The sequence below is a fragment of the Glycine max genome, chromosome 20, assembly GCF_000004515.6.
Source record: "Glycine max cultivar Williams 82 chromosome 20, Glycine_max_v4.0, whole genome shotgun sequence".
Classification (NCBI taxonomy): Eukaryota; Viridiplantae; Streptophyta; class Magnoliopsida; order Fabales; family Fabaceae; genus Glycine; species Glycine max.
Genome location: NC_038256.2, coordinates 14,169,321 through 14,241,409, shown reverse-complemented (window position 1 = coordinate 14,241,409; position 72,089 = coordinate 14,169,321). Strand labels below are relative to the sequence as shown.

Genomic DNA, 72,089 nt, shown 5'->3' with positions numbered 1-72,089 from the left:
TTTCATAGCTTATTTCCTTTACCTTCAATTGTCAAACCGCCTAGATAGCTTGCCTTTTACCAATTATTTTTTACCTTATCTTTCACACCTCTTTTAGTGTTTATTTTGGCTAGTTTCAACCATAGTTTCTTTTACCTTTTGTTTTCAAACCCCCAACAAGAAAGAACCACAACTTAGGAACCAACATGAGTATTCTTCATCTAGTGTTAATGGTGAAGGTTCTACTCCTAAGGACCCCTTGTATAAGATATTAGATGAGTTGAGATCCCTTAAGTTGTGGAAAGAAAAACAAGAGAGAAAAGAAAAAGGAAAAAAAAAAGTGGAAGAAATAAATCAAGATGAAAGAGAGAAAATAAGGGAAGAAGAAAGAAGGAAAATACTAAAAGAGTTAAGAAAAGAAAAACATGCCACCTATAGTAGTCATGACTCTTGTAAGACCCTAAGTGAAGAACTTCGTGACTATTATGAAGGAAGGCATAGGTCACATCTTAGACCTCACTCCTATAGGAGAAAAAAGGAAAGAAAGCCTCAAGAGGCTAACATTAACCTCCCATACTTCCATGGGAAGGACAATGTAGAGGCTTACTTCGATTGGGAAATAAGGGTAGAGCAACAATTTAAAATAAAGTCTACTTCAAAATCTTATGGCTCTCACTCTTATCCAAAGAAAGACCAAATCTAGGCATCTTAGGGGCGGCACCTTGTAAGCCCAAAGATGATAAGGGGAAGACAATAGAAAAGTATCCCCCTAAGGCTAGTATGCAAGAGAAGACTAGCTCTATAAAGTGCTTTAAATGTCTTGGAAGAGGACACATTACTTCTCAATGCCCCACCAAGAAAACTATGATATGAGGGGCCAAGACATTTATAGTAGCCAATATGAGGCTACTACTTCACCTTCTCTAGTGAAAGTGAAGAAGCAAAAGGAGAAGGATCTAGCGAAGAAATCTACCCTCAAGAAGAAGGACAACCTTTAATGTTAGGGAAGAGTGTAAGGAGGTAAGTGTCTCCTTCAAGAGGTTAGGTAAGAAGGAAAGTCATTTTGCAATAAAGACAAATATTAAAGAATTTTCCCCTCTTAGACAACCTCTACATCTTCTCCTTTGTAAAAAAAAAAAAAAACACTTGTTAGCACTGCCACACCTCTTGGGCTTGATATTATTCCTCAAGTAAAGGAGTTGTTGAATGAGGGTTTGGTTCGTAAGAGCTTAAATCCTTGTGCTTTGTTGGTGCCAAAAATAGGTATTATTAGGCATCAAATCCCTAAAATAGGTGATATGATGAATGTGTTGAATGGTGCAACCCTCTTTTGTAAAATCACTCATGTGCCCAACATCTTCAAGATTTGTGTAGATAGGGACTTATTAGGTAGGTTTGTTCTTATTTTTGGTTTCAATACAAAACTAGGTGCTCATATGGGACACCTTAGATTTGTCATAATTTTTTGTAGGAATAATTAACATGAAAATAAAGAAAAAGGTATGTTTTATTCCATTACTTTCCTTAACTTTTTAAATAGTGATCAAGGGGTTCCCACGGACCCCAAGAGAATAAAGGTCATTCCTAAGTGGCCCACTCCACCAAGTATAAGGGAAATTTAGGGCTTCAATGACTTAACAAACCTTTACCAAATGTTTGTCCCATATTTTTCTATACTTGTAGCACTACTCATTGAGTTAGTGAGGAACCATGTTCTCTCATGGGAAGATGACCAGGAAAAGGGTTTTCAGTCCTTACACTACTCTAACATACCCAACACCACTAATACATATGTTTTTATTCTTTTTACAAGTGTTGAGGAAAGAATCCCTGAGTTTCAAGAACCTCTGGATTTGAGGTCAAATCCTTTTCAAGGGGGGGGGGAATGATGCAATCCTATCCCCTAAGGGCATTGGATAGAAGACTTCAAGAAGATTGGGCTAGAGAGGCAAGAGAAGGCCCTAGGGTTCTCATGAGCCTTAGGGTAGATTTTGGGCCCATGGGCTAAGTATGAGCCCACTTATCTTTGTACATATTAGATTAGGATTTCATTATTTTTGGTCCTTGTATTTAGGGCTCCATAATGTAGGTAGGGTACCTTAGAAATGTAAGATTTTTTTAGCCCTTGTATTTTAGGGCACCTAGACTAGTTTTTGTATTAGGGGTAGTTTTATAATTTCACATGCATTAAGTGAATATTTGATGTGTGTGTTGAGAAATAAATTTAATTGAATAGGGAGAAGCCCAATCCAATTAAATTTTAGAGGGGGAGGTGAGCATTTGCTTACTACACCCCATTGCCACATCATATAGTCACACTTTGTACATGTCTTTCATGCTTTACATGCCTCATGACACCTAAGCACACTTAGTGGAGAATCTTGGACTTGATCTTGGATTAGTGGGCTGAACCATAACTAAAATTCACTAATCATAATTAGTGAAATTTTGGCTCCAAAATTTGCCTCCACAAATTCAATTTCAAATTCAAGTGAAATTTGAATAGAAATTCAAATTTTCCTCCAATTTTGTGTGACACTTAGGCAATAAATAGAGGTCATGTGAGTGAATTTTTTGGAACTTTGATCATTTGAGCATTACACTTCAAAGTTTAGACCTCATTTGAGGCAAAAAATTTCATGTCCCTTCTCTCCCTTTCCCTCCTCTCATCTTCTCGTACCTTCAAGCTCTTATCAATGGCTTCCTATGGTGGTGAGCTTTTTCTTGACTCATCTTCTCCTTGAAGTAGCATCTCCAATCATCTTTCTTCCTTCCCCATTTCACTGCCATGATCTTCAAGAAGCAAAGTGTAACACCCTGGGATATTATAAGTTATAAATCGATGTTTAATTGTATTTATTGTGTTGTTTGACTATTTGATAGACTTGAATGAGTTGAAGTATGCCTTGAACTAGTCATGTGTGAATTTCTTGATATGGATGTTGAATTATGTGGAGTTTTGTTGAGCTATGTTGAAAGTATGAGATTTTAGATTTTACCAAAACCTAGTTCAATGAAATCGTGATACCAAATTTGTTAACCATTGGATCGTCTTCAAATTTTGTCTAGATATCCCTAAGATATGTTTCTACATTCAGATCATTGGGATCTTGAAAATACTAACTTTTGATCTCCAACCGAGGGGAATTGTGCTGAACGGCCCAAAGCTGTGCTAAGCCCAATCCCAACCGAGAGGAAATGCGCTGAGCACCCAAAGGGTCCGCTAAGCGAGCCCTAGTGCAGAGGGGGCTGCACTAAGCCTAAATCTTTGCGCTAAGCGCAAGAAGTGGACTTCGACTTAGCGAGACAGGCCCGCTAAGCAAAAGTTGCAAGTTATAAATACGTCCTTAGCGTGAAAAACATGATTTTCACTCTCCTCTTCCTCCAAAAACGTCTCCCAAACCCTAAAACCTTATTTTCCACCACCGGTGGCCACCGTGAGCCGCCGTTGCTTGCCATTGGATCCCCACACCAAGAGGAACACTTTAATCGGAGCGGAATCCTCAGAATCCTTCTCGAAGATTCGATGGAGAAAACCCCTCAATCCTCAATTTTAAAGTTTCTCTGAGGTAATCTTGACTTCTAAGCCTTCTCCTAACTAGTTTTAGTTCCTCTTAGTGTCTCTTATGTGTTGGGTACTGTAATAGGGTGTTTTTACACTTCCTTTGAAAAACCCTAGAGAATGAGACATTGTAAAAGTTATCTTTTTATAACCTTGAGGTTGTTTTTCGGCATTCACTGAACCCCGGTCACATTGGCGTGATCAAAATTTCAAAATGATGTTTCAATTTGTAGAATCCGAAACACCCCTCAGCCCTTTATGTTTTGACAGTGGTATTTGACCCTGAATGTTACCTTTGACCTTGTTTTTGAAATCCATACTAAATTCCTTTCATTTTTGCGTAATAGAGACTTGTGTTGGACCGACAAGCGCGAACAAGAGAGAGACCTCTAAGTGACGCAAAGAGGAACTGACAGAGAGCTCACGATAGGTGAGGGGAGTTATTATAAAATTTACCGTTTTGACACCATGGTTAGGGTCAGGGAACCTAGCTATGAGAATATCTGTCTGTCCCTATTGCATGCTGATTTTCTTTCAAGAAAACTATGTTTTTAACGAATGGGATGTGATATATCTATTGTTGATGAATAGCATTATTGTTTATTAAACTTGTGTTGTTTGAAGACCTGGGGAGTGTGAGCCTCAGGCATGGAAAATATATTTACATGCAGAATGCGACTCATTATTGATGTTGCTATTGGTGACTTTAATTGAGATGTGGTGATATTGATATTTACGATGATATTGATTTGAGATGACGTTGTTAATGGTGATCATGTCAACATGAATTGATGTTATTATTGATGGTTATGTTAATATGGAATGAGGTTGTTGTGGTTATTGGTGATGTCATTGAAATGGAATGTTGATGATGTTGGAAATGCATTGACAAGTGCATGTTGTGTATGTTCGTGGGGGGCGGAGTGCACTGACCTTGTCGGATGGCCCATTCATGGGGGACAAGCGTGGTTAAAGAATCTGAGCATTCGCTGCGGGGATGCTTAGGCGTTTTAATTGGTCCATGGTCTTTGGCACTTGCTTTTGGCCACGTTCATACGTCGTATGTAGTGTATGTTCATGGAGGGGGTGCCCATGTTTCATACCTCATATGACACGGGAAATAGTATAAACTGTGGCAGTATGTACTTTGTACTAGGGGGTATGTTACCTGGTAGGGAACTCCTTGTGGCCCCAAGTTGATCACCTAGAGGGGAAGTTACGGTGCACGACTGGGTGACCTCGACAAATACTGCATGGTTTCCTAAGTGAGGTGTCCTATGGACATGCTTATGGTTATTTCCTTGGTATTGGATACGGTACGTACCGCATTGCATCTGAGAGTTGAGGTCAGCTGCATGCATCATTCTGTGCAGTCTTGATTGGATCCATGGATGGATGATGAGTGATTGTTGAATATGGATGATGAGTAATTATTGAATGTGGACAATGAACAATTGTTGGATGTGAGTGTTAAATAATGATTGTTGTGTAAGCTCATGATGTTTGCTTATGTTTTCTTGCTAATTATGATTATTTGGATTTAACATTGGTTCTTGTTATAATGAACTCACCCTTGCAATTTTGTATCTGTGGTTGATACCTATGATGATCACGAACCTTGTTCGTGGAAGCAGAATGACAGCAGTAGGGTGCAGGAATGAAATTTTGTTGAGGAGCCACCAAGCCGACGTGATGACGTTGGGAATATTTTGGGGAGAAAGTTGTGTTTTGTTAATCAACTCCTCCATAGTGGTTCATGATTTCTTTTGTTGGATTAAGGATGTAAATCTCAGATTTAATTATATCTATGAACTGGTTTAATCTTCATTATGTGTATGAAGTGTATTGAACTACTATATTAATATTCATGTATTCGGTTAAACATTGGTGCGTGTTTGGGGACATATATATATATATATATATATATATATATATATATATATATATATATTTAATATGATTTTCATAAGCAAAATAATGGAGTTTTCATAAAAGAAAGAAAAAGAATTTAATTTTCCAGTTATTAGAGTGGTGATATCGTAGCGACGAGACGGGTCGTTACACAAAGGACTCCACTGATGAAGAAGATCCAAGGCCTACAAGCTCCACATAGGAGCTACATCAAATGTTCATGGAATCGATCACGGAAACGTCATGGAAGCGTTACGGAAGCACCTTGGCCTTGATTTTTCTTCTTTTTTTCTCCTTCTTCTCACTAATTTTAGTGAAATATGCTTATTAAGGATGTTGAACCCCTTCCCCTCAACCCCCCACGCCTATTTATAGCAAAATAGGGGGAGGAGGTTGCAACACAACTCGCCCAAGCGAGCTGGTTGCTTCATCTTGAAGCTTTCTAATGGGCCTAGGGGGGCCCAGGGGCTAAGGAATGCCCCCAAATTGACCATTTGGCCCCCATTTTGAGTATTTTGCTCATTTCCTTCTGAAACGTCACAAAACCCTATGGATTGCGCAGCAATTGGTGTTAAGCAACTCAACTCGGCCGGCGAAAATACACATGTTGACAAACAATCATCCCCGGACGAAATTAGGGTATGAGAATACCCTCATTATCCTAATAAGATTAACATATATAAAACATTTTCTAACATTATTGATGCACACATTAAGTTACATCGAGTCGATTCCTCACACTCGAGAATCCAAAGAATATTTACCAAATATTGATCCCTCGCATATGAAGTCAATATCCCAACATTAGAATCATAATCTCATACTATTTGCAATCAAAACGTTATGCTCTATTCCTAGCAACTTAATATAAAGAGTAAAATCATTCAGTTCAAATTCTAAGAGTACTTTCCAATCAAACTTAAAATCCAATTTCATGAAACTAGTGATCAAATAGAATCAAGCATTACGAACAAAATGAAATCACCCATAATGGGTAGAAAAGATTCATACATATATAATTTCAAAAGAGATACATAAGGTTGTGATCCACGGTCACAACTCTGCAGTGTTCGGGCTCCACCTTCCACTTTCTTTTGCACTTCCTGAGCTTCTCACGTTTTCTCTCTACTTTTGGATGTCATTTTTAACTTCCTAAACATGGCTATTTATAGAAAATAGCCAAAAGGTGCAGACAAATTCGCCCAGGCGAGCTAAACTCGCCCAGGCAAATTTGTTGTTAACCTTGAAGGCACAGACTCGCCTAGGCAAGCTATAGCTCGCCCAGGCGAGTGTGTTGCTTATGGCTGAAGAAATCTGATTAGCTCAGGCAAGTTGGTTGCTAGCCTAGGTGAATGGATGTCTGAAATTATGGGAAAATGACAATTTTGTCATTCCTTTTTACTTTGTTTCTGAATCTAACAAACAACCATCAAAACCTACAAAATCATGGATAAATCTTTAATATTTAAACAAAAACATTAGTAAATGTACAATATATATATAACAACTAGAATTAAGGGTAGTTTATAAGAAAACTATTATAATTGAAAGATAAGTGCTAACATTTTAATCCCAATAATAACTTAAATTTAGTAACCATATTATTGGTAGGCGTAGCAAGTGAAACATCATAAGGTAAAGACAACACACACAATCCTTAGTTTCTTACACAATCATGTGATATGAAAGAACCATATATCCACCCAACGATTATGAGCAAGAGAAGAAATATAAAAATGAGAAGACTAATTTTTCAAAAAGAATTTACAAAACCTTTTCTGCTGTTGCGAAAGCGGAAGCAAAAGCGACACGGTGGGCAAAAGCGAAAGCTGTGGAAACCCTAATTGACAGGAGGTGGGGGAAAATAAAAGCCCCCGTGACAGCAAAGGGTAGGATGCCAACAACGAATTCAAACACCCCAACGGCACATGCAAAGACGGTATCTGAAACAACGATGACGCCTGTGACGGAACCATCCCTTGCTGCGTCTACTATTATGGTTGTTGTTTTTGCTGAGACTATGGTTGAGGTTGAGGTTGAACATGAGGCGGTGGCGGTGGCAGTGGCAATGGCACTGGCGGTGGAGAGTGAGAGACGAGAAAGTTAGAGAGTGAGAGGAAGATTAAGGAACAAGAAGAGAGGGAGACACTCAGAAAAACGAGAGGGGAGACAAAGAGTTTACAAATAAAAGCACTAACTATTCTAAGACGGTTTTTACGAAACCGACGTAGAACAGTTTATTCTAAAACGATTTTCGTAAAATTATCTTTGTGGAACAACCATATATTTACAAAATTATCATCACATAACATTCTAAGACGGTTATGCATAACCATCTTAGATTGTACATACGTTGTAAAAAATAACTTTATTAGACAAATGTTATTGGTTACACTGTTAGACAAATGCTAAAAATTAGTATAAGATTAATTCTTTGTTGTAGAGTCTTTAGAATTGGACTTTGCACTTCTCTTTCCAGAGCGCCATGTTCTTTTGCGTGTTTTGCCTGTTCTTGTTGTCCTAGTGGCATCTTCAGAGAAAGACAACGAGTCTTTGTACAAGAGGGTGAAAATCAACAGACTAATCAATATATTTAAGGTACCGCTGTATATATGCTTATTGATAACATTATATGTACTGGTTAATGAAATGATGTTATTATTAGATTACCTGTAATTTTATTTTTTGCCTTGAATTTTTTCTCTACCGTCAACAAGTTCAAATCTGTGTATCTTTTTATCATTATTTACAGAATGAAGCAGTCATTCCTCCATTTCTAGATCTGCCCTGGGATGAACTAATGAACTTTGAATTTCTAAAGCATGTAAGAATACCTATAAGATGCCGCGTGCAATCATCCTACTGCTTAAGATATTTTTAGGTTCCAAATTCTAATGAAACTAATTTTTAATCTATGCATTCTATAAAACAAATTAAATGTTTTTTTTATAAAATTTAAATTTATAATAAAAAAACATTTTGAGTATGTAAGTTGTATTAAAATTTATAATAAATAAATATATTACAATATATAAATTACTATTCACATTTTTATTCTTTTAAACCATTTTTTAGTTTGTGTATGCTCCAAGGCCAGGTCCTAAACGTGGTCCATACTCATGCTTACAGCAACTCACCCAAACTCACAAGGACAGAGATCAAGCTATTTTTGTTTTCCAAAACACTCTTCAATCTTTTTCTCGGTTCAGAATATTGAGTGCAGGAAAAGGAAAAATTCCACATGTTTACTGCGCCCAAATTTCTAAACCACACCCAAATTTCAAAGTTAATAAGTATCTGTATTCTTTTCTATTATTTTAAGTCTGCCACATTTAGACATTAGTTCCACTTCTCTATTATTAATTGCATCCAAGAAACTTCATAATACAGAGCATGAAATTTCCCTATAGATATAGGAAACTTCTAAGACCGTTGGGTTGGTGTCAAAGTTGGAGCATACTATTTGGGGGAGCCAGCCCAACGTGATGGGAAAGAAAGGCACTTGCTATACACCTCTTTTGTTATAAGTACACCCCATACCCCCCTTGTAACTCTCAATTACCCATTATATCCTTTTTCTTGAAGTACACCTCTTTTACTTTTCAGAAATGTATTTCTGAAATTACATATACCTATTCCATAAATGTATCTATGGAACTATGATTGTTGAAGGTTTTCAGCTATTAAGCAGATGCACTGCACGCATATGGGAACAATGTGCTTGGAAATTTTCTCAACCTTGCAAAGATGCATCCCTATCGTTCTCTGATTATAAAAAGGTAAGGAATGTTCAAATATTCTAATTGTTGTTATTTCCTATTTCCTTGTGCTTTTATTCTTATTCTTGTTGTTCTCATTGGTTGTGATGGATGATTAATGATTAATGTTCTAATCTGGTACTGGCACTACAATACTGCCAATATTGGCATCATTTTTTTTTTTGTATAAAATAATTAACTATTTATACCGAAGAGCAATGCCAATACATTGTTCAATTAATCACCCTTTTGCATATATACATTTTTGCAGTTAATCTCCTTGAAAATATACATGTAGAAGCTTATGATGCGACTATATTTTTTAAGACTGTTATATATTTTGAGGATGCATGAGAAAAAAAAAAACTAAAAATGATTTTATTGATGCTTTTACTTAACATGATTTTTATAAAATAAAATTGAAGTAGAGCAGTTTATTGAAAAGGGTAGTTTATTAGAATTTGTTTCATGCGGCATAATTAAAGAAATCCATATTATGAGAAAAGAACAAAAATAAAGTAAAATTACGTAGATATTCTTGAAGGAATTTAAATTTCTTATGTTTTCTTCCAAGTTGCTCGATCTACTTGAATAAATTCTACATAATACATTTATTTATATTACACTGCATACTAAAGTTGTTATTTGATTCATTTTACTTTTAAACTGATATTAATGTACTGTGTAGTTACATACTCTTTAATTTCAATTTTTGAAAACAATAACAATTATGAACTACTAATTATCTGCAATTAGATTACCTACGGTTCAAATTTGAACTGCATTACCCATGTAAATTTGACAAACATTTAAATTTGAACTACTAATGGATTTTGTATCTTTCATTTGGACTTTTGTTGCAGCTTCTGTGTTTGTTACTATTGTGTCATATCTATATATCAAGATATATTTTCTAAAGCTTCAGGGAAAGAAAAAAAACATGGATTAAAAATGGTGTAAGGGATGGGAAGCTATATCGTGTAGAGTGTTGGAAGCAACACATGTGAGAATCCTAGTGTCATTTTATTATACCCTCTTTCCTTTTTATTATCTTTATGGCAATAGTATTTTGAATAATGTGAACTTATTATCTTTATATTTATGTCCTGTATTTTTCCTTTAACTATTCGGCTTATGGTTTATTATACTTCTGTCAATATTTTTTGTTTTATGTCAACAATTATGTTATGTTAACTAATAAATGAAAATAACAATTAAGATATAGTCAAATGTGTTCTTTGTTATTGAAATTCAATTTTATTAGTTCATGTTGTTCTATATCTATATCTTAATTATAATGTCTTATAATGAATTAATTATAGTTTTAAAGTAAATTGTTTTATAAAATAATTTATGAAGTAAAAAGAAACAAATGAATATGTTGTTTAGATTTTTAATTTATTTTATATAAAAAAATATTCTAAGACGATTTTTAGAAAAATCGTCTTAGAATCCTAAATTTATTTTTTTATAAAAAAATTATATTCTAAGATGATTATTTGACAAATCATTTTAAAAAGTAGTTATTTCAAGACGGTTATTTTCCTTATAATAATCTTAGAATGTATAACTTTTTTAAAACGGTTTTTTAAGAACCGTCGTAGAAAGTTTTTTACTTTCCACAATTGTTGGCTACAAAGACGGTTAGAATCATCTTTTTCCAGTAGTGTCTAACCGTGTTTAGAATCACTAATCTATAATTTAATCACACTAATTCTAGATTAGAAGGACAAGCCTAGACTTAGTTTGTCATTAGCACCTAAACCATCCTAATTAACACCATAATTACTCATTAATACAATATTTTGTAAATCAACTAAGGCATCACGTTTTGGACTTAGAATATTCTTCAACATAGGAATATTCTTCAACATGTGTTAACCAAGGCTAATTGATGATGAAATCAAAATGACCAATGTATTGAATATTAACTATGTGTTTGGATAGAGAAATTAAACAAGGTAAAGTATTTCAACAGGATATTAAAATGTCTTCCTATAATGTAATTTGTTTGGATAGGACATTTTAAAAGTAAGTAAAATGTTATCATGTTTGTAAAGCATTTTAATCTACTAACTTGATAGAATTTTAAATTCTCACAAAAAATAAAGGAATTAAAATTCCTCAATCTTTAGAAACACACTCTCCATAGCGCTCTCTCCCTCTCAGCACATCACCAGCTCTCTCTCCCTCTCAGCGCACACGCGTAGCTCTCTCTTTCCCTCTGAGTAGCGTCACAAGCTACCACCTCTCTGTAGCTTTTCTTCCTCTCACTAGTAGGTTTCTCTCTTGCTCGCTCATCTCTGTTTTTTTTCTTTTCTCAAGTTTATGTTTGTTTGATTTTGGTTTCATTTTTGTAGCTACAAGGGTCGCTTGATTTTATAGATTTATGTTTCATTTTTTTATTTCATTTATTTTGTTTCAATGATTTTGATATGTTGGTGGGTGTGGAATTGGATCGGTTTGGAGTTGAGATAGGTTGTGAGCACCACATGTTTGTGAATATGCATCAAATAGAAATAGAGAAACAAATCTGTTTGAATTTCTCGAACTGCATGATTTTCTGGGGGGGTTCAAGGGAACTGGTGTATTTGGCATTTTGGTTATTTTTTGGTGTTGATGAGGAGTAGATTCTATCATTTGGGGTAAGCTCCCTTGTGAAATAGTAAGACTTTATGAGATTGTATTGGTGTGGTTGCTTTGCTTTTGATGCTTTTGGGGTTGAGGCTGGTGAAGGTTGCTTTTTCTTCCTGGAATGAGTTGTTGGGGTTTGCTTTCTTGTTTTTCCCATGTCCTTGAGTTTGTAAAACCAGACATTGGGGATCTGTACTATTCCGGAATGTTCCACATTCAATTATCAAGGTCAGTAGGTGTTTTAATATTGAATGCATATTTATTAGTAGCTGATACAGACAGATTTTGTCATCACTAGGGGGGTTGCACGAGTTTTTGGTAGTGTGTCCAACAATCCCTCATGCAGTCATGCAGAAAATTCATTATTTTCCTTGTTGCATGCAAAGTTTGACCCTGCTACTAAAGATTCATGATTCCCATGAGGATTTTAATTTCTTACTCTGAGAGCAAGCTTGTTTTGATTATTGTTGTTTTCTTCTCAATCCCCCTATTAATATTACTTAGACTAGTCTTCTATGATTGCCTTTCTAAGTTCTTCAAAAACTAAGGTTTTATTTAATGTTGTTTGTTGTGACCAACTATAGTTTTACACATATGAAAGCTTGAAGCAAGTGATGCCATCTAGTATTCAACCCAACACGTTTCAGACTGTGAGTTAATGTTTGTTCCTTGCTCTTAACCATCATTTTTTTGTCTCATTGCAATGAATGTAACTGGGATGATTTTACAAATTTCTATAGGCAGTGTGTGGAGGATTAGCTGGATCTATGGCTGCTTTATTCACGACTCCTTTTGATGTGATCAAGACTAGATTACAGACACATGTATTTAATTATCATGCCCTTCAATTGTATAAATTCTTATTGCTACTACTGGTGCAGCCATCTAATTAGATGTTGAAGACAACCTTTCTTAACACTAGGTTTCTAAAACTTTTCTTTATTAAACTATGACGTTTAATATCGTTTATCTTGTTATCCTCAATCATATTATAATTTCAGTATGTTATTTTCAAATGTTATTTTAAAGAATACAATACATATTTTATCCTCTTTTTTTTTTTTTGTTGAAGTATGCCAGTTTACTTAATTCATGGTTCTGATGGAAGTGAGTGCATTGCAGATTCCTAGGTCTACAAATCAATATGATAGTGTGCTCTATGCCCTTTACAAAATTAGTAAGAGTGAAGGATTGAAAGGCCTATACAGATATTATTGTCTAAATCTTGCCTTTATCATTTAGATCAGAAGAAAATATTTTATAGGAGCAATTGTTATACATTCTGTCTTGAAATCTCTATTCAAATGTGAATTGCACATTGATATTTGTCTTTTGATTTGCTTTGTATGTCTATCATCAGGGGATTGATTTCAAGGTTGATTATGTACATGTCTCAAGGATCATTGTTCTTTGCTTCATATGAATTTTTCAAGAGGACATTTTCTCTCGAAGCATCACATTATGCATTCGGGACAATGACAAGAATGCTGAAGAGTGAAGACAACAAAAACTTTGAATTAACAGGTTCATCATAGGATTTTCCAGCAGCAGCTTCCCCAAGTCTTGAGCATTCTTGATAACTAGATAGTGTGTGGAAGAAAAGTTTAATTGTGCCACAAGATGTAAGCAGTTTCATAAACTATGGATTTAAAGAGTAATATTAAATCTTTCAGTAACATTATCTTACAAATCTTCCTATTTATTAAATCTAGAATGAATTGAAAGCATTGTGTTTTCAAGATTCCTTTTTTATGTATTTTTTAATTCTTACTTTATAAAATACTAGGAGGATATAGTATTGTTTTTAATTCAATTTAAAAAGTATTAATTTTAACCAAATATATATTATTTAAGTAAATAAGCCCACTAGTCATAAAATAGAGTAAATGGGCTTTTTCAACCTTGTCCATGTTGGCATACCAATTAAAATTTTACAATCAGCATAAATTATTCTATTAATTTCACTAAATAATTATATTTTTAATACTTGAAATTTATAATGATGATGACGTCTCGTGAATCTTGACGACTCATGGATCTTGCCTTACCCTCCGATCATAACCTCTTGTGTAGATTCCTCCATCTTATATCATTAATTTAAATATTTGAATTTTGTAGGAGATAATTGTCTTTAAATTACGTAATTGTTTAATTTTAATATGTTTTTTAAAATTATTGCGAGACTAGGTAATTGAATTTTTTTAACAAGAATAAGGAATTACACATCATTCATCTTTAATTTTGCAGTATTATTTAATCCAAGTTTTTTTGTGTGTTACTACTAGAATATTGTGTAAGATTCAAAATTATTTAGCATTAAAATTATTTTGATTATTTAATTATTAAATATTAAAAAATTGATTATTAAATATTGTATAGCATTAAATTTATTTTGAATATTTAACTATTTAAAAAATGACTCATATTTATTTTCTTTCAATATTGAAATTTTAATTTTTAAATAAATATTTAAAAATGAAAATTTGAATTTCATTAAAATTGAATTACTTTATCCAAATAAGGAAATTAAAATACAAGAAATTGAATTGTCTCATCCAAACAAAATATTTACAAAATGAAAGGAATTTAAATCAAGACAATCAAAATGTGTATTTGAATTTCCTAGAAATTTTTAAATCCCATATCTAAACACATGGTAAGAGATCTTGCAAGTAATTTAAGAATTTAAGATAATTAACTCTTAAGCTTCCACTTAAGTACTTCATCACCAAGTCATATGTTGAATTTTAATGCCAATGACATAAAAGGTGTCAAAAATGATTTTAGTATTATGCTGGTATTTCCTAATGCTAAAGTCATCCGTTTTATGACCATTGAAAGGAATGAGATTTTCCTCAATTATACTTAGTAAGACATTATTCACACTGTGAAACCAACAAATCTACAACACAAAAAGTACTAGACATGCCTAGGCCAAGGCATCTTTGTGGAGAGATGCTTATCAAGTAAGATTTTGAATGACTTAAAGGACATATTGAACAATTTATTAATGGAAAGATAAGTAAAATATATATATATATATATATATATATATATATATATATATATATATATATATATATATATATATATATATATATATGCTCAAATAAACAATGCGTTAATGAAACACGATGTCAGCCAGCAATAGGGTAGGCAGATGAGATGATTCCAAGGACAAAAAGAAAGACTTATGAAGCATGCTAAATAAAAACCATTATTAATGCTTCTGCAAAAATCAAAATAAGCATAGAAAACAAGAGTACAATATCTGTAAGATCCACCAAAAAATTGGGAAATCATATGGAACACATGGTGAGATGATGGTCCAATTTAATTCATTGGTTCTAGACTACAAAGGAACAAAAGTGTTAGAGAAAATGGTACATATGCTGAACAAGTACTAAAGAATTCGGGTTTTTAATTATTGTTTTAGTTTCTAAATTTTTTAATTATTGTTTTAGTTCCTAAATTTGGGGTGTCCTTGAAATTTAAATTAATACTTTATAATGATTTTTAGTATTTTGTGATGATTTTTCAGTATTTTGTAATAGTTTTAAAATGTAAATTCAAATAATTAAAAAATAAAAATTAATTTATGACAACTACAAATCAAAGTGTCAATTTATCATATCAGACACTACATATAATAATTTATCAAAGCTCAGAAAAAAAAAAACAATTTTAAATCTTAAGAACTAAAAAAATACATACCACAAATTGAATGAGAAATAATAATTAAGCCTAGAATTTATAATACAACCCATAAAAAATATCTCAGGCTTCGGAGAACCTTAAGATCCAACCAATGGATCACCATCTATGCTACCAAACTTGTATAATGAATGAATGGTCCAGAGGGGGGTCACCAATAAAGAAGACCTCTGCTTTTGCACATTACAACTAATGATACATTCCCAGACATCAATCAATACAAGCCAAAAAACCTCACATGGGGTGCCAGCAAAGTGATGTCTTCCTTTTCCCTCTCAAAATTCCTGACCCATCAAAACGACGCTTTTCTCTGCTTTTGGCATCAAGTAAGGCTGGAACCACATGCTCCTTCCTTCTCAGGATGATGACACTTTAGACATATCTTTGCTTGATCTGTTATATTTCATGTGGCTCTTCACTAGCTGCCCTGCAGCTATAGCAGACATCAGTGACAGCTCCCCTGCTAGAACAGATCCAGCAACAATGGTGGCCAAAAGTCTCGAGTTCGATCCCGGTGAATCCTTGCTCGCACCCTTTACGCCGAGCAGATTCAAGCAAGCAGATTGAGATGGTAGTTGTGTTCCACCCCCCACTGTACCAACCTGAGAGAACCACAATTGTTACACAAGCTTAGCAATTGAACTAGAAAATTAACCAAGTTCTCTGTTTAGATAAACATCTCTGTAAGTATTTATAGAAGAAAATGAGAACGTAAAATGAATTGAGCTTCTAACATAAGTTAAAATTAACTTACGCACTTAACTCTTTCTAGAAGCTCTTTTTATTTAATTTCTCCAAAAGTTAAGTTGCGTAAGTTGATTATAACTTATAGAAAAAGTCAATGCATTTTATTTTATCCGCACAGGACCTTAGGTAAAACCTAAAAATCTATCAGGGTGCTAAATCACCTCTATGGAAGGCATGGTCACTGAGATGTGAAGGTCTCTGCCATCATTCACGGCTTCCATCATGGTTATGCAATGAGAACTCTCCACATTCTGAGCTGGATCTTGACCAGTGGCTATAAAAATGGCAGAAACAATGTTGCTGGCATGAGCATTGAATCCACCAAGAGCACCAGCAACAGCAGAACCAGCAAGGTTTTTGAGCATGTTAAGCTCTACCAAAGCAGCCACACTGGTCTTCAGCACCTTCTTCACCACATCATCTTTGATAATTGCTTCACAAACCACTGACTTCCCACGTCCCTCAATCCAATTTACTGCAGCAGGTTTCTTGTCTGAACAGTAATTTCCTGAAGAATTGAATCAATATTCAATACATATTGGTCAATTAATCATCACATTTCAAGTCAAATTTCCCAGCAAATATAATTTCAGCATCCCAGCTTGTATGTAAAATAGGCATCAAAACAACAAAGATTTATTCAAAGGGTCTACTTCCATATATATACACTTTTAAAAAAGGAATCATTATAATTGAAAGTTACTTTTAATTCTCAGTTAACTTTTATTATTCAGTACATGACATTTATTTAACAGTGTAATTTCTGAAATGGGATTTTGAACGGTGATCCTTGGTTCATGAGGCATTCAACAAATGCAAGCAAAGGGGAAAACCTAATACCTATCTGAATTTGACTTCATGAAAGAAAAGAAGGCTTAAATATATTTTTGTTTGATATAATTTATTTATTTTTCTCATAAAAAATTGTTTTTATTTTGTTTTTTATTTTTAAAATATTTTAGATAATACTTTTTTTATTCAAGAGTATTATTTAAATAATTTTAAGAATAAAAAATAAAAATATATTTTATAATAACTAAAAATAAAAAAATTACTGAACGAAAATAAAAAAAAATATTAAATTTCACCGACAAATATTTAATGGAGAAAAGAATAGTGATTACACAGAGGAATCCTTCCAACGTGATATTGATATAAATAGGTGATATTGTCTGAGAGTGACGTGACAGTTCCAACATCTTACATCAAATTGACAGTTCATATCCATGGTTCACAAGTTAAACAACAACCAGATTCATTGCGGCTACTCTAACTAGGAAATTGTTCTGTCAACACAAAATTGGAATAAATAGCCCTATTTAATTTTAGGTATATTTTTTAATTATGTGTATATGAAACAGATAAAAATAAATAGAAATAATTGAACTTTTCTAACAAATAACATTATATATTACATATAAAATGAACTACTGAAAATCAGCTAACTAGAAAGTAAATGAAGACTTATCAGATTTCGACATGAAGACAGAGCAAACAAAATCAAGCTCAAACTACAATCCAAACAAATTCTACATGGGTACGTGGAATAACAACCTTGCATAACACAGGCCAGTCATTCAAATAATTGAAAACATACAAACAATGTATAATTTTTTTATCCTTAACAATTAAACATGATATTAAAAGATTTATCATACTCATATAATTTGTTTAACTAATTAAGTTAGACTCCCTATATACCAACAATAATATAATCTTAAAAACAAATATATATATATATATATATATATATATATATATATATATATATATATAATAATTTCAAAGCTATTGCCGATCGAAATAAATAAGAAAATAAATTTGGTGCATTGGAGGACCACTTTCATGTAAAAGAAGTGTAAAATCAAAGGGAGACACACAAAAAGATCTTCTACAGTATATACAAAATTATTTATCAGCATCTGACAGACATATATCTTTGGCATTAATGCAAGTTGATTAATGAACTATTGGAGCCCCACTAAAGTGATAAAGGACATAAAAATTTACCAGAGATGCCAATAACATCCATATCAGGGAAATCACTTTGAAGGAAATCAAGAACATTCTGGACCCCTTTGGAAACCATGTTCATCCCCATGGCGTCACCTGTGCTACAGGTAAATCTAATATAAACATTCTTCCCTGCAATAGAGCACTTAATGCTTTGAAGCCTGCCAAATCTACTTGACCTGTAGCACCAAAAACAAACATCATCATTTTTAGAACAAATTGAAATCTCCTGCAAACATAAATTGTAAAAACTGCAATAAATTGGTTCTGCCTTGCACAATTAAAAAATCCAGATTCTAGCTTTTTATTCCTTTTTATTCTTTCCCAATTTAAAGAAATAAATCCAAATTTTTCAAAGAACTACAGCCGTAGCGAAACTCAACAAACACATGGGATGCAATGACATAAATCAAGATACAGAAGTTTTAAAGAGACAGAGAGAGAAACAAATTGACAGCAATAAAATTCTCAACCCATAAACCAAAAATAGTTTCCCAGACCAGAAAATCATTCAACTGCAGTATGGAAACTCGCCAAATAAAATGAAAAATGCATAAATCCAACTTTCAAATAACAACAACCACGTTATTGATAATTCAAAGTACAAAAAAGAAAAAGGGAAATACAGAAATTTGTTCCTGACTAAGATAAATCCATCAACATTAAACATAGCATGGCAACAATTAACACACACAACAAGAATGAGACCAATTTGGAACAATAAATTTCTCAACCCATCCACCAAAACGAGAAAAAATGAAAAAGAAACTTGTATCTGAAAAATGCATCAACATCAAATGCATCACCAAGTAAACCATTACTCCAAAAACATTTTAAATTTTGACTATTAGGATCAAGTTGAATCATTCCACTTATGAAATTAATTCCCTTTTACTTCTCATTTAGGTAACTAATTAGCAAGATCATAAATAAATAAACAAATAAGATCATTTACGTACAATGCTTTGCATAATTGTTTATCTAAAATTTGGGACCTCTGTAATGTCGTATAGATTTAAAAATTTTATATAAAAATTTATTCTAATATTAAATTTATTAGAATAAATATTTAATTTGAACCACATTAAATTTTATAATTAAAAAAATGATTGTTTAATTAGTAAAAATAAAATTAAACAACTGATTATTAATCATATAAGAAACTCACTTAAACAAGATAGTGTCTTTTAACCCACATTAGAGATGGTTTAAGAAAAAACATTAAAAGCAACAATCCCCTTTTCTCCACCAATCCAAAAGCCATCGTAGAAGTAAACTAGGAAAATGACCTGTTGAAAACGACCGCCAAGGTATCAAAATTGAGAGGATCTTCCAAATAGAACATCAACTCCGCAGCCCTAGTCACGGTCGCGAATCTCACAACCGGCGCTCTACTCATCCCATCTCTGAACACCACACTGCTCGCCCCACCGGACGCGTAAATCGCCTTGCACCCTCTGTTTGTACTCGCCACGAGGCACCCCTCCGTCGTCGCCATCGGCACCGTGTACTCCGCCCCGTCCAGCAGCAGCGGCCCCGCCACCCCCACCGGAAGCTGCACGTACCCCACCGGCATCTCGCAGCACTGCCCCAGAATTGCATCGTAATCAAAATCCTCCAGGGGTAGACCCGCCAGCGACCGCCCCGTTTCTCTCTGCACCACCTCCCGCCGGATCGCTGCCGCCCGGCGGGAATCCCCCAGGCACGATTCGAGAGAATACGATGGGACGGTCCCGTTTATGACAGAGTCGACAATGATGATATCATCGTCGGACGAAATCAGTTTGGTGAGAATTGGTTTCGTACATTGGAAAGAAGGTTGCACGGCTTCTTTTCCGTTAATGACAGGGTCGGCAATGATATTATCACTGTCCACTCTGTCAATGGACGAAATCAGTTCGGTAAGAATTGGTTTGGTACATTCGAAAGGACGCTGTATGACTTTCTTTCCCTTCATATCATTGTCGACCCTGCACAAGGGAGAAGGCTGTGCGTCTCCTTCTATGATGGAGTTGGCGATATCCTCGTCGGCTCTGTCAATGGAGGCGCATTGGGATGGTTCTTCGTCGGCGGGACGTGCAACGAAGGACTGAACGAAGTGGATGCCGAAGAAGCCAAGGAGGTAGATGACGGAGGCGAGGAGGGCGAAGATGGCGGCGATGTCGGAGAGGGAGAGGAGGTGGAGAGGGGAGGAGGAGCGGATCTTGTCGCGCCACCGCTGGAGGAGGTAGTAGGCGAGGGAGAAGAAAAGGGTGAAGAAGAAGGCGTTGGTGACGTGGAGAGGGAGGGGGAGGGCGTCGGAGGCTTTGGCCGCGGCGGAGGAGCGGCGGCGGAGCTCCATGGTGGGTGGTGGTGGAGAGAGAGGTGAGTATGGCAGCGAAGTTTGAGGACAAATGTTTTATAGTGAGAGAAAGAAAGAATTGTGTGAATGAGTTAACTTGGTGATCCAGAGAGTGAGTATGCGAAGGCGGGACAAGTGATGAGTCTCTCCTTTCGCACAGGATTTTCGTTTCCCCCACGTGCCTCTCGACCCTACTTCCTCTTCCAAATGAAAGAAAAAGCAAAAAAGGCATTCAACTGTTTTTTTTTTTATTATTTTGGATAAATATCCATTGAATTTGTTGGTACGGACAATTAAGTATATCAAAACTGAAAAATAAAAATTTTATTTTTAAATCTGTAAAAGTATGAAAAATTAGTTTTATCATTAGTTTTTTTTTTTTTACAGCATCTGAGGGTTGTGTCACGTGTCATTCACCTGACATGTCAAAAAATTGAATTTTTTATTTGGTCTATAAAATTAATAATTTGTTGATCTTTTAATTTTTAAACTTAACCAATTAGTGACATTTTAACTTTTAGATTTAATAGTATTATTATTTTGGTCTATTTTTAAATTTTTAATTGGATCAATTTGTTTAAACTTATTTATTAAAATAAACATTTTTATTTATTTTTGAGTGTGTTTGTTTAAACTACTTATGCTTAAAAAAATACTTTTATGCTTATTTTAAGAAGCAATTCATATTTGTTTCTTAAAAAAGTGTTTATATAAAAAGTACTTGTTTTAAAGTCACTTTTATTTTTAAGTTTAAGTAAACTTACGGTAAGTTTTATATTGCATGAAATTATTAGTATAGATATTAGTATATTGTCTCACTTTTATTCTTTCCACCGTTTTGTCATTTAAATTATTTTACCACAAATATGAAACTAATTAAGAGTGATTGCATCACAATAATAAATGTTAAATTTAGAACATTGCTAATAAGATTCTATAAAATTTTAACTTTTATCATTTGTATTTATTTATATCTAATTAAAATAATTACCGACCTTGATTCGTCTTAAGACTCATGTCTTTTTGACTTAACACTGTCTTCTATCATAATCAAGTTATTATCATATATGCTATTAATATGTGTAGAATGTTAGATTAATTAATTTTATGAAATAATGTTAATGATGAAAAGACAATTAAAAAAATAAATCACAAAAGGAAGAAAAATAAAAAGTGTTATAATCATTTTCTTACATTTTGTTTTGAATTTTGTCTTAAATTTTGGTCAAATAAATATACTAACCTTTAAAAATAAATTATCTTGTTAGTATTTATCTATATATTTAAATAATATATGTCTTTTAATTTGATTCTTATGAAAAAATAATTTAACTTTTACATGTTTATTTATTTTAAATTCAGTTATACTGTTGTTTGTCACTATTATAATATTATTTGTTAGAAATTTTAACTTAATAAAATATAATAAATAAATTAATTGTGATTTCAAATATAAAATATAATATTTTTTATTCTATACTTGACAATTATTTTCATTCAATTGTCATCACCTTAAATAATTGTTATCATGATAAAAAAATATTTTTTGGTGAATTAAAAAAATGTCATTTATTATCACTATGTTAATAATTTATATGTAGTGTGAGACTTAATTAAAAAATTAAAAGTGATTTCAGTGATCAAAATGACAATACATAGTTAAGTTTACATACCAAAATGTTAATAATTGATTAAGTTCAAGGATTAAAATATCGTCAGTTGTCACATCATCATTGGAAGTGTCACATAGGCACAACTATTTGAGTTATCAAAAAAATTAGGTAGTACTAATTTATCACACTTTTTGCAAATTCAAGAACAAAATTTAAATTTTTCATCTTTGAGGACCTAATAATTAGTGCCTTACAAATTCAAGGAAGAAAATGAATATTTATCCTTTTTTATTATTAAGAAATAGATTCAACCATAGTTATCAGACTTGATCATTGACTTGACTGAGATACTGAGTCATTGGGTCAAAGATCAACCCACTAAGTCACTAGTTGACTCAGTATATATAATAAATTCTTAAATTTTAGACTGAAGTTTAAAAAAAATCAAGTTTTTTTATTGAATTATTTGTTGGCTTAATTATCAATTTCCTCCCCAATTTATTTTAAACTATTTAATTTGGTATTCAAAATTTTAAAATATTCAATTTAGACCTAAAATTTTTAAGAGGTACAATCTGATTCTCAAGTTTTTAAAAAATATGAATCAATTTGGTTCCCAAATTATTTTAAATGGTTTAATTTGGTCCTGAAGTTTTAAAAAAATTGAGGATCAAATTAAAACACTTTTAAGAATTTGAGGAGCAGGGTCTTTTAAAAATTTGGAGATTAATTGACTCATTTTAAGAACTTGAGGATCAAATTGAACTTCTTAAAAATTTGAAGACCAAATTAAACAATTTAAAATAATTTAGAAACAAAATTGATAACTAAGCCTTATTTTTTTTAACATATAATAAGTAAAAAAAATAATTCAAATTAATAAAAATAAAATGACAGGTGTTACGACTAACAAAACAATTTTTGTTGTAAAGTGTTATAAATGTATCTAAATTGATCATCTTATCAAAGAAAATAAAGATAAAACTAATTCAATAATATATATATATATATATATATATATATATATATATATATATATATATATATATATATATATATATATATATATGAATTTATACAGTATTAGATGAACTATATTTTGAATTGTAACAAAATGAAAATCTTCGTTATAGATAACAAATATATGTTTAAGTTTCAATTTGGTGTTGCATTTTCTTGTCAATTTAAAACCACAAATTAATGTTAAAGGTTACACAAATTAAAAAACAAAGAAATAAAATGAAAATTGAAATATTATAGTTTTTTTAAAAGAAAAATATTATATTAGATAAAAAATAATGTAATAAGAATACCTGATTTAAATTTTCAAAGAATTCTTTATAAACAGCTAATGAAGTTAGCAGCATCTAGTGCTATAATTTGTGATCCTTGTCAAATGGTTTTAATTCAACTCTTTATTTGCTTGAAGGATCAATTTCTGCTACTTAAAACACAAGGGGACGGATACCCCAGGTTAAAAATATGATTGTGGTCTAATTATAGGAAAATATGATTGTTGTGCAGATTTTTTCCATTAATTTGCTAATTTCTTTTAAAAAATATTGCTTACTTCTTTGTCATATTTAAAATTATTGAAGTTCTGTAAGTCTAGTCCTTCATAATTTTCTAACCCATTTGAGCAGTGTGTTTTTGTATTAATGGGAATAAGCATTTACTTGGAAATCAAGACCTGCATGTTTTATATTTATGTCATGTCATAATTCAAACTTTTATATTTGTGTCCTTATATGTATTGTAGTTGTTTTATATTTTCATACAGGTCGCATCAAAAAAATATTTTCATACAGGTTCAGATTTCGTACAGATTCATAAATCATCTAATTTAATTGCGAACTTGTTACTTGGGTAATTATATTCATCTCTCTCTCTATATACACATTCTTTACATCCTAATTATGTACTTAGTAGCTTTTAATTGCATAAATAATATTAATAGGAAAATGGATATGACTGCTACAAAAGGAGCATGAATTTTTCGCCACCAGTCTTAATTTCTAACACTTGGCCAACCAAATGGGCTCGGAATATCTAGAAAGGAATCTCTCAAAGATTTCTACTTATCCTACTCTTATGCAGTTTAGACTTATGGGAGTTTGTTTTAGAATGTTTATTAAAGCTCAATAAGTACATTGTTTTTATATGTAAAGAAAATATATTAGGTTGTGATCAGCTTGTTAGTTATGTTGTGTATTAACGTTCAATGAGTACAAATAGTAATTATTCTGCTTAGAAATTAAAGCTGATTCAATTGAAAATTTCAATGTTATTATTTTTTATAAAAAAATAACTTTTTTAGATTGGTTATTTTATAATCGATCTAAAAAGTTAACCTTTTAGATAGATAGTCAAAAGAAATCATTCCAAAAATGACTTTTTAAAATTATTATCTAAACAAACAAATCTAAAATGACAATTTTTTAGGACCGTCATCATAAAAACAATTAGAACGGTTACAAACCGATTTAAAAAAGTCATGATTTTTTATAACGTGACTTTTTTTTAATGATCATACAAACAATTTAAAAAAAAGTCATTTTTAAGTAGTGAATATGTAACAACTTTAGAGGTGAAAACAATGTTTTTATCAAAAAAACAATTTTTAACTTGTTTTTTCTTTTGACATGTCTCACAAACCAAATCATTTTTATATGATATGCATGGTAAACCTCTTACACGGTTGTGTTTGTGCAACTTCGACATTAACCTTATTCTAGCATGACCAAGGTTGTGTTTGATGTGCTATCACATCACGATTTGTACTTTTGGGACCGATGTTTCACACGATACATCCATCTAAAACAATGTAACATATCATTAAGTAGTTTATTTAAGACATTCATTCAATACTCTGTGTTTGAGATTCTCTCTTGTAAAAAATATTCTTCTAGGATTTGTCGAAATCCTATGAAGAATAAATGAAATCCATAGTCTAAAAGTGATGATTTTCATCAAAAGGCGTGCTCTACTAAGCAGACCTGCTCTAATGAAAGAAATGACTTTCTGTTGAAGTACGTTTCACGCCAACCTATCGGCATGAACTTTGGATGAAGAAGTGACATGTATTTATATGCTCCAATAGCCACGAGTCTTCAGACGAAGAACCAGAGTGAAGAATCCGTCTGTTAAGAAACAATAAGTACTTGAAGATGAAGGCTATAAATAGAAGAAGCTTTGAAGATACAAAAAAAAAATGAATCAACATGCGTTGAATATTCATTCCTTCTTTCTTATAAAACTTTCTGTATAGATACCAAGCTCTTAAAACACCTTGCAAACCTTGAGAGAAAAGACTAAAGTGTCTAGTGAAATATTCGTCCATAAGATGATCAAATCTTAGGCAATGTGCAAACTTAAACAACAAATCTTGTTGATTTGTTTAGAGCCACCCGTGGCTTGGTAGGACAAAGAATACTGGGTTTAAGTCAAACGTGGGGTAGAGCTTGTCTTTTTAAGAGCCAGAAGTGATAGTGAAAAATACTTATAACTTTTGTTAAAGTCAATGAAAACTTGATGGGTTGACAAGAGTTGGACGTAGTCTCGGTGGTTGAGACGAACCATTATATATCCTTGTGTGTTCTTGTTTACTGCTTTCCTTAGTGTTTAACTAACAAAGGGTTTGCCTTTTTTTTAGGTCTTATATTTGTTTTCCCATCGTTTGATATACCCTTTTACTCTATTTGTTTTATCAAAACCCATTCAGACAATAAATTATATATGTTTTAAGAAAAGTTTAAATTTCTAAAAACACAATTCAATCCCTCTTCTTGTGTTATTTGCCTTTACAAATTTAATTGAAATATCATGGGTTTGTCTAACTAACGAAAGATAATTTAAAGTAACAAAATGTAGTACGTGTTGGATCAAGTGGCCTCGGAATAATTAAGAAGGGGGGGAGGGGGTTGAATTAATTATTAATTTGCCTTGACTAATTAAAAATCTATCATTCTTAATGTTACTAGATTTAATTAGGATTTTACTACAAAGTTAAGAAAGTAAAGAACAGTAATTGAAACTTAACCAAAAGTAAAAGCGATAATTAAAAGTGCACAGGGGAAATTAAAGAGTGTAGGAAAGAAGACGACAAACACAAGAATTTTATACTAGTTCGGCAACAACCCGTGCTTACATCCAGTCCCCAAGCAACCTGCGGTCCTTGAGATTTCTTTCAACCTTGTAAAAACCTTTACAAGCAAAGATCCACAAGGGATGTACCCTCCCTTGTTCTCTTTGAACAACCAAGTGGATGTACCCTCCACTTGAACTGATCCACAAGAGATGTACCCTCCACTTGAATTGATCCACAAGAGATGTACCCTCTCTTGTTCTCAGTTACAACAACCCAAGTAGATGTACCCTCTACTTGTATCATAAAGGATGTACCCTCCAATGTGTAGAAGCAAGCTTCATGATGTATCAAGATTGATTCAAAGAAGTTTTGATGATAACAAAGGTGATGACAAAAAGCTCAAAGATCAAGAACAATTCATGATAACAAAGATGATGATTTCAAGAATCAAAGAATGAGTTCAAGATGTTCAAGATTGAATCAAGAACACTTCAAGGTTCAAGAGGAAATTTGATTTCAAGAATCAAGAATCAAGATTCAAGGTTCAAGCTTCTAAGAATCAAGATCAAGATTCAAGACTCAAGATTCAAGAATCAAGAGAAGAATTAATCAAGATAAGTATGAAAAAGTTTTTTCAAAAACTGAGTAGCACATGGTTTTTCATCAAAACCTGTTTACCAAAGAGTTTTTACTCTTTGGTAATCGATTACCAGATTATTGTAATCGATTACCAGTAGCAAAATGGTTTTCAAAAAGCTTTCAACTGAATTTAGAACGTTCCAATTGATTTCAAAAAGTTGTAATCGATTACAATGTTTTGGTAATCGATTACCAGTGTGTTTGAACATTGAAATTCAAATTCAAATGTGAAGAGTCACATCCTTTCACAAAAAAGCTTTGTGTAATCGATTACACTGATTTGGTAATCGATTACCAGTGATAGTTTCTGAACAAATCAAAAGATGTAACTCTTAAAATGGTTTTTGACTTTTTCAAATTGGTTTTAAGTTTTTCTAAAAGTCATAACTCTTCTAATGGTTCTCTTGACCAGACATGAAGAGTCTATAAAAGCAATGCTTTGTTTTGCATTTAAAATCAATCAATATATACATCTATCTTTTCCAATTCATTCTTTACACAAGAAATTTTTTCCACATTGATTTCTGAGTATCTTTGAACTTCTTCTTCTTCCTTTTGCCAAAAGCTTTCCAAAGTTTTCTGGTTTTCTAAACCTTGAAAACTTGTGCTATTCATCCTTTTCACTCCCTTCTCCCTTTGCCAAAAAAAATTCGCCAAGGACTAACCGCCTGAATTCTTTTTGTGTCTCTCTTCTCCCTTTTCCAAAAGAACAAAGGACTAACCGATTGAATTCTTTTGTGTCTCCCTTCTCACTTGTCAAAGAATTCAAAACGACACAATCTGAGAATTCTTTTGATTCTTGCCTTTCCCATATACAAAAGATTTCAAAGGACTAACTGCCTGAGAATTCTTTTGTATCCCCTTTCACAAAGTTTCAAAGGTTTAACCGCCTGAGATCTTTGTCTTAACACATTAGAGGGTACATCCTTTGTGGTACAAGTAGAGGGTACATCTACTTGGGTTTGACTGAGAACAAGAAATGGTACATCTCTTGTGGATCAGTTCTAGTGGAGGGTACATCCACTAGGTTGTTCAAAGAGAACAAGGGAGGGTACATCCCTTGTGGATCTTTGCTTGTAAAAGGATTTTTATATGGTTGGAAAAGAAATCTCAAGGATCGCAAGTCGCTTGGGGACTGGATGTAGGCACGGGTTGTTGCCGAACCAGTATAAAAACTCTTGTGTGTTTATCTCCTTCTTCCCTACTCTTTTAATTTCCACTGTGCATTTTAATTTCCGCTTTTACTTTTGGTTAAGTTTCTATTCTACTCTTTATTCACTTAACAACATAGTAAAAGCCTTAGAAGAGTAAATTTTTAATTAGTAAAGGTTTAGGAATAATTAATTCAACCCCTTCTTAATTATTCTGAGGCCACTTGATCCAACAAGTGGTATCAGAGCAGGTATCTTGTAGAAAGTCTAACCACTTCAAGATTCATGGCCTCTTCAAACCCTTTGTTTCCTGAAGGAAATTCCATACATAGACTACCCATTTTCAATGGTGAGGGTTACCATTATTGGAAAACCCGTATGCAGATTTTTATTGAAGCCATAGATCTAAATATTTGGGAAGCAATAGAAATAGGACCACACATACCCACTGTAGTAGATGTAAGCACAAGTACTACAACACAAAAACCTAGAGATAAGTGGACAGAAGAAGATAGAAGAAGAATCAAATATGATCTCAAAGCCAAAAACATTATTACTTCAGCCCTAGGGATAAATGAGTATTTTAGAGTGTCAAATTGTACAAATGCCAAGGAGATGTGGGATACTCTCCAACTAACACATGAAGGAACCACTGATGTTAAAAGGTCTAGAGTCAATACCCTTACCCATGAATATGAATTATTTAGGATGAACCCTAATGAAAATATCCATAGTATGCAGAAAAGATTTACACATATAGTAAACCACCTTGCCTCTTTAGGAAAAATCTTTCCTAATGAAGATTTAATCAACAAAGTTTTAAGATGTTTAAGTAGGGAATGGCAGCCCAAGGTAACTGCTATTTCTGAAATTAAAGATCTATCTTCCATGTCTCTTGCTACTCTATTTGGAAAATTGCAAGAACATGAGATGGAACTACAACACCTTAATCAAAATGAAGAAAATGACAAAAAGAAGAGAAGTATAGCCCTTAAAGCCTCATCATCAGTGCAAGAAGAAAACGAAGAAGAAGATTCAGATGATGAAGAAGATTTTAAACCAATCATGAAACAAAAACATGAATAAACCAAATTGAAATGCAAACCACATAGTCATATATCACAATCCATATCATGTTCAGTCATACTAAGCAAATATTAAAAGAAATACTAAGTGTTCAAATGTCATAATAAAATAGCCAAATACACGACTTGAAATCAAAATATTAATAATATTAAAAATAATAAAATCTAAGATGATGGTGGTGGTGGTAGATCAAAGCATGTGCAGATGTAAGTGACATCTCCTTCAACCTTGGTGATCCTTGAGTCCATCTTGTCGAATCGCATGTCCACTTGTAGTTCCAAAGCATCAAACCTTTCACCAACATAGGTTTGAAGACCATCAAACCTATCCAAAATTCTTTGAAGGAGAGAGGAATCCTCTCCAACTGGTAAGTGTCCTTCATCATCAATGGGATAAGCACCCTTTTTTACCCAAGAGTCATCATGCTCTTTGCGGTAACCAAAAGATGCAATTACAGTAGCACCGATCAAGAAGGATCTCTTGATTGGAACATAAGGTTCAGAATCAAGAGGGATGTTAAAGTGTTGAAGGAAAAGATTGACTAGGTGTGGATATGGAAAATGAGCATTTAATCGGAATGCCTTATGCATGCGATATCGGATTAAGTGTGTCCAATCAATTTTTCGGCCGGTATGAAAAGCTCACATAACAATAAGATCTTCTTCAGAAACTTGTGCAAGGTTTGAAGATCTTGGAGGTAAAATACGCACAATGAGATAGTGAAGGATGCGGCTTTCAAAAGCCAATGATCCGGCAATAAGCCTTTCGGTTATATCCGCTTGATTGGTGCAAACCAACCGGTGGGCATCATGCACAGAGAAATCAAATTTCCAATCATCATTCAATGCACCTTCAAATGGTACACCCTCACTAGATAATTGGGTCAAGTCATAGAATAGGGATTGGTCAATGACCATTTTTATCCCATAAACCTCAAAAATCAAAGTGCTTTCTTGAATTTCGAGGTTAGAATAGAAAGCTTTAACTAATTCAGAATAAACAGACAATTTTAAAGACATGAAAGGAATGAGATTTGAGTTTTGAAATGCCTAAATGCATTCAAAACTCTCATTGGAAAAGAAATCCATGTCTATGAACTTAGGATCAATAATGGAATGAGAGGAGAAAAGGTTTGTGTACCATATCCGTTGTTCTTCTGATGAGAACAACAAGGAAGAGGAAATGGAGGAGGGAATCTGCGTTTCCTGAGCCTCGGAGTGCCGTTGGCTTCGACTCGAAGATCCCTTGCACTTCTTTGATGGTTCTGCCATTTGAAGGAGTTATTTGAAATTTCAATCGGTTCAAGTGAAAGAGAATGAAAAAAGATGAAGTTTGGGCTTTGTGGGGAGTGATTTGGACAAGAAGTGAGTGAGATATGACAGAAACAAGAATTGGGAACGAGGGTTCGTGAGAAAATGAGAAGTTGCAGATTTCTGATTTTGAATTTTGAATATATAGGGGTAGGGATGCGTTGTAATCGATTACAGTATTTGGTAATGTAGAAGCAAAGACTTTGAGATTGTAGAAGCAAATACTTTGCATTTGATGTTTTGATGATGCCATATGATCATGATGATTTGATGTCTTATGAAAATGTGCTTCTCTAGTTTAATTCAAGACAACAATCCAAGAATACAAGATACAACATCAAGAAGATCTCTAGTATTTTAGGAAGGGAATTCCAAATTGAAATAGCAAAAGGTTTGGCCAAGAAATTTAAGTTAAAAAGACTTTTTCAAGCGATTTACTCTCTGGTAATCGATTACCAGAGGATGTAATCGATTACTAGTGGTAAAAAATGATTTACAACAGCCATTACAAATTTGAATTTAAACTTTACACTATGTAATCAATTACACATGGATGGTAATCGATTACCAGTAGTTACTGAACGTTATGATTCAAATTTTAAAGCCTGTAATCGATTACACAAGCTTGTAATCGATTACCAGAGGACATTTTCAGAAAATTATTTCCAAGAGTCACAACTTTTCAAATGGCTTTTACATGGCCATCAAAGGTCTATTTATATGTGACTTGGAACACAAATTTGCTCAAAATTTTTCAGAACAAAAAGGTTTTATCCTCTCAAAAAGCAAAATCTTCTTATCCTCTTAAGATTCCTTGGCCAATACACTTGCAATTCAATAAGGATTTATTTGAGTGCTCAAATTGTTCAATCTATCTCTTTCAAGAGAGATTTCTTCTTCTCTTCACTCTAATTCTCAAAAAGGGATTAAGAGACCGAGGGTCTCTTGTTGTAAAGAAATCTGAACACAAAGGAAGGATTGTCCTTGTGTGGTTCAGAACTTGTAAAGGGATTTTACAAGATAGTGGAACTCTCAAGCGGGTTGCTTGGGGACTGGACGTAGGCACAAGGGTGTGGCCGAACCAGTATAAATCTGAGTTTGCACTTTCTCTTCCCTTAAACTCTTTTATTTATTATTGCTTTACATTTATATTCAGATTGTTTAATTTGAATCATTGTTTAGAAATCCATCTTTAAGGGAACTTGGAACTTGTATTGAAATCAAAGTAGGATTTTTAATTGGGGAACTAGTTTGTAATATCTTAATTCAACCCCCCCTTCTTAAGATATTTGAGGCCACTTGTCCAACAAGTGGTATCAGAGCTTCATTCTTGTATAAAGTTTAGAAGCTTCAAGAATAATGGCCTCAACAAACTTCTTATTCCCAGAAGGAAATTCAATAAATAGGCCTCCTATTTTTAATGGAGAGGGTTACCACTATTGGAAAACCCAAATGCAAATTTTCATTGAGGCAATAGACTTAAACATTTGGGAAGCCATAGAAGTTGGACCTTATGTACCCACCATGGTGGCTGGTAATACAACAATAGAGAAACCTAGAGAAGAGTGGTCTGAAGAAGAAAAAAGATTAGTGCAGTACAATTTAAAGGCTAAAAATATCATTACTTCTGCCCTAGGAATGGATGAATATTTTAGGGTGTCAAATTGAAAGAGTGCTAAGGATATGTGGGACACTCTACAAGTTACACATGAAGGAACAACTGATGTCAAAAGATCTAGGATAAATACTCTAACTCATGAGTATGAATTATTTAGGATGAAGACAAATGAAAGTATACAAGATATGCATAAAAGATTCACACATATAGTTAACCATCTTGCTTCATTAGGAAGAACTTTTCAAAATGAGGATCTTATAAATAAAGTATTAAGATGTTTAAGTAGAGAATGACAACCAAAAGTAACAGCCATTACAGAATCTAGAGATTTGTCTATTATGTCTCTTGCTACTTTATTTGGAAAATTACAGGAACATGAGATGGAGTTGCAAAGACTAAATCAACATGAAGAAAATGATAAGAAGAAAAAGGGAATTGCTCTTAAAGTCTCATCTTCAATCCAAGAGGAAAGTGACATAGAAGATTCAATTGATTTAGATGAAGATGAAGATCTTAGCCTCTTTGTCAAAAGATTCAACAAATTTATTAGAATGAAAGGAAATCAAAGAAGAAAAACTTCAAATCTAAAAGAAGAACTGAAGAGTCATCTCAAATCCCAAAATGCTTTGAGTGCAATCAACCCGAACATCTGAGGGCTGATTGTCCAATCTTTAAGAAGAAAATAGAGAAGTCTGAAAAGAAGACTATTGGAGATAAGAAGGCAAAGAAGGCCTATATCACATGGGATGAAAATGACTTAGAATCGTCTGACAATTCTGAAAAAGAAGTGGTTAATCTATGTCTAATGGGCAAAGATTATGAAAGCGATGAAGAGGTAACATCTTTTAACAAATCTATTTCTTTTGATGAGTTACAAGATGCATTTGCTGAGTTACATAGTGAATCAATTAAACTAGCAAAACTTGTCTCTTCATCTAAGAAAACAATTTCAGAATTAGAGAAAGAAATTTCAAAATTAAACAAAGAAATAGATAATCTTAAAAATGAAGTTTCTATCTCTAAATCTAGTGATAAAGATTATGTGTCTACTATGACTAATGAAAAAGTAAATTCATGTAAATGTTTTAGCAAATATGTAGAAGAAATTAAAAATTTGAAAAACTCACTTGCAAAATTTTCAATTGGCAAGAATAAACTAGATGTCATATTAGTGAAAAGAAAGATTTTCTTTTTTCTATTCGATTTTAGAATAAAAAAATTTTGTAAAATATTTTAAATTATATATATAAGAAATTATATTTATATTATATAATTATATATATATACTTTTAAGATTAAGAAAGCGAATTAGCTAAATTAAAAAATATTCAATCTAAATAATCTAACTAATATTAATGAAATGTGGAAGCACTAATAGACTTTTCATCAGTCTGTACACAAGGTTTTTCTTCCGCCCGTTCTCTAACTAAAAATGGAATTCCCTATCCAACTTTTGATAAAGCAGGAATTAGATACAAACCTGAAAAACAACAAAAGTTTTACAAAAATTTCTTTTCTTTCTCACAAAAATACAATTCTCCTTCCATTACATGTTTCTATTGTAGAAGAAAAGGACATGGCACATCTACATGTTATTTTAGGAAAAACTGCAACAATATCAAAATGATATGGGTCCCAAAAGGATCTTTACTCAACACTAACACACAAGGACCCAATAAAGTTTGGGTACCTAAGTCATAAGCTTGATCATGTAGGTATCTTTGAAGAAGAAATTGTACATAGATAGTGGATGTTCAAAGCATATGACGGGAGATTCATCAAAATTCACACATATCTCTCCCAAGAAAAGTGGGCATGTTACTTATGGTGATAACAACAAAGGTAAAATTCTTGGAGTTGGAAAAATAGATGATGTTGCAGAATCTTTGGAACAAATGCATATTCATGGACAAGATTCTAAAGGAAAAGGTAAAGGAAGCAATGAAGATCCTCCAGAAGAAGTCAAATCCAATGATGAACTTCCAAAAGAATGGAAAGCTTCAAAAGATCATCCCTTTGACAACATTATTGGTGATATCTCAAAAGGGATAACAACTAGACATTCTCTTAAAGATTTATGCAATAATATGGCTTTTGTGTCTATAGTTGAACCTAAAAGTATAAATGAAGCCATACTAGATGATCATTGGATAGTTGCTATGCAAGAAGAACTAAATCAGTTTGAAAGAAACATTGTATGGGAATTGGTAAAGAAACCTGAAAACTACCCTATCATAGGAACAAAATGGGTATTTAGGAATAAGTTAGATGAACATGGCATAATCATTAGGAATAAGGCTAAATTAGTTGCAAAAGGATACAATCAAGAAGAAGGTATAGATTATGAAGAAACATAAGCTCCAGTTGCAAGATTAGAAGCCATTAGAATGCTTTTAGCCTGTGCATCTATAATGAATTTTAAGCTTTATCAAATGGATGTTAAAAGTTCTTTTCTAAGTGGCTTAATTCAAGAAGAAGTATATGTTGAACAACCTCCAGGATTTGAAATATCAGATAAGCCCAATCATGTTTATTGATTGAAAAAGGCTTTATATGGTTTGAAACAAGCCCCAAGGGCATGGTATGAACGTCTAAGTAAATTTCTTTTAGAAAAAGATTTTTCTAGAGGAAAAGTGGATACCACACTATTCATAAAGAGAAAGTATGATGATATTCTGTTAGTTCAAATATGTGTTGATGATATAATATTTGGATCCACTAACGATTCATTGTGCAAGGAGTTCTCTCTTGATATGCAAAGCGAATTTAAGATGTCAATGATGGGAGAACTAAATTACTTCCTGGGGTTACAAATCAAGCAAACTAAAGAAGTTATATTTGTCAACCAAGCAAAATACTGCAAAGAATTGATCAAAAGATTTGATATGGAAAGTGCAAGGCACATGGCTACACCTATGAGTACTGGCTGTTATTTAGATAAAGATGAATCCGGTCAGTCTATAGACATGAAACAATATCGAGGTATGATTGAATCTGTTCTCTATTTATCTGCCAGTAGACCTGATATCATGTTTAGTGTATGCATGTGTGCTAGGTTCCAATCTAATCCCAAACAATCACATTTGAGTGCAGTAAAAAGGATCATAAGATACTTAGTATGAACAATCAATTTAGGATTATGGCATCCTAAGAACTCAACTTGTAACTTAATAGGATACTCTGATTTTGACTTTGTCGGGTCCAAAACTGATAGAAAGAGCACTAGTGGAACATGCCAATTTATTGGATCTGCTCTTGTATCATGGCATAGTAAGAAACAAAATAGTGTTGCTTTATCTACTGCTGAAGCGGAATATATTTCTGCTGGCAGTTGTTATGCCCAAATTTTATGGATGAAGCAACAACTATCTGACTATGGAATCCTTCTTGATCATATACCTACTAGGTGTGATAATACCAGTGCAATAAATTTATCCAAAAATCCAGTTCAACATTCTAGAACCAAACATATAGAAATTAGGCACCATTTTCTAAGAGATCATGTCCTAAAGGGGAGATTGTGTGCTAGAGTTTGTTGATACAAAGAATCAACTTGCTGATATCTTCACAAAACCTCTCCCCAAAGAAACATTCTTCTCTATTAGAAGGGAATTATGCCTCTTAGATATTAGTGATTTGGATAAATAAGGATTGATTGATTGAATCATCTATTCTTAATGATTGATTGTTTGTGTTAAGTATGTTACTTTGCTTGATTTTGCTTAAATTCTTGTTATTATGTTTGATTGATGCATTATTGTGTGCTTGATGTTTGAATGACTGAATTAAATACATTAGAAGTGATGATTGATATTGTTAGATGTATTTAGCATAGACATAGATAATTTTTAGAGGAACTAGCCTAGTTTGTGTTCTGGTAATCGATTACCATTAAGTGTAATCGATTGCACAAGAACAGATAGCCTGTAATCGATTACAGCAGCTTGTAATCGATTACCAGAAGGCTTACTACTCCTGTAATTGATTACCAAATCTTGTAATCGATTACATCACGTCCTCCTCTATAAATACTTACAAAAACCAATCACGATGCGCAACCACCATCCCCTCTTCATGCCTCCTTCTTCCCTAATCTTCAAACCTTCATATCTCTCTCAATTCTTAACCAAAACACGTCCCGCAAAGCCCAATCTTCATCATTTTCACTCCTCTTTCGATTCCACCCATTGAAATTCACTAAAACTTCATCAAATGGCAGAATCATCAAAGAAGCGAAAAGGATCATCCTCCACCACCGCTGTTGCTGCCGATCGCCGCCACGGACCATCCGAAGCACCTACAGCACCAATCCATCCTTCCTTATCATCTCCAAGATCATCTACTCTATTTTCTTCAGATGATCAACGTCTACGATACCTTTCTCAATTTTCTTCTAGGATCATTCTAGACCCTAAGTACCTAGACATAGATTTCTTTAATGATGAGACATTTGACTGTTATCAAGTGTTTCAAAACTCTGGATTGATTGATTTCATGTCTTTAAAATTGCCTTACTATCCTGAACTTGTTAAAGTCTTTTACAACAATTTAAAAATTCAGGATGGTATTATTTCTTCTGAGGTGCATGGTATTTCTATGATGATTGATCAATCTTTGTTCTTTTCATTGACAAAATTACCCAGTCAAGGTGCACCTTCTGAGGGCACCATTGTTGATGACTGGAAATTCGATTATCCTAGTCATGATGCTCGTCGTATGGTTTGTAATGACCAGGCTAAAATGACCAGTAGATTGCTGGCCGGATCATTGACCTTTGATAATCGCATCATGCACTATATTATTGTTAGAATTTTGCTTCCACGGTCTTCAAATTTGGCTCAAGCCTCTGAGGAGGACTTGATTTTGATGTGGGCTTTCCTTATCGGTCGTCAGACTGACTGAGCTCACTTGGTTCGGTACCAAATGCATAAGGCATTACGTGCCAATGCACCTCTTCCATATCCTCAATTGGTCACCCTCTTTCTCCGTCATTTTCAAATTTCTCTTGATGATGAACCTTTTGTTCAAGTCAAGCGTTCCTTTGCTATAGGTGCTGGTGCTGTCACTTCATTTGGTTACCGTAAGGATCACAATGGTCAATGGCTGAAGAAAGATGCACTCCCTCCACAAGACAAGCATACTCCTTCTCCTCCTCCTCAGCGAGATGATTCAGCCCTTATGACTGAAGTTCTTTCAGAGTTACGGGGTCTTCGCACTTATGTAGGTGAATGATTTGATTCTTTGGATGGTCGCTTTCCAGGAATGGATATCCGTCTCATGCAGCTTGAAGAGGATGTGGGTTATATTCATCAGAGCTTCGATCTTCCACCACCACCACCACCCTCTTAGTGTTTAGATTATTATTATCTTTTCTGAACTTTAATTATTCTTCGGTATTTGGACTTTAGTCTTTTATGCTTGGATTCTATGTGTTTTTGGATTATGACTGTTTGGATTATATTTCACTTCTGAATGCTTGGATTACGTTTGGTTATGACTCATTTATGCTTGGCTTATGTTTGGTTGAGACTTATGATTGATTATGTCCACTCTATTATATTATCTTATGTTGATTGCCACACACTTTGGTTTTTTGATGTTGCCAAAGGGGGAGAGAAATAGGGTGGTATAAAAGCTTAGAAATCAAGTAATCATAAATTCCAAAACATAGGGGGAGTATGAAATGAGTGAACGCAATATATCATGCATATACATTGCTTGTATCTTGATTTCAGGAATTAAATTGTCATTATAAAAAAAGGGGGAGATTGTAGAAGCAAAGACTTTGAGATTGTAGAAGAAAAGACTTTGCATTTGATGTTTTGATGATGCCATATGATCATGATGATTTGATGTCTTATGAAAATGCGCTTCTCAAGTTTAATTCAAGACAACAATCCAAGAATACAAGATACAACATCAAGAAGATCTCTAGTATTTTAGGAAGGGAATTCCAAATTGAAATAGAAAAAGGTTTGGCCAAGAAATTTAAATTAAAAAGTCTTTTTCAAGAGATTTACTCTCTGGTAATCAATTAGCAGTGGCCAAAAATGATTTACAACAACCATTACAAATTTGAATTTAAACTTTACACTGTGTAATCGATTACACATGGATGGTAATCGATTACCAGCAGTTACTAAACGTTATGATTCAAATTTTAAAACCTGTAATCGATTACACAAGTCTTGTAATTGATTACCAGAGGAGATTTTTAGAAAATTATTTCCAAGAGTCACAACTTTTCAAATGGTTTTTACATGGCCATCAAAGGTCTATTTATATGTGACTTGGAACACGAATTTGCTCAGAGTTTTTCAGAACAAAAAAGTTTTATCCTCTCAAAAAGAAAAATCTTCTTATCCTTTTAAGATTCCTTGGCCAATACACTTGCAATTCAATAAGGAATTATTTGAGTGTTCAAATTGTTCAATCTATCTCTTTCAAGAGAGATTTCTTCTTCTCTTCACTCTAATTCTCAAAAAGGGATTAAGAGACCGAGGGTCTCTTGTTGTAATGAAATCTGAACACAAAGGAAGGGTTGTCCTTGTGTGGTTCAAAACTTGTAATGGGATTTTACAAGATAGTGGAACTCTCAAGCGGGTTGCTTGGGGACTGGACGTAGGCACAAGGGTGTGGCCGAACTAGTATAAATCTGAGTTTGCACTTTCTCTTCCCTTAAACTCTTTTATTTGTTATTGCTTTACATTTATATTTAGATTGTTTAATTTGAATCATTGTTTAGAAATCCATCTTTAAGGGAACTTGGAACTTGTATTGAAATCAAAGTAGAATTTTTAATTGGGGAAATAGTTTGTAATATCTTAATTCAACCCCCCTTCTTAAGATATTTGAGGCCACTTGTCCAACAAGTAATCGATTACACCCTTCTTAACTGTCTGTAATCGATTACACTATGTTGTAATCGATTACCAGAGAGTATTTCAGCCAAAACTAAATGTTGAAAGACTCTTAAGGAAAAAGGATTTGAATGAAAGTTAAAATACTTTTTAAAAAATAAATATATATAACATTTAATTTTTGTAAACACTTTATGAAAGAACCTTATGCAAGTAATTCACATATCACATTCAAAATATTGCATAATCATTTTAAAAAAATCATTGTATATATTCAATTATACCAAAATAATCAACACAAGTATTGAAGAATAATGATCAAGGATATTATCAAATATTTTAAAAAGAAATTTCATGCTTTGAGAAAGAAAATTAACTCAATCAAAACATATAAACATATACTCATAATTTCAATCAATTAAGACAAACAAATAAAATTTTGTTAGTCATCATAATCAAATTAATTGAAGGAAAATTTCAACCAAATTAACGTAAAAGAGAATGGTTTTGATATTACCTTTTTCATGATTTAAGTGCCTAGATCTTCAAAGATGAAAGTCATACTTTTGCTTTTTGCTTAATCTTCTTGAGAAATGTTCTCATCGCTCTCATAATCCTTAGTTAGAAGGTTGATCTCCTTCTCTGAACCATCGGATGAGTCATTATCATCCCATGCAATGTAGGCCTTCTTGGTCCTTCTTTCTTCATACCTTTTCTTATCACTTTTCTCAGGCCATTCCTCATTTGAGGGAAAATTTGCTTTGATGTGACCAAGTTGGTTATATTTGTAGCATCTAAGAATTTGAGAGTCTTCTTGAGATTTTCTTCCATTATTGAAGTTTTGACGCCTCTCGATTCTTCTCTTCTTGACAAATTTTTGAAACTTCTTCACAAAGAGTGAGAAGTCTTCTTCATCTTCTTCTTCATTTTCCTCTTGCATTGATGAGAAGGCTTTTAGTGCTATACTTCTTTTCTTCTTGTCGGTTTCTTCATTTTGATTAAGACGTTGGAGTTTCATTTCATGTTCCTGCAATTTTCCAAACAAAGTAGCAAGAGACATAGAGGAAAGATCTTTACTTAAGCATCTTAAAAATTTATTAATTAGATCTTCATTAGGGAAGATTTTTCCAAAAGAGACAAGATGGTTGACTATATGTGTGAATCTTTTCTACATGCTATGGATGTTTTCATTAGGGTTCATCCTTAACAATTCATATTCATGTGTAAGGGTGTTGACTCTAGATCTTTTCACATCAGTGGTGCCTTCATGTGTAAGTTGGAGAGTATCCCACATCTCTTTTGCATTTGTGCAGTTTGACACTCTAAAATACTCATCTATTCCTAGGGCTGAAGTAATAATGTTTTTGGCTTTAAGATCATACTTGATTCTTCTTCTATCTTCTTCAGTCCACTTATCTCTAGGTTTTTGTGTTGTGGTGCTAGTACTTACATCTACTATGGTGGGTATGTAAGGTCCTATTTCTATTGCTTCCCAAATGTTTAAATCTAAGGCTTCAATGAAAATTTGCATACAAGTTTTCCAATAGTGGTAACCCTCACCATTAAAGATAGGTGGCCTATGGATGGAATTTCCTTCAGGAAACAGAAAATTTGAAGAGGCCATGAATCTTGAAGTTGTGAAACTTTCTACAAGATACCTGCTCTGATACCACTTGTTGGATCAAGTGGCCTCAGAATAATTAAGAAGGGGGAGTTGAATTAATTATTAATTTGCCTTGACTAATTAAAAATCTATCCTTCTTACTGTTACTAGATTTAATTAGGGTTTTACTATAAAGTTAAGAAAGTAAAGAACAGTAATTGAAACTTAACCAAAAGTAAAAGCGATAATTTAAAGTGCACAGGGGAAATTAAAGAGTGTAGGGAAGAAGAAGACAAATACAAGAATTTTATACTGGTTCGGCAACAACCCGTGCCTACATCCAGTCCCCAAGCAACCTGAGGTCCTTGAGATTTCTTTCAACCTTGTAAAAACCTTTACAAGCAAAGATCCACAAGGGATGTACCCTCCTTTGTTCTCTTTGGACAACCAAGTGGATGTACCCTCCACTTGAACCGATCCACAAGAGATGTACCCTCTCTTGTTCTCAGTTACAACAACCCAAGTAGATGTACCCTCTACTTGTACCACAAAGAATGTACCCTCCAATGTGTTAAGACAAAGTTCTCAGGCGGTTAGTCCTTTGAAACATTGTAAAGGGGAAACAAAAGATATCTCAGATGGTTAGTCCTTTGAAATCTTTTGTTTAAGGGAAAGAGAATAATCTAAAGAATTCTCAGACTGTGTCCTATTGAATTCTTTGAAAAGGGAGAAGGGAGACACAAAATAATTCAGACGGTTAGTCCTTTGTTCTTTTGGAAAAGGGAGAAGAGAGACACAAAAAGAATTCAGGCGATTAGTCCTTGTTGAATTCTTTTTGGCAAAGGGAGAAGAGAATAAAAAGATATAGCACACTTTTGTTTTAGAAAACTTAGAAAGCTTTTGGCAAAGGAAGAAGAAGAAAGATAAGTAGCAAAGGTTTCAAGATTTCTCAAAAGTTGTTCAAGGAATTCAAAAAAGTTGTTCTAAAAACTTATTGAAATGCAAGTCAAGCTCTTGCTTTTATAGACTCTTCATGTCTGGTCAAGAAAACCATTGGAAGAGTTATAACCTTGAGGAAAACCTGAAAACCATTGGAAGAGTTACATCTCTTGACTTTTTATTCAAAACTTGTCACTGGTAATCGATTACCAAAACCATGTAATCGATTACACAAAGCATTTTATGAAAAGATATGACTCTTCACAATTTAATTTGAATTTCAACATTCAGATACACTGGTAATCGATTACCAAGATATTGTAATCGATTACACCATTTAAAAATCAATTGGAACGTTGCAAATTCAGTTAAAAGCTTTTGAAATCAAACTTTGCCACTGGTAATCGATTACAAGAAACTGGTAGTCGATTACCAGAGAGCAAAAACTCTGGTAACTTAGAAAATTTTGAGAAAAACTTTTATTGTAAAACAAAATTGTGCTATGTTTGGTTTTTGAAAAATTCTTTTCAATATTTCCCTTGTGAAATCATCTTCTCTTGAATCTTGATTCTTCTTGATGTCATTTCTTGAATCTTGAAATTAATCTTGATTTAATCTTGATCTTGAACTTGTTGACTCAATCTTGAAATCATTCTCTTGGGCTTTTTGTCATCATCAAAACTACTTGAATCAACTTGATTCATCATCATGAAGCTTGCTTCTACAGTACGTAAAGTTATGAAAACAATAATAAAAAATTTAATTAATTCAAGAAAACATAGGATTGTATTTCATCGTTCATACCCTCAGTATCCTAATAAGATTAACATATATGAATCATTTTCTAACATTACTGATGCATACATTAAGTTACCCCAAGTCGATCCCTCGCACTTGAGGCCTTAGAATATTTACCAAATATCGATCCCTTGCATATGAAGTAAATACCCCAGCATTATAATTATATTCTTGTGCTTTTTGCAATCAAAACGTTTTGCTCTATTCCTAGCAACGTAACATAAAGAGTAAAATCATTCAGTTCAAATTCTAAGATTACTTTCGAGACTCACTTAAACTCCAATTTCATGACACTAGTGATAAAATAAAATCAAGTATTACAAGAAAATACGCATACATATATAATATAAAAAGGGATAGATAAGGGTAAAAAGATTACATTCAATCCTTAATAAAAACTAACCAATCATTGCGCAGAGCATAAGACTAATAAGAGAAATGACGAAGGATGTGATCCATGGTCACAATTTTGCAGCGCCTCGAGTCAACTTTTCCTTTTCTCCTTCTTCTTCCTTAGCCTATGCATTTTTCTCTCTATTCTAGTTCTACTGGATATCTTTTTCCTTCAACAATGCATGACTATTTATAGAAAACAACCTAAGAGTGTAGGGAAATTTACCCGAGCGAGTTGCGGCTCGCCCAGGTGATTTGTGGCTTAATGTTGAAGTAACAAACTTACCCAGGTGAGTTGTTTACTTAGGGCTGAAGCAAGATCACTAGCCTAGGCGAGCTGGTTGCTAGCCTAAGCGAATTGGGTGTCAGAAATCTTTGTAAAATGACCATTTTGCCTTTCTTTTTGTCTTTGTATCGGGATATAACAAACAACCATCAAAACCTACAAAATCATGGATGAATCTTTATATTTAAACAACAACATCAGTAAATGTACAATATATATAAAACCACTAGATTTAAGGTTAGTTTATAAGAAAACTATTACAATCGAAAGATAAGTGCTAACAATTTAATCCCAAAAAATAACTGAAATTTGGCACTTATCAGTTCCACTAATCAAGCACTGATTACAATCAAGTATTTTGACATATCACTCTTGGCTACACTAGTATTCTCTAGGCCACTAATAACACACTTCTTAGAGTCACCTTGAATCTAAGAACACCCAAATATTATTTCACACTAAGTCAGTCCTAGCTTTAACAAATAAAAGTTTCAATGAATATTAAATTCAAATCACTCAAGGAGTGGATATACAATGAAGTATGAATACTACAAAATAACTTTCCAAAGCCAAGAATGAACTTTTTAAGAGCTGAGTGTGTTGTCCATTGTCATGATAGATTTGTCTTGGTTTTTTGCTTGTGTTTCTTGCTTTACAAATTCTTAACTTCTTCAATGAAGCTTGAATCACCTTTTATAGACAACTAAGATATTTGTTGTCATATTAGAGCCAACCTTAAAATGATTGTTGTCTCTGGGATTAGAGTCAAGGTTTGCATTATTCTGATGTAGACTCTACATAGCTTCATTCTGAACCATGATTCTCTCCAAGTTGCCTTTGATACATCTTCTTTGTAAAGCCATTTTTTTTCAATATCTTTCCAAGAACCAAGTACTTAGAGGGAAGAAAACTTTATCATTTTAATGGGCTTCAAGTATTCTTATGAGTTTCTCAACTCTAACAACAACTCTCTAAACCTTTCTATGCATCATTCTAAATACCTCAAAATGAAAGAACTTTTTTTCTTCTTAAGGAATAAATATGGAAACACTTAAGCAAAATTTTAGCCATCACTTTAAACCCATCATCCTTACAATTTGCATAACTAATGGTTTTCCATAATTAAAACCAGTGATGTGGATTCAACAATCTTCCCTTTTTTGATGATGACAAACCCTTTGGAGCAAATTCAAAGGATGATAGTACCTTTTATAAATTTTCAGATTTTAGCTCCCTCTTGGAGTATGCATCAGTTCTATTTCATTTTAGTTTAAAGGAAGGTTCCCCCTTCATTCATGCATCATAAAAAATTATCAAGCAATTCACGACATAGTGCATAAAAGAAATAGATAGAAATATCATAATATCCATCCAAATCAGATCAATTTCATTAATAAAATATGTTCAATACAAAATACATAAAAAAGTTTTCATTAATAAAATAGGATCATTACAAAGTACATATAAAAATAAATATAACATAATCCTACAAAAACTGATCCTCCTTCCTACTCAAATTCTACTCACCTCTCACCAGCCTCTGGTGTTTTTGAGTAGTAACAACCTCTTCAACCTTCTGAGAAGGTTCTTCTTCTTTTCCTTCTTTCTGTTATGTGCTTCCTTTCTCCAAGTTGGAGTCAACCGTCTTCAAATTTTCTAACACATTATTAATATCCTCAACATTGAGGTCATCCTGGATAGGAACAAACCCCAAGGGATTCTAAACTTCAACAGTTACCATGCTTTTAGAAGAGTGAATGTTTTCAACTTTTTAAGCTCTTTCTTCCTCATTCTAAGCAAGCTAATCACTTGCATCAACTTTATATAACTCATTTTGATGCTCAAAATGGTCTTCCTTATCCTTTTGCTCTTCCTCAGAATGGTGTTCTGAGTCAACATGATAGGAACCATATTCTAATGGTTCTTCAAAAAGGTCTTCCTTTGATACATCCTCCTTACGCAATGGGAATTCTTCTTTCTCAACTTCACTTTAAGCATCCTCAGAATGATCTTTAACTAATTTTTTTGAGTTTCGAGCCTCCTTAGGACTTGCTTTTTCAATAGTCTTCTCAATCTCCTAAAACATCTCTCTTCTATGGCAAATGATTCAACAATTGGAGAAGAAGCAATTTCCTTCTCCACAACTTCCTCTAACGTCTCCTTCACCTCATCTGACTTGGACAAAGGGCTCCTACTAGCCCTAGACTTCTACCTCTTCCAACACCTTATTAGTTCACTAAGGAGAGGTGATGATCTTTATTCTTTTTTTTTCCTTCTTCTTTTCCTTGTTTGAGCATCCTCCTCATTAGAACAAGTGCAAGTAATCTCCATCCTAGGTCAAGGCTTTAACCTCAAGGCAACCACATTCTTGGCACCCAAAGAAAGGATTTCATCATCTTTGGATTCTCCATCAGTAGACACTTGTTAGACTATTGGAGAGCGTACTGATGTCTTCGCAATTTACAAAATTCATAAATGCGATCGTCTCCATAGGGACTTGAGTTACTTAGTTTCTCCAGATAAAATTAAATAGTTCAATAGATATATACAAAGATTTTGATCAAATTTTCACGGGTTTAGTGAAAGAAAGGTAAATAATGTAAAAGTCATAAACATGTAAAATTAAGAAAACAAAAGATGGATTTAATTAATTCAAGAAAAGCATAGGATTGAATTTCAACATTCATATCTTCAGTATCTAAAGGAAATTAATACATATAAATCATTTTCCAACATTGTTGATGCACACGTTAGATCACCCCGAATCGATTCCTCACATTCAAGAATCCTAAGAATATTTATCAAATATCGATTCCTCACATATTTAATAAATATTTCAGTATTGCAATCATAATCTTGTGGAAATAGCAATCAAAATGTTATGCTCTATTCCTAGAAATGTAACATAAAAAGTGAATTCATTCAGTTCAGGTTCTAAGAGTACTTTCTAGCCAAACTTAAAATCCAATTTTATGAAACTAGTTATCAAGTAGAATCAAGCATTAAGAACATAATGAAATCACTAATAATGAGTAGAAAAGATTCATATATGTAAAATATCAAAATACATACATCAGAGTATGAAGATTACGTTCAATCCTACAGAGAAACTAGCTTCTCATGGTAGCAGGTACAAGATCAATAGATGAAATGATAAAGGATGAAATCCATGATTACTTCTATGTCAATCTTTGCAGCTCTAGTTTGGTTTCCTCTATCTCCTCTCTCAAACTTGCTATCTAAAAACTTTCCAATCATTGGTAATGGAATTGTGTTCAAGTTAACAAATTTTGCTTGAGTTTTGGTCAAGTTGGTGATAGTAAAACTCACCCAAGCATCGCCCAGGTGAGTAGAGATATCTTCAAGCTAAAGGAATGTCACTCACCCAAGCGAGTGGTAGGGGACTTCACCTCTTCAAAATGGCCTTCAACACTCATCAGCTTGACTCTAATTCTTTTTCAACAAATGACCTACAAAACATAAGAGAGAAACAGATGAATCTTCTATATTATACACAAAAACACTTAGAAATATACAATATATAAAATAACTAAAATTAAGGGAAGTTTCTAAGAAAAAATATCAAAATCAAAAGATAAGTGCTAACATTCTAATCCCAAAAATAACTAAAATATGACACTTATCAACACTCCAAAGAGTCTGAAAATCAGGGTCAGTAGCATCCCATTGGGAACACTGAAAGTGGACTTGATAGGTTTTTAGCCTTGATCATATATTTCATGATCAGAAAAGGGAGACTGAGAGGAATTTTCCTCCAAATACAGTAAATGACCAAAAGATCATGGTCATTTACTTCTTGGAAGGTGCCCTTGGCAGCATAAAAAGCATGTTGATCCAATGAACTATCCTTCTAAAAGAAATTAAGGGTTTTGACTTAAAATCTTCCTTCTTGTCCTCCAAATTTTCTTTGAATCTTCTTCTTTCTGTGCCCCTTGACCTCTAACCAATCAGCATAGAGCCTTTCACTATCAATAGGGGCTCCCAACAAATCAACCAAAAGTTGTTCGATTAGAATCTTAGTTACCTTCAGTGTGGCCCTCAAGGTGAAGTTGTTGTTATCCACTTCAGTAGTAGCAAAGAAGGCTCTCATAAGCCTTGGATAGACCATTTCATGCATCCAGACCATTTTTGCTTCTTCACAAAATAGAGAATGTCCCAACCATTCTCTTTGAGGACCATCTCTAGGAAATCAATATATCTTCCATTCATGACTTTCTTCCCATCCCAACTTTTATTAAACTTCTCCTTCAAAGAGTAGGAGCTTTGTATCCTAATCTCTTTTCTTTTCTTTTGAGTCTTCTCCACCTTAACAAAGATCTTATTTCTTGGAGAGACAATCACTATGCCATTAGTAGAAGGGGGTGTTAAGGTCATGGTAGCTTATGAGTCAAACTCAAAAGAGAACTAACTGTTTGGAGGTTTACCTTTATCTTGGGTTTTGAGTATACGTGAGTGAATAGCTTCACTTTCTGAGCTAGAGCAGATTGAAGGGCTTTTGATAGCTATTGTTTTAGTTTTGGCCATTTGTGAGGTTTAGGGAGAAATGCACGCATTCACACGAGATAGAGATAGAAAGTAGAAGTAAGAAGAGAGTAAAAAGCGAGAGATTGGGAGTGAAATGGATTTTTCATAATAGTTCAATATATAAGAGAGTAGAGAAGAAAAAGGAAAAAACAAAAAACCATAATAATTTAAAAGATAAAACAAATTTTAATAAAGTAGTTGTTGAGTCTCAACAGATTGCACTTAAGATTCATTGTCTTGTTCTTTAAAGCTTTTCTATTTATAGCTTTCATCTCCAATTGTTTGTTGTCTCACAATGATTTGATTCTTCACTTAAGTTCTTTGTCTGATTAATTCTAGTTGTTGAGGTAATTAATGCTTGAATTAAATGAACATCCCTTCTTCATGGTGAGAGTCCACAAAGATGACTTATCATGATAAGCACTTCAGCAGAAAGTCACATCTTCAATTTGGGCAGGTCTGCATAGTAGAGTGCACCCTTTGATAAAGATCAATAGTTTCAGATCTCAAACTTCACTTATTCTTCAAAGGACTTCAATGGATCCTAGGAGAATGTTTATGCATAAGAGAATCTCAGACCCAGGGTATTAAATGAAGATCTTAATTCAACACTTAAATGCTTTAACAAATTGTGTTTGCATAAGATACTATTCGAAACTTCACATGCAAAAACATAGATCATGATTTGATAGCGTATCAGACACAAGTTTTATCATTTGCATTTATTTCATGTAATCAAAATAATTAGGAGTACTGATTCATTTTTAAGACATAAATGTCTTTGACTTAACAGTAACACATAACCATGACTTAAGTATCCACACCTTAACAGGCTTAGCACTAGAGGGATTGTGTGAAGTTATCAGAATGCATAAGAAGAGGGATTGAATTGGGACTTTGCCAACTTTTCCTGAAACATTAACCTTTCTAAACTTTTACTTAAGATTACCTTGGTGTTGAAAAATCCATTACATAGAGGTTCAAGCACTATTAATCACAACATTCATTGTTAAATGTTTAATATGATAATGCGAACTTAATGTCAATGCACATTTGCACATGATTAGAAGTTCATTACTTAAAATAAATTTATCTCCTAGTTGTTATGGAAACACAAATTATGTAATGATGATTCAACACTCAGAAAGTTGTTATGAAGATACAATACGCAAAATGTTGTTGCTTAGAATGTTGTACTTAGAAAGCTATTATTCAAAATGATGTTTCTAGCTTCTCATGCACAAAATCATTTTCATGTTTTCTAAAAGCTTTCATACTTTGATGTATATGATTGAAATTTAAAATAAATCTTGTTATCACAAAGATGATTTATTTCAAATGTCATTTAACCAAACATGTATTCTTGTTATGAAAATCTTCTTAAGTATGCATTTTGATGAAAGTCATTATGATGCTTAGAATGTTCTGATGCAAATGTGGTATATATGACAACAAATAACACAATTTAAAGAGGAAAGAAAAAAAGGATTCAACACAAGGATTTTTATATTGACAACAAAGTCATTATATTGATTCTTCACCCTTCAAGATGAGATTTTCCACTAACACAACCAACAATATGTTGGACCAGCCAACTATTGTTCTTACAACTACCAACACCCTTGTTGAACTTTCCTTGCCAACCATGGACTTTACACATCTCCTCACCACAACACCACAATTGGTCTTAGCTTGGAGATCACCCACTCAACCATGACACTCACTTAGTCATGGGAGAGACAAACCAAGTATTCTTCACCTCTTCAGGTTGGCTTAACCCACAGAGTAATTCAATTCTTGGAAGGAAAGGCATCTCACCACAAAACCACCTCAGTTCTTCGTAGGCAACCTTCACCTCCCACTAGGTCTTCCTTTCCACAAAATACTCCATACTCTTGGGAAGTAACCCATCTCAATCACGACACCGCACATGGTCATGGGAGAGATAATCAAAGTATTTACCTTCACCTCTTCAGGCTACACTCTTAGATACTTTCTCTAAGCTACCTACATTATATGGGTTCTCCCTATCACTTGTCTCACAACCAAACTTAACCTACATGGTTAATTTGGGATACATACAAATTACAAATTGGGAGAATATGTTTAAGGGATTTTTACAGCTTTACAAAACTCATTGGGGTGTACTTCTTTGAAGTTCTAAGTTATATAAACTCTTGCTATAACTATTCTGAGCTCAAAACGTGTCTAGAGTGGGGAGAGGAGGTGAATCTTGTTATTGCATAATGTAGGTTGTCTCCTACCTTCTTTCTCATGTTTTACATGTGTTCTTTGTTCTTCTATAGGACTTACATGTCAAACTAGTCATTATTTAGTTGTTATGATAGTTGGATGACTTCTTTTAAAAAGTAGAAAGATTGCTTGTAACTTTACAGCTGCTAGTTCCATTTTTATCAGTCTATTCTAATGTTTCCATTTAGATGATCAGTTTTTGAGTAGCTTTCTGATTGTCTCTTAGAAACACATTTTGATGTTGTTGAGAAGGACATATTCTGATGTAGATTCCTTCTAATGAAGATAACATAATATGACAATGTAGATAAATCAACTCTATCAATCCAAATTCTTCATCATTCTGATGTAGTCATTCTAAGGTTCCCATTTTGAGGAACCTTTTTGATAAGCATTCTGAAGTAAAATCAAAATAGCCATTTTGAGGATAGCTAATATACCTTTTTGAAGTAGTATAGCTTCATCAACCTTAACACATCTTCACAACACAAGGCACTCTGAAGTAGATTACTTCATGGAATTAAAGTGAATGTATGATTGTTGGTGTGCTATTGTTTTGTTTAAGTTTAAATTGAGTAGTGTCTTTAGTCTTTTGTTGGGATGCTTCATATCAGAACCTCTCGTGGACAACTTCAACTTTCAACATGATTGCCCTCAATGTGTGACAACATATGGAAAGTGAGATCCTCAACCTTAGTCTTCTGATGTGCCTTCAGTAATGTGCGATAACATATGGAAAAACTAATGTTGTCTTTGAGGTGCATTCTAAGCCATTCTGATGTTCAGCTCTTCAAAGTCAAGATATTCATCATTCTAATGTAGACTCTGGTGCAACTTCATTATGATGTTGTGAGCTCTTTGTAGACTTTGATAAATCTTTTGTGTAAGGCCTTCTTGATGTCTTTACAACATGATAAGATTTAGATCTTCAAAGGGAAGCACTTACCTAATCAACAGATGGGTTTCTTTTAAATCTTCTGAAGCTTCTCACTTGAAAGCATAGTTAAGGCGTCCATTTTGAGCTTGTTCTAAACTCATCAGAACACTTGTTATATTATGCTTTGTATATGCATCATTTGCATATCTTTTAGCTTACATAGCTTTTCTGGATATGATATTCAACTTTGAGAGAGTTCTTTGATGTAGGTGGAAAGCCACTGAATGTTCTTCTTATAGGAATGCATTGATGAGATGAAATGACAAGCTTGTATTTCAAATATTATGGTGTGCGCTTGTTGTAACATGTTATGTTTGCTACTGATTTTTAATTCTTTGACCCTTTGAATGACCAAATTGGCTTTCGATGTCTTCATGAGACTTGTAGAGAATTTTATCCTTTACATTCAAGCACTGGTATCATGTTATTTGGACCATTACAACATAATCAATCCTTAAAGCATTGCAGTTTTGTTATATTGTGAGGACAAACTGACATCTCTATCTTCATGGTCAGTTTCTTCCAAGATCCAAGCCTTATTTGCCCATGACTTCTCCATAAAAGATATATATATCTTTCTCTTAGCTTTCTACAACCACTGAGATCATCCCAAATTCACTTTTGTAGCTCAAGTAGTTTTCAAATTATTGCACACATATGAAACTGTCAAGGCAAACCAGCGTCTTTAACTTCAGGCTCAGTTTTGTCCATGATCAAGGTTGTATTTGACCGTGACTTATTCATAAAAGTTGAATATCTTTCTTCAAGATTTGCATGGTCATAAAGAACATGATGTAGCTCCATGTGGAGCTTGTAGGCCTTGGATCTTCTTCATCAATGAAGTCCTTTGCTTCTTGAAGATTAATGACAACGGAATGGAGAAGGAGGAAAGGTGATTGGAGATGCCACTTCAATGAGAAGATGAGTCAAGAACAAGCTCACCACCATAGGAAGCCATGGGTAAGAGCTTGGAGGTAGGAGAGGATGAGTGGAGGGAGAAGGAGAGAAAGAGCACGAAATTTTACGCCTCAAATGAGGTCTGAACTTTGACGTGTAATTCTCAAATGATCAAAGTTGAAAAAATGCACACACATAACCTCTATTTATAGCCTAAGTGTCACACAAAATTGGAGGGAAATTTGAATTTCTATTTAAATTTCAATTGAATTTGTGGAGCCAAATTTTCACTAATTATGATTAGTGAATTTTGTTGAACAAGTGGCCTCAATAATTTAAGAGGGGGGGGGGGGGTGAATTAAGTTTAAAAAATTTCCCCTAACAAGTTTTAATTCTCTCTTTAAAAGAAATATGCAGACTTAATATGCAGAAAAAGAAGTAATGAACAATTTACTTGATGCTTCTTTAAATATGCAAAGTAAAAATTAAACTGCAATAAAGTAAAAGAGTTTAGGGAAGAGAGAATTGCAAACTCAGTTTTATACTGGTTCGGCCACGCCCTGTGCCTACGTCCAGTCCTCAAGCTATCCACTTGAGATTTCCACTATACTTGTAAATTCCTTTAAACCTTCTGAACCACCCAGGGATACCCTTCCCTTGTGTTTAGAAAACTTAATAATCAAGAGACCCACTGCCTCTTGATTACAACAATAGATTGCTTTTGAAGTACAAAAGATGTTTTTCTCCTATTTTCTTTGGTTTGAAGTTTTATCTTCTTTGATTTTCTTTGTTTCTTAGGAATTTATTGAACCTCTTTACGAAGAAACTAAAATCATCATCTTCCTCTATTTCATTCAAATCTTCTTTATCACTTCCTTCTTGAATTGAAGATGAAGCTTTAAGTGTGATTCCTTTCTTTTTCTTGTCAATTTCCTCATGTTGATTTAGTCTCATGAGTTCCATTTCGTGTTCCTGAAGCTTTCCAAACAAAGTTGCAAGAGACATGTTAGTAAGATCTCTTGATTCTGTAATAGCCGTTTTCTTTGGTTGCCATTCCTTGCTTACACATCTTAGAACTTTGTTAATAAGATCTTCATTGGGAAATATCTTTCCTAATGATGCAAGATGATTTACTATGTGTGTGAATCTCTTTTTCATATCCTGTATAGTTTCATTTTGATTCATTCTAAACAATTCATACTCATGGGTTAGGGTATTTATTCTAGACCTTTTTACATTTGTTGTTCCTTCATGGGTTACACTTAAGGTATCCCACATTTCTTTTGCATTCTTGCAGTTTGATACTCTAAAATATTCATCCATGCCTAATGCAGATGTAATTATATTTTTTGCTTTTAAATTATATTGTACCATTTTTCTTTCCTCTTCATCCCATTATTCCCTAGATTTTTCTATAGTTGCATTTCCTGCTACCATAGTAGGGATGTAAGGACCAATTTCTATGGCTTCCCAGATGTTTAAATCTATAGCCTCTACAAAAATTTGCATTCGGGTTTTCCAGTAATGATAACCTACACCATTGAATATAGGAGGCCTATTTATAGAGTTCCCTTCGGGAAATAAAATTTTTGATGAGGCCATAACTATTCTTGAAGTTTTTAAACCTTATACAAGAATTAAGCTCTGATACCACTTGTTGAACTTATTAGAATCCTTAATGATTTTGCAAGTGTTTGGCCAAAGGATTCCTTGTGAGAGAATAGGACAATGAATGTGCTGAAAAACTCTGAAGAATTTTGAACACAAGTCACATATTTATAGGCCTTCGGTAACCTTTCAAAAACTTGTGAAAAATTGTGACTTTTCAGAGTTATTTTTGAAATTTCCTCATTAGTAATCAATTACATATCTATGGTAATCGATTACATAGTTAATTTTGAGGAGTCATGACTCTTCAATTTGAATTTCAAAACCTTTCGTGACTGGTAATTGATTACACAATAGTGGTAATCAATTACAGCTTTTAAAATTCAAATTTAAACTTTTCTGAAAGCTTTTTTAAAAACATTTTTGCTTCTAGTAATTGATTACAACCTCTGGTAATGGATTACCAGAAAGAAATACATAAATTCAAAGATGTAATATTTACTTAAAACTTTATAAGATATTTGAAAACTTAGGTCTTTTAAGGCCAAACCTTTGCAACCTTTTTAAGAGATTCTTTTAACATATAAATGACTAGTGTAAATCGTTTTTCTTGACTTGAATCAACGTTGAATAGGTTTAATCTTTTGGCATCATCAAAATCTTCATATAAGATATGCACTTACAAATTTTAGCTATGGTACACCCCACTAATCCAAGATCAAGTCCAAGATTCTCCACTAAGTGTGCTTAGGTGTCATGAGGCATGTAAAGCATGAAGGACATGCACAAAGTGTGACTATATGATGTGGAAATGGGGTGCAGCATGCAAATGTTCACTTCCCCCTCTAAAATTTACTTGAGTTGGGCTTCTCCCAATTCAATTAAATTTATTTCCAAACACACACCTCAAATATTCACTTAATGCATATAAAATTACAAAACTACCCCTAATATAAAAACTAGTCTAGGTGCCCTAAAATACAAGGGCTGAAAAATCCTACATTTCTAGGGTACCCTACCTACATTATGGAGCCCTAAATACAGGCCCAAAAATAATGAAATCCTAATCTAATATTTACAAAGATAAGTGGGCTCATACTGAGCCCGTGGACCCAAAATCTACCCTAAGGCCCATGAGAACCCTAGGGCCTTCTCCTGCATCTCTGGCCTAATCTTCTTGGAGTCTTTTATCCAATGCCCTTGGGGGGTAGGATTACATCATTCCATCCCCTTTGAAAAGGATTTGACCTCAAATCCAGAGGTCTTGAACTCGGAGCTTCTTCCCTCAACACCTGTAAAAAGAATAATAACATATATATTAGTGGTGTTTGGCATGTTGGAGTAGGGTAAGGTCTGAAAACCCCTTTCCTAGGCATCTTCCCATGAGGGAACATGGTTCCTCACCAACTCAATGCGTGGTGCTACAAGTATAGAAAAATACGGGACAAACCTTTTGTAAAAGTTTGTTAAGTCATGGAAGCCCCAAATTTTTATTATACTTGGTGGGGTGGGCCACTCAGGAATGACCTTTATTCTCTTAGGGTCCGTGGGAATCCCTTGATCCCTATTTAAAAAATTAAGAAAAATAATGCAATAAAACATACCTTTTTCTGTATTTTCATGTTGATTATTCCTACCAAAAAGTACGACAAACCTAAGGTGTCCCATATGAGCACCTAAGTTTGTATTGAAACTAAAAATAAGAACAAACCTACCTAATGAGTCCCTATGTATGTGAATCATGAAGATGTTGGATGCATGGGTGATTTTACAAAAGAGAGTTGCACCACTCAACAAAATCATCGTACCACCTATCATAGGGATTCAGTGCCTCATAATACCTATTTTGGGCACCAACAAAGCACAAGGAATTAAGCTCTTACGAACCAAACCCTCATCCAACAACTCCTATACTTGAGGAATAACCTCAAGCTCAAGAGGTATGGCTGTGCTAAGGGATGTTTCCCTTGATAGGAGAAGGTAGAAAGATTGTTTAAGAAGGAGTTCTTTTTTTATATCACCTTTTGTTGCAAAATGATTTTCCTTCTTAACAATCTTCTTGGAGGAATCCTTTTCCTTTTTTCCCTTCCCCTAGGCCTTTGAAGACAAGCCCTTACCATCCTTATTTTTCTTTTATTTTTCTAGTTTTTCTTCCTCATCCCTCTTATCTTTCATGGTTAGTTGATCTTTGGCCATCTGTTAAGGTGTTTGAGGATACAACACAAATTTAGTGCCAAGATGGGTGAGGGTAATCTCATTAGTTAGGCCATTGTAAATGATCATCCTATCAAATTGTCATGGCCTTCCTAAAAGAATATGCCCTGCCTCCATGGGAACTATATCACAATTAACTTCATCCTTATATGTCCCAATGGAGAAAGGTACCTTCACTTGTTAGTTAACTATCATTTCCCCTTGCTCATTGAGCTATTGAAGTTTATAAGGTTTTGGGTGGGGAATGATAGTGAGGTTCAACTTGGAAACTAATCTTGTGCTACAACAATTGCAACAAGATCCACTATCCACAATGAGAGAACAATTTTTATCTAAAATTTTGCATCTTGTATGAAAGATGTTCTCTCTTTGTGATTGTAATAGATCACAAGATTGACCTCTAAGGAGCCTTCTAACCATTAGGAAGTCACCTTCTTCATGGGGGTAGACTTCCTCACTAGACTCTTCACCCTTTACTTCATCTTCACTTTCACTAGAGGAAGGGGAAGAAGTAGTCTCCTCTTGACTAACATAAATGTCTTGACCCGTTATAATCATGGTTTTCTTTGTGGGGCATTGAGAGGCAATGTGACCTCTCCCAAGACATTTGAAGCATTTAATGTTGCTAGTCCTTTCTTGGGAACTAGTCTTAGGGGCGGATTTCTCTATGGTCTTGCCCTTATCTTCCTTGGGTTTTGAAGGTGCAGCCCCCAAAATTCCTTGGGCTTGGTCCTTCCTTGGATAAGAGTGAAATCCATAAGATTTTGAAGAAGGCTTTCTTTTAAGTTGTTGCTCCACTCTTATATAAAGTTGGACTAGCTCATCTAGGTCCCTATATAGAAGGAGTTGAACCTTGTCCCTCACTTCCATATTAAGCCCACTGAGGAACCTAGCTATGCTAGTTCTTTCCTCCTCCCGAATTCTAGCTCTTAAAAGGAGTAGTTCCATTTGTTGTCTATTCTTCAACACTCATACTCCCTTGTGTAAGCCTTTGGAGCTTGTCCATAAGCTGCCTTTCATAGTAGGAAGGAATGTGCCTCTTCCTAAGTGCACTCTTAAGATCATTTCAATACTCTACTGGAGGATCCCCATGAATCCTTCGTTCCCTAACAAGGGAAGTCCACCAATAGAGGGCATACCCTTGAAAGCTAAGGGTATCCAATGGAACTTTTATCTCTTCACTAATATGATGGCAAGCAAAGAGTTGTTCAACCTTCATTTCCCAATCTAGGTAGGCCTCAACATTATCTTTTTCATGGAAATATGGAAGGCTAATGTTAACCTCTTGAGGCCTTCTATCCCTTTCTCTTCTTTGGGATTGATGTTTAGTAATGTGAACTATGGCGCCCTCTATAATAGTCGCTAAGTTCTTCACTTAAACTCTTGCAAGAGTCATGATTACTATAGGAGGCATGTTTTTCTCTTTTCATTTCTTTCATTATTTTCTTCTTGCTTCCTCTCTTATTTGTTCTCTCTCATCTTGATATATTTCTACCCTTTCTTTTCCTTTTTCTTTTCTTTCTATTTTTTCTTTCCATAACTTGAGGGAACTCAACTCATCTATGATTCTACATAGAGGGTCCTTATGACTAGTACCCTCACCATTAACACTAGATAAATGATGACTCATGTTGGTTCCTAAGTTGTGGTTCTTTCTTGTTGGGGGTTTGTAAAAGGTAAAAGCTAGGGTTCAAAAGAACTCAAGATAAGCGTGATAAGTAAGAAGAAAGTATTATGTAATTACAAGATAAACTAGGCGTGATTAGTAAAGAAAATAAGCTATGAAAGTAAGCAAGAAATGTAAACTAGGCGAATCCTAAGAGTGTTTGGATGACCACATTTAAGGTTCCCAACAAAACACTCACTATCCTAAGGGAAAAATTGCCTAAAATTATTACACACAAATGGAAGTTTGGTAACCTATTGGAGGCTTCCAACACACTTCCAATGAAAGGCCTTTTTGTTACAAAATTTGAAAGCAATGAAGGTAAGTAAATTGTCAATTAGAAAATTACAAAACAGTCCTCAAATTTGGTGGTTGTGCTCTCTTTGGTGATTCACTCAATTTGGAGTGCTTCTTAGTCCAATAGCTCTTAAGGTGGTTGTCCCCTTGCTTCTTGACTCAAATTCTTCAAGGGATGGCACCAATCCTCCTTTCCAATTCCCTATATGGCAACTCACAAACAAGGAAACAAAGAGACAAGCAATAACAAAACACCAAAAAGTGAAATAAAAGCTAAACCAATAGAGTTTTAACAAGACAAATTTTCAAGGATTATTCAACAATTAAAGCAACGAAAAGAACATAAAAGCAAGCAAGGACTCAAAGAGTAGAATGACTCTAGAGTAGAGTAAAAAAAAAAAAAAGACTCAAGAAACCTCTAGTTTTGGCACTTGTTTTCACACTAATTTTCAATTGAAATTTCAGAACTAAGATTGGTATATAATAGGCACCAATTATAGAACAAATTTCGAGCCAAAACAACAAGCACACTTCCCTTTCACTTTTTTTTTCCTAGACACTGATTTTCCTGCCAACTTGTGTGATTTTTCGTATTTTTTCCATTTATACAAATCACTTGTTTCTTTTTTATAATTTTTTTTCCAGATGTCTAGAAAATTCAGTAAATATTTCAGCTCACAATTCGTAGTGACCAAATCCTAGTAATATTTACAAGTTCGTATGTTCAAGCTCCCAGCACCAGCGATTTCAACTTAAAAATCAAGAGTAGTGTTTATATTACTTAAGGCTTGGATAATTACAATTTGTGTTTGCTTATGGAGAATTGTCTTGAATATCACAATTCAAGAGAGCTTAAGACTTATTTTGATTTACAAATCCAGCTACAACTCAGCACCACAACTCAATTTCTTCAGAGGCATCTGTCATACCCTAATTTCGTCCAGGGACTATTGCTTGATGGCATGCAACCTTTGATTGACCGCTTTGAAGTACTTAACACCCTTTGTTTCACAATGTGTGAAGTCCCGAGACGCGCCGGAAATCAAAAGAAAGCATGGTTACGCGATCCGTGAAATTCCGTAATGTGGCGGAAACCAAAAGGAAGTATTGTTACGCAATCCGTGAGTTTCCGTAACTTCTTCGAAAGCTAAAAAAGAGTAAATACATGATCCGTAAGGTTCCATAGCCTTACGGAAAGAAAATAAGTATCGTTACAAAATTCGTAAAGTTTCGTAACGTTACGGAAAAAGAATCACCAAAAAAAGCAAAGATGGGTGTATTTAGTAAAAAAGGGGGTGTAAATAGCAACCAGGCCCACTTGGGCCTTCCAAATTCTTCCTCCAGAAGGCAGTTGCTTCTAGAGGAAGCAACCTGGCTCGCCTGGGCTCGCCTGGGTGGCAAGCTCCTCCCCTATTTTTCTGTAAATAGGGGGAGGAATGAAGAAGGAAGGGGTTCAACCTTCTTGGCACTTCGTATTCTCTTGAAATTGCTGAGGAAAATTGTTTCTGTGAAGAAAATCCAAGCCGAGGCGCTTCCATAACATTTCCGTAACGTTTTCGTGGGTAATTACGCGAAGATTTTCAACCGTTCTTCGACATTCATCGTTCGTTCTTCGTTTTCTTCGGTCTTCAATCGGTAAGTACCCCAAACCGAGCTTTTCAATTCATTCTATGTACCCGTGGTGGTCCCCATTTGTTTCATGTACTTTTATTCTTGTTTTCATTTACTTTCCATACCCCCTTTTGACGTGCTTCAGTCATTTATTTAAGTCATTTCTCTCCTAATCAAAAAATAAAATAAAATTCCACCAATCATTTGATTTGTAACATCCGTTAATTTCTGTTAAAATGAATTCCGACCGTTCGGTCGTGCCATAACCACGTTGGAAATCAAAAAAGAGGTAAAATAATAATATAATAATAAAAAAATACCTTTTAGTAAAGTAAAGCGAAAAAAATCAATCGAACGTGTTCTCTTTGGGATTTCTCATTCTTAATTGAATTGACTAATAACTAAAGTGAAATTAAGGCTAAAATCAATCTGCCAAGTCAAGCTCGTCCACAAAAAATCACTAAAAAAGGATTTGAAAAGTTCAATATCTCAGTTTATCTTACCAAGTAAATGGATCATTTTCAAGGTCCAACGCCTTAAAATGATCACTTTCCAAGTAAAAAGAATCGCTTGATTCACTCTTAAGAAAGAACTACGTAGGTCTGATTTCCTCTTCGATGGAGGGTACGTAGGAGCAAAAACCCCGCTTTTGTCGACCTCAAAAAATAAAAAAGAAATAAAAGGTAAGATAACACAATTTCACAATTCTAAAAAAATAGGCTGTTGTCCTTTGAGACAAACGTGAGAGGTGCTAATACCTTCCTCAAACATAAATACAACTCCCGAACTTAGAATTTTTGTTTTGACCGGTTTCCTTCGGTTTTTCCGACGTTTTCCACAAATAAACGTTGGTGGCGACTCCGCGCATCTTTCCTCCTTTGGAAAGCGCACCCGTGAGCCTCGCTTCGCTCGCCCGCAAAAGGGCATGTTGCGACAGTTGGCGACTCCACTGGGGACTTTTTGTGAGTTAGGCCTATTTTAAGGAATTGTGGAATTGTGAAACTTTGTGTGTGCATTTGTTGAACTGTGTAAAATGTTAATAACTGTTGTCTATTTCACATTCTTTACACTGCATTCTAAGCACCCACGGGTTTGAGTAAAAAAGGGGCCCTATACCCGGGTTCATGGGAATCTAAGGAGTGGAGGTGAATCTATCATCATGCTAGGTCTCCGACTTGCTTGATAATAGTGAAACCTCGTCTAGAGCTTTCTCTCTTTATAATATGTTGTCGCTGGTATTCCATACCGCCACAATATTATTATCTTGAGTGATGATACCTCTAGAAAGCAGCCATGTGAGTTATGAATTGTTGGGAGTAGTTATTAGAAACCCCTAGATATTGTCCTATAGGTTCCCAAATAGGGGAAAAGAGCAAACACGCTCCGTGCCTTTGTTCTCATGCATTTCTCTGCAAATAGCACATAAAATGTAGTTTTGCTAGTGGTATTTGGTTCTTTCTAGAGTAATATGTCACTTTTTAATACATATGTTGAGGCGCCATAATGCCTAAAACGTAGTATTATAAAGATGGGTCTTTTTTGGTCTCGTATATGTAAATTACCCTTGTGTTTTGTTTCCATTTCATGCATACGCATTGCATCATTCATATCGGAGTCTTGATCCACCCTTTTTTTAGGTAAATGATGGGGACAAATCAAAACGGCAAAAGATTTTACCAAGTCAAGATTAAGAGTCTAGATGTCACCAGCCTTAAGGAGTTGGGACGGTTGATGGGACCCCTCCAAAGGCAAGCCTTCCGCAAAGTATACGGAAAGATCTTGGATTTGACCGCAGTGGAGGTATTTACGGAAGCTGTTGTATCCCTTGCCCAATACTATGACCAGCCGTTGAGATGCTTCACGTTTGGGGACTTCCAAATGGTACCGAGTGTTGAAGAGTTTGAGGAGATATTAGAATGCCCTCTTGGGGGAAGGAAACCATATCTTTTCTCCGGGTTTCTTCCCTCCTTGAGTAAGATTGCAGCTGTGGTCGGAGATTCGGCAAAAGAGTTGGACCGCATGAAGCAAACTCGGAACGGTGTAGTGGGCCTGCCGCGGAAATACTTGGAAGGCAAGGCAAGGGATATGGCGAGCCAAGAGAAATGGGTCCCGTTTGCGGATATACTAGCTTTGCTGATCTTTGGGGTTGTCCTCCTTCCAAACGTGGACGGTTTGGTGGACCTAGCCGCAATTGATGCTTTCCTTGCATATCACCATGGCAAGGAGAGTCCAGTGGTGGCTATCTTGGCAGACTTATTTGATACCTTTGACCGAAGGTGCGAGAAGAACAGCGCACGGATTGTCTGTTGCTTACTCGCTCTCTGTGTGTGGTTGGTTTCGCACCTATTCCAACAAGACGTAAGACACCCGTGTCCGCTTCAAAGTTATCGCTCGTGCATCGAAAAAAGAAGAGTCGATTGGGACCGACACTTGGCTGGGATAGGAGGTAGCGCAATCAATTGGTTTCCTCGATGGAAGGAAGGAAAGGAGGGAATTCTTTTCTCATGTGGGGACTATCCTAATGTTCCGTTGATAGGGACGAGGGCTTGTATTAACTATAATCCCGCACTTGCCATAAGACAACTAGGGTACCCCATGAGGGGAGCACCAACGGAAGAGAGCCTCTCGCCTTTCCTTGTGAGAGATTTCGGCGCGCAAAGTCTCAAGGTTATACAAAGAGTCCACAAGGCGTGGAGAAGTCCGTTGAGGAAAGACAAAGAGCTTAGGGGCATCCGTAATGGCGTCATTGCTGGTTATCATGGATGGCTAAGAGTTCATACGCGAGGGTTAGATTGGATCTCCAAGTTGAAAGTTATCAATGAAGAGAACTTCGAAGCTCTTGAGGAAGATGAAGAAGTCCAAGCTCTAAAATTAGAGCTAGGGAAGGCAAGACTCGCCAAAGAAAAGTTCAAGTTAGCCGCTACAAACATTCGGAAAGAGTGCACCGAGTTACGAGAGGAAAACGCGGCCACTGCAAGAGCCCTTGAACAAGAAACCAAAAGGGCCCGCAGGGAGGAACATGGCCGAGATAAATTCCGAGGAGCTTTGTGGGGTAGCAACAATGAGCTCAAGCTCCGGAGAGAGGAAAGAGACCAGTCACGGGTACATGGCATGATCTTAAAAGAAGAATTAGCTGCTTGCGCAAGATCCAAGAGGAATTTGGCTCCACACTTGGAAGCCACGGAGCAAAGCATGCTAGCTATCATAGGGCAGTACAAGGAAGAGTTAAATCAGTCTGTGACCCATGAACAAAAGCTAGTAGAAGATTTCGCACAAGTGTATGCCGAAAAGGAAGCAAGAGGGAGGGTGATTGATGCATTGCATCAAGAAGCGACTATGTGGAAGGATAGATTCGCCTTGACCTTGAATGGAAGTCGAGACCTCCTGCGACTACTAGCCAAAGCAAAAGCTATCGCTGAAGTGTGTACAGCCCCTGAGGAAATTCACGGGCTAATCAATTACTGTCAACACATGATAGATTTGATGGCCCACATAATTAGAAACCGTTAGGTTCTATTGTAACACTTTTGTATAATCTTGGCTAGATAAAAGCTTTGTTCTTTTTATAAAACGAGAAGTTCTGAACTCATCACGTTATCTAAAAAAACCTTGAGGTGGATCCAAGTGCTCCGATCCTTCATTTGCATATTCATGTTTTGGTGGCATACTCACCGTTGTTTGTTTCTTTAGGGAACTCACCATAACTAAGAAAGCGCAAAGGCACCCCTATAACACTCGATCCAGAAAAATGGATAATGAAAAGGGTGTGCAAGAACAGATGAAGGCCGACCTATCAGCCTTAAAAGATCAAATGGCTTCTATCACGGAGGCCATGCTAAAACTCCAGAAAACTATAGAGGATAATGCCACGGCGACCGCCTCCAATACAACTAGGGAAGCGGAACCGGTGCTACAACCCGCAATAAACTTGGGCCGAGATAGAAATATGACAGTGTTCAGTCGGAGGTATAGTCCGCAAGCTTACCCTTATGGCTTGCCTTCGGACTTCACTCCCCGTGCCGCTCCGAAAGATTTGAGCCAAGCCCCTACCTTCGAGGGGCAACTCCCTCCTTACACCGACTATCCCCTGCAAGAAGATGATGAAGGAGATGTCCATCTAGGCCCTCTGCTTCCCCTCAAAGATCCGCCCCCCCATGAATTACCCCAACCAAACATAGTACGCCATGTCCCGTCTTCACCCGCACCCGTAAAAGAATCCGTTCCCTTCGCAGAAGATAAGGGAAAAATTGATTCACTTGAAGAGAGGCTAAGAGCGGTAGAGGGCCTCGGCAATTACCCGTTCTCGGATTTAGCAGACCTATGTCTGGTACCTGACATCGTCATCCCTCCCAAGTTCAAAGTACCAGATTTTGATAAGTACAAAGGGAGGACATGTCCAAAAAAGCATCTTTGGATGTATTGCCGAAAGATGGGGGCATATTCTGTAGACGAAAAGCTGTTGGTGCATTTCTTTCAAGACAGCTTGGCCGGAGCAGCAGTGGCATGGTATACCAATATGGAAGCTTCTCAGATCCGGTCATGGAAAGATTTGGCAACTGCCTTCATTAGGCAGTACCAATACAATATGGATATGGCTCCCGATCGGAACCAGCTTCAGAGTATAACCAAGCGAGAACATGAGTCCATTAAAGAATATGCCCAAAGGTGGAGAGATCTCGCAGCCCAAGTCGTCCCGCCCATGACGGAGAGGGAGATGATCTCAATTATGGTAGATACGTTGCCCACGTTCTACTATGAAAAGCTGATAGGATACATGCCAGCTAACTTTGCGGATCTCATCTTCGCCGGAGAAAGAATTGAATCCGGACTGAGAAAAGGCAAGTTCGAATATGCCTCCAATGTGGCCCCCAACAACAACAGAAGAGCCCTAGTGGTGGGCGCGAGGAAAAAGGAAGGAGATACCCACGCGGTCACCACCGCCCCAACGTGGATGAAAGCACCCTAAAATATCCAAAGCTCATACCAGCCCAACCCCCCGAATTTTTCAATCCGAGCCGGGAGTTCCCTCCCAACTCAAGTGAAAGGACCACCCGCAGCAGAAAGAACACCGGCCCAACACACAGCTCCAGCCACTCCCCGGCCAGTCAATAATACAGCTCCTGGCACGAACTATAATAATGCACGGCGCCCACCCCCGAAAGATGATTTCTCTCCTATTCCCATGGCATACTCCGAGTTGTGGCCTTCATTATTGGAGAATCATTTGGTGGTGGCCATACCCGGGAAGGTCCTCCAGCCACCATACCCCAAGTGGTACAACTCGAATGCCAAGTGTGCATACCATAGTGGAGCTCCCAGACACAACATTGACTTGTGCCTCCCGTTCAAGTATAAGGTGCAGCACTTGATTAATGCCGGCTGGCTATCATTCCAAGAGGAGGGCCCCAACGTTAAAACCAACCCACTAGCCAGTCATGGAGGGGCTAGTGTAAACGCCATCGAAGAGGATGGGCCATCACGGGCAAAGAGATTAGAAGAGGTGGCTACTTCTAGACGCTTCATCTAACAGTTGCTGCAAGCGGCATGCATGGTCTCCTGTGGCGGAGACGAAAGGGATGAATGTTTGTTTCACTTCGGGGAGTCACACGACATGGAAACCTGTCTCGCTATGGAAGAATTGCTTCAGCGGCTCATGGACTGGGGGCAGCTTGAAGTGTCTAAAGGAGGGAGGGAAGAACCACAGATTTGCATGCAGTCGGAAGAAAAGAAGGTTCCCCCAATCCCCAAAGCCCTAGTGATATGTTTTACTAGGAAAGGGACCGACTCCATGCCCATATACCCTCGGACAGCGCCCAAGCCGACGCCGTTTGCATATCAAAGCAATAAGGTCGTTCCGTGGAAGTATACCCCTCCCGCATTTGGAGAAAGAGTTGCAACCGAAGTTGACTCCCTGTCAGCCAAGGTGACCAACATCACCGGGTGTTCGCTCCCCTTCACTCGACGGAATTGCCCTCCAAAGGGAAAGCGCCCGTGGTCCAAGAGCCCACAGACGTAGCCACCCCCTCAAAAGAAGTGGATCCTCTGGTGGTAAAGGGGGCTGAAAAGAAAGAAGGAAAAACGGTGACTTTGGAAGAGGCTCATGAGTTCCTTCGCCTCATCCAACAAAGCGAGTTTAAGGATCGCTTTGCTTGAACTGCTCATAAACTCCGAACCTCATCGTGCGCTGTTGATAAAGGTCCTCAACGATGCCCATGTAGCACACGATATCTCAGTGGAGAGTTTTGAAGGCATCGTTAATCATATAACCACCAACAATTATATCGCGTTTGCGGAAGAAGAGATTCCCGTTGAGGGGAGAGGACACAACAAGGCTCTACATGTGTCAGTGAGATGTATGGACCATGTCATTGCAAAGGTACTTATCGACAATGGATCGAGTTTAAATGTGATGCCAAAGACCACCTTGGAAAAGCTTCCTTTTAGTGCGTCACGTTTAAAACCAAGTTCGATGGTGGTACGAGCCTTTGATGGTACTTGGCGGGAAGTGATGGGGGAAATCGACATTCCCATTCAGATAGGCCCCTACACTTGCAATGTGGTGTTTCAAGTAATGGACATAAATCCCGCCTATAGCTGCCTCTTGGGGAGACCTTGGATTCATGCGCTGGGAGTGGTCCCTTCAACGCTTCACCAGAAGTTAAAGTTCGTAGTTGGTGGACTTTTAGTGATAGGGTCGAGTGAAGAGGATATGTTGGTGAGATGTCCCTCTTCCGCACCATATGTAGAAGCAGTGGAAGAATCATTGGAAACAACTTTCAAATCTTTCGAGGTGGTGAGTAGTGCCTCTGTGGAGATGAGCCCGCAACTACCTTCTCTCTCTAATGCGACCATAGTGGTGGCACGGGTGATGCTCAAGCACGGATATGAGCCCGGAATGGGTCTAGGCAAGGACGGCCTCGGGAATGCCGACGTAGTCAATATTAGGGGAAATCCGTACAAGTATGGATTGGGGTATGAACCCGGGATGCCAGGAAGGAGGAATGCGCCGTCAAGATTCTGGGCGGATAAGACATGACCCGGCCATGTTAGCCAGTGTTTCACCAGTGCCGGAATCATGTTCGACGAAAAGGTGGCAGCAATCGGAGAGGAGTTCCCTCAAGACCCGCCAAGTTTCGTGCGGCCATGCCATCCCGATTCCCAAGTGGGAAACTGGCGCATGATAAGCCAGTCAGAGGTCTATACCGCTGATTCAATGTAATTAGAGGCTATAGTTTCCTTTCTTTCTTGTTTTGCGAAACCTACCTTATTAAATAAACAAAGAGATCTTGTTTCATCTGTTCTTGCAATCCCACCTTTTCTCATATCATTTTGCATGCTTTTGTTTCTTTCGTCTTGATTGGTATAGATATGAGGGTCGATTCTTTGAGGATTCTAACAACGAGGGTTTGACGATCGATTTCGACCGAGATGTAAGCCAAACGATGAACGAAGAAGAGGAAGAAGACGTCCTTTTACCAAAGTTGAAGAGGTTGATTGCTCAGGAAGAACGCGAAATGAAGCCTTACCAAGAAGAAACCCAACTGGTGAACTTAGGGACCGGAGAGGGAAAGAAAGAAGTAAAAGTAGGAACCGGTATGACCGCACCTATCCGCCAAGGCTTGATAACCCTTCATGAAGAATATCAAGATGTTTTTGCGTGGTCGTACCAAGACATGCCTGGTCTGGACTCCGACATTGTGCAACATAAGTTGCCATTGAATCCTGGGTCTTCCCCAGTTAAGCAAAAGCTACGAAGGATGAGGCCCGAGATGTCTTTAAAAATCAAAGAAGAAGTAAGAAAGCAGTTCGATGCGGGTTTCTTAGCTGTAGCTCGATACCCGGAGTGGGTGGCCAATATTGTCTCGGTCCCGAAAAAGGACGGCAAGGTGCGAATGTGTGTAGACTATCGGGACTTAAACCGAGCCAGTCCTACAGACAATTTTCCTCTGCCACACATTGATATATTGGTAGATAATACAGCTAAGTTCACCCTTTTCTCGTTTATGGACGGTTTCTCGAGGTATAATCAAATAAAGATGGCACCCGAAGATGTAGAGAAGACCACTTTCGTCACCCTACGGGGAACATTCTGCTATAAAGTGATGGCCTTCGGGCTGAAAAATGCTGGGGCAACCTATTAGCGTGCCATGGTAGCATTGTTCCATGACATGATGCATAAGGAGATAGAGGTCTACGTAGATGACATGATTGCCAAATCTCAAACTGAGGACGAACACCTCGTCAATCTGCGTAAGTTGTTCGGAAGGTTGCGGAAATACCAATTGAAGCTAAACCCAACCAAGTGCACCTTCGGGGTAAAGTCGGGGAAGTTGCTGGGATTTATCGTAAGTCAGAAAGGGATAGAGATAGATCCCGAGAAAGTGAAGGCAATTCTAGAAATGTCAGAACCACGCACGGAGAAGCAGGTTCCAGGTTTCTTGGGCAGGTTGAATTATATCGTGAGATTTATCTCGCAACTCACCCCTACATGTGAGCCCATTTTCAAGCTTTTACGTAAGAACCAGGTGGTCCTGTGGAACAGCGACTGCCAAGAGGCCTTCGAGAAGATCAAACAGAGTCTCGCAAACCCCCCGGTGCTCATGCCACCTGTAACAGGAAGACCTCTTTTCCTGTACATGACTGTGTTGGACGAGTCTATGGGGTGCGTGTTGGGTCAGCCCGATGATTCTGGGAAAAAGGAACAAGCCATTTACTATCTAAGCAAGAAGTTTACCGCATGTGAGATGAATTACTCAATGCTGGAAAGGACATGTTGTGCTCTGGTATGGGCATCACATCGGCTTAGGCAGTACATGCTCAGCCATACCATGTGGCTTATTTCCAAAATGGATACCGTGAAATACATCTTTGAGAAACCGGCCCTCACGGGACGAATCGCTAGGTGGCAGGTACTACTATCTGAATTCGATATCGTGTACGTCACCCAAAAGGCAGTAAAGGGAAGCGCCTTGGCAGTTTATTTGGCCCAGCAACCCCTCCAGAATTATCGGCTGATGCACCCTAAGTTCCCAGATGAAGATATCATGGCCCTGTTCGAGGAGAAGCGGACGCACGAGGACATAGACAAATGGATTGTTTGCTTTGCTGGGGCATCTAATGCTTTGGGTCATGGAGTAGGGGCAGTCCATGTATCCCCGGATGATCAGTGTATTCCTTTCACGGCCAGGCTAGGTTTCGATTGTACCAACAATATGGCCGAATATGAAGCATGTGCTCTCGGGATTCAAGCGGCCATTGATTTTGATGTGAAGCTGCTCAAAGTGTACGGAGACTCGGCTTTGGTGATACGCCAGTTGAAAGGAGAATGGGAAACTAGGGATCCGAAGTTGATACCCTATCAAACTCACATCTTGAAGTTAGTCGAGTTCTTTGACGACATTTCTTTCCACCACATACCTCGGGAAGAGAATCAAATGGCCAATGCATTAGCCACCTTGGCATCTATGTTTCAACTCGCCCCACACGGGGATCTGCCGTACATCGAATTCAGATCTCAGGGCAAGTCGGCGCATTGTTGTGCGATAGAGGAAGAGCAGGATGGGAAACCATGGTACTTCGACATCAAGCAATATGTCGAGAACAAAGAATATCCACCAGGGGTTTCCCACAATGACAAAAGAACGTTAAGGAGATTGGCTACTGGTTTCTTTGTGAGTGGTACCATCCTGTACAAACGAAACCACGACATGACCCTCCTACGATGCGTAGATGCCAAAGAGGCGAACTTCATGATTGAGGAAATCCACGGGGGTTCATTTGGGACACATGCCAATGGACATGCTATGGCCAGAAAGATCCTTAGGGCCGGTTATTACTGGCTCACTATGGAGAGCGATTGTTGTGCCCGTGTAAGGAAATGTCATAAATGTCAGGCATACGCGGACAATGTCAATGTTCCGCCACATCCTCTGAATGTTATGTCCGCCCCTTGGCCTTTTTCCATGTGGGGAATAGATGTCATTGGGGCCATCGAACCCAAAGCTTCGAATGGTCACCGCTTCATTCTTGTGGCGATATATTACTTCACCAAATGGGTCGAAGCGACTTCTTATACTAATGTCACAAGAAGTGTGGTGGTCAGATTCATAAAGAGGGAGCTGATTTGTCGATACGGACTCCCTAGGAAGATCATTACTGACAATGGCACCAATCTGAACAACAAAATGATGCAGGAAATGTGCGAGGATTTCAAGATTCAGCATCAAAACTCCACCCCTTATCGACCGAAGATGAATGGGGTTGTAGAAGCTACAAATAAGAATATTAAGAAGATTGTTCAGAAGATGATGGTGTCATACAAAGATTGGCATGAGATGTTGCCTTTCGCCCTGCATGGATATACAACCTCGGTATGAACTTCTACTGGGGCAACGCCGTATTCCTTGGTTTATGGGATGGAAGCAATACTCCCATTTGAGGTGGAGGTTCCTTCTCAGAGGATAATAGCAGAATCAGGCCTAGAAGAGTCAGAATGGGCTCAAGCACGCTACGACCAACTCAACCTTATTGAAGGTAAACGTTTGACGGCCATGAGCCATGGGCGCCTATATCAACAAAGGATAAAGATCGCGTTCGACAAGAAGGTACGCCCGCGCAAGTTCAACGAGGGGGACCTTGTGCTGAAAAAGATGTTCCACGCTGTTAAGGACAATCGAGGCAAGTGGGCCCCGAATTATGAAGGACCTTTTGTTGTGAAAAGGGCTTTTTCTGGGGGTGCTCTAATACTCACCAGCATGGATGGCGAGGAGTTACCCTCGCCCGTGAACTCCGATGTCGTTAAGCGATATTACGCTTGAAGTCTGGGGCAATTGAGAGGACTGTTGCATGTTCCTTTATTTCTGAGTTTTTTGTTCTTCTTGGTTTCCTCCAGGGATTCCCATTCACTGTAATTGTCTCGTTTCTTTAAAAGAAGAGAAGATGGGTGAGGCTTCGGTCCCCACTTTGGTTTTAAACCTTGTGTTAGTTTGTAATAACCTGAGCCCTCTTCGCTCGGTTCATGGGGTGCCCCAAACGCTTAAATTAAAACTGAACCTAACCAGCCTTCACTAAGGAAATCATTGCATTAAAAGCATTCATACATGTACGTACACATGCATATCTTGTGGTAACAGAGGCAGAATCGTCTTAGGCCACGGTTAGAAGTCGAGACAAAGTTGACGGCAGAAATCAACCTAGGTAAGACGATGACCCGGTCACGATTGGCCGCACGTTGTTTGTTTCCTACTTGCAGGTACATAGGGACGGGTGCAAATGGAGGATAGGGTCACGACCGACCAATCTTCGTCCCTTCCCGGCGCTGAACAAGCAGAGCACGTCGCTGCAAGGCAGCCCAGTATCCTTTGAATTCACAGTATTTTTTACTATTGTTTATGTTAAATAAGTAATTGATGCCTGTTTCTAACTTAAGTAGGTTCGAGTAGGCAAACGCTAACCTGTAAAAGGGGGGGGGGACCATGGTTATGTTTCCCCTAAAAAAAAAATTTGGCAAGTTAGCTCGCCTGGGCGAGCAACCCCTGCTCCAGGTTATAAAAAATGAGGGAGCGGGGCATTTTCTGCACCAAGAAACTCCCCCCCCCCCTCATTCAAAGGAGAAAACTCACGAGGCTTGCGGTTTTTGCTTCCCCAAGCCACTTTTTGTCACATTTTGCTTTCATTTTTCGTATTCCTACTCACTCCAACAAGTAAGTATTCAATCCTTGAGTTTTTAGCTTTCCATTGTTGCATTTTGTTCATCTTTTGGTGCTCTAAATTGTGAGAATGTGCTCATATTTGTGGGGCAGTTTTGGGGTTTTTTATGCTTAATTTGTTAGAGTTGGGGGGTTGTAGGCGATGGCCTCAGGCCTATGTGTTATTCTGAGACAATGGGGCATGCCACATTGCCCCCATTCTCTTGCAATTTATGCCTAAACACGCGCCCACCAAGTGCTCGGTGAAATGCCCCAATGACATATGAATATAGTTTTGTAAGATTGGGATTGTGGGACTGTTTTATATGCATAGGGACAACACAGAGGATTCAAAATAGGTGCCCACATGCAATTCTAAGCGTAGGAACCCAAGCTTTTAGTTTCAATGCAAGGAAACATGGCTTATGTCTAAAAATCTAAATTTTGGTTTTTGAAAGTGGAAAGGCATGAAAGTTAGGATATGTTTGTGAGAGTTTTTACTCGAATTTGGCTGCCCCATGAAGGATACTTTGCACCTAGGTAGCATGGAAAATACCTTTCAATGGTATGTGAATATGTGTGTAAATATAGGTAGCATGGAAAACACCTTTCAATAGGTGTGTATTTATATGAATATATGGCATAAAAGTCCTTGCAAAGTGTGAATGAGTAGCAAAAAATGTCTTTCAACATATGCATATTTGAGAATAGGTAGCATTAGGAGCCTTTTAGAAAATGTACCAATGTCAAAAGGGCCTAGGACGCTTCCTAAATGAATATATGATGGCATGGAATTTCCTTTTCAAATGCAAGTATGTGAATGACGTAATTAGCTTTCCAATGTGCATATAAATAAAGGTGAGTGAAACAACAAAAATTTGTATGATATATACTTCAAATATGTGTAGGTAGTTTGTGATAGCAAAATATTTAGGATGTGATTAGGTGTAAATTTTGACACAATGCCTTGAGCATGAGAATGTGTGTCGTTTTTCAAAGATGTATATATATGTGTGGTAGCTAGAATGTGTTGGATGTCCTTGTACGTTGACATAAATAGTAGGATATTTTACACATACGCATGTGCATAAATGTGTTACATTAAACGTGTGCATGAGTTCGTTCTAAATTGGAAGGATTAGCATGTCATTTTTGTGTTAAGATAAGCATTATCTTGTAAGACTAACTTCCCAAAATGTTTGTCCTCGAAGGAAATGGCACCGAGAAAGCTTCCTGCAAAGAGATCCAGGAAGGACAAAGCGGCTGAAGGGACCAGTGCCGCTCCTGAGTATGACAGCCATCGCTTCCAGAGTGCTGAACACCAGCAGCGTT

The 72,089-nt window shown here is 35.9% G+C and overlaps 1 protein-coding gene across 1 annotated transcript; it reads right to left on the bottom strand.

Annotated features, from left to right (window-relative positions):
* Positions 1–15,564: 15,564 nt before the first annotated feature.
* On the bottom strand, positions 15,565–20,855 carry LOC100779932 (3-hydroxy-3-methylglutaryl-coenzyme A reductase 1). The gene is made up of 4 exons (XM_006605513.4): positions 19,608–20,855; positions 18,316–18,497; positions 16,467–16,813; positions 15,565–16,160 (listed from the first exon to the last, which is right to left on the bottom strand). The coding sequence occupies exons 1-4, from the start codon at positions 20,657–20,659 to the stop codon at positions 15,915–15,917; spliced, it is 1,827 nt and encodes a 608-aa protein (XP_006605576.1). The 5' UTR covers positions 20,660–20,855; the 3' UTR covers positions 15,565–15,914.
* Between the last annotated feature and the right edge of the window lie 51,234 nt (positions 20,856–72,089).

What these genes read in the sequence shown, in the direction of transcription:
- LOC100779932 (XM_006605513.4), bottom strand. Translation starts at nt 20,659, where the DNA reads ATGGAGCTCCGCCGCCGCTCCTCCGCCGCGGCCAAAGCCTCCGACGCC. An exon ending in TTGGCGGTCGTTTTCAACAG is followed by an intron (nt 18,498 to 19,607) that starts GTCATTTTCCTA and finishes TTGGTGCTACAG; the next exon opens with GTCAAGTAGATTTGGCAGGC. An exon ending in TGACCATGCCTTCCATAGAG is followed by an intron (nt 16,161 to 16,466) that starts GTGATTTAGCAC and finishes TGGTTCTCTCAG; the next exon opens with GTTGGTACAGTGGGGGGTGG.